At 37.8% G+C, this 54,844-nt stretch overlaps 2 protein-coding genes across 4 annotated transcripts; both read left to right on the top strand.

The window, feature by feature from the left end:
* Nucleotides 1-1,641: 1,641 nt before the first annotated feature.
* Nucleotides 1,642-19,827, top strand: jmjd6 (jumonji domain containing 6, arginine demethylase and lysine hydroxylase). Its single transcript, XM_052139229.1, has 6 exons — nt 1,642-2,045; nt 11,144-11,532; nt 11,717-12,003; nt 15,043-15,178; nt 15,831-15,972; nt 16,967-19,827. The coding sequence occupies exons 1-6, from the start codon at nt 1,917-1,919 to the stop codon at nt 17,093-17,095; spliced, it is 1,212 nt and encodes a 403-aa protein (XP_051995189.1). The 5' UTR covers nt 1,642-1,916; the 3' UTR covers nt 17,096-19,827.
* A 3,682-nt stretch (nt 19,828-23,509) lies between these two features.
* si:ch73-366l1.5 (FILIA-N KH-like domain-containing protein) lies at nt 23,510-54,399 on the top strand. 3 transcript variants are annotated; one of them, XM_052139527.1, is made up of 6 exons: nt 23,510-23,889; nt 29,051-29,200; nt 39,852-40,323; nt 42,928-43,018; nt 45,485-45,543; nt 51,935-54,399. In XM_052139527.1, the coding sequence occupies exons 1-5, from the start codon at nt 23,608-23,610 to the stop codon at nt 45,516-45,518; spliced, it is 1,029 nt and encodes a 342-aa protein (XP_051995487.1). In that variant the 5' UTR covers nt 23,510-23,607; the 3' UTR covers nt 45,519-45,543; nt 51,935-54,399. The 3 variants fall into 3 exon arrangements, with proteins under 3 accessions (XP_051995487.1, XP_051995489.1, XP_051995488.1); XM_052139529.1 differs by lacking the exon at nt 29,051-29,200; XM_052139528.1 differs by lacking the exon at nt 45,485-45,543.
* Nucleotides 54,400-54,844: the final 445 nt, after the last annotated feature.

The following is a 54,844-nucleotide window of genomic DNA, read 5'->3' as shown; positions in this document are numbered from 1 at the left end:
CAATATCTCAGAAAAGATGAATCTTTCCCGTAGCGTAAGCTAGCTTTCACAATACGAGAGAACCTCTCGTAAGAGAACTGGTGTAAAGACTCTTCAAAATGTCCGTATTGTGTTCCACAGTAAATACAACATATATTTGTAATAATGTAAGGGTGAGTAAATGATGACAGAGATTTTTCATTTTTTTATTAATTATTCCATAAGTTAACTGTAATTCAAAACAATAGCTAAATGAGGTAAAAGTTAGTAGGAGGAATGTGGACGCCTCAAGACAGGTTTGCCAAGTCCGCGTTTTTCCCGCCCAAATTTAAACTGATTCCGTGGGTTGATTTTTTGTTCCGTGGGTTGGATATTTGACAGTGACATGTTTAAATGAAGGCTCCGGCTCTGTACTGGCTTATGTAATTGTTAAAAATTGTCTGAAAGCATGCAATGTGCAAAAGCCTTGAACTTGAGTTATTGTGCTCGCAAATAGAGCACATACTACTGTCACAGACTCTCTCGAACGCACATTCCTCGTCATGCAAGTAGCGCTGGGCAGTTCGCGGATCAGTCAACAACGGTTGATTAATTCAGATGTTTCAAAACGATTCACAGCCAAGGACATCACAACGTCACAAGAGGGAGGGCATTATTATCTCTGACTTCGCTTATGTTTTTTTGATTGCTGTCTTTTCACTATGCATGCACTGTTGATGGTTATGATACATTGGTGATCAGTTGTGTCCTGTATTTAATAGTGAAGTTATTGGAAATATTAAATGTGCTCTATGTGAGTATCAAAAAGAAACTATCAGTATTAATACTCATTCTCTTAAAATGTTATCTGTGCATGTATGAATATTTTAATGAAATATTTTAATTACATTTACATGTGGAATGCAGTATATCCGGTTGAAATGGCACCTACAGAATAATTTTCCATTGATAATCGACCTCAGGTTCATTGTTTAGAAATATATTTGAATTACATTGGCCAATTTATCACACGGAAAAAAAGTCTCAAATTGGTGTATTCTGGGATTCTTATTTTGAGCTGCATTTACGGTCTCAACTGGGCCTACAAATAAAGGGAAATCACCAGAAAGTGGACTATAGGGATTTTAAAAATGTTTATTAGGGTTGGGAGTGGCATATTTTGATATTGGGCTAGTTTTATAGGTTTTTGGGATGGTTTTGAAACAGAGACCTGGCATGGATCAAGAACCTGAAATAAATTCAAGTGTTTATACCTCGACTTAAAACATTAGTTGATAATCAAATTATATGTATGTACATATCTTTGTACCTCAGAAACAGACACAGATAAATACAGAGCCCTCAAAAGTAAAGGTTTTCTCTATTAGGGTTTGAGGAGTCGGTTCGTTCATGGTCTTGCAAAGTACTGTATTACTTTCCAATGCTGAATCGATGGAAGTTTCCAAAACACTTCCGTGTATTAAATCCATTCATCCAATCATAACTGGGTGTTTAGGTGGTCTCTTTCTCTGGTGACGTTCTATTGGTTATGTTTTGACTGGGGCTCAAGTACACTCAACAGCCAATCAGCTTTCACGTTGACGGTACATGTTCGAAAAGACAGCCAAACAGATTTTAGAACGCCTTTATGGGTGGGATCATAAAATACATGTTAGAGTGCGCCATAAGACGTGAAACAAGCTTGCTGCCGCCAGGTTATCTAACTTTAGTTTATTACCAAACTGTTCACTTTATCCACCGCCTGCCTCTCTGAAATAAATATATTTTAATATCTGTCTTTCCTAAGGTGCTGTTGGCAACAAAAACAGCCGCACACACATCTATAACGCCTCTAGTGAGCCGACTAGCCATTTCAGTTTCCATAGACTTACATTGGATAAGTGTTAATACGCGTTAAACGCTCTTGGCAGCGACGCGTCGTGTTAAACGCTGAAGAAATGCGCCATAAAAGTAAGAAGCGGATCAAAGAAGCGAAACGGAGCGCCAGACCCGAGCTGAAGGACTCGAGCGACTGGATCAAACACGATTACTGCGAGAGTTTCGATCTGTCACACCGGACAGTGAAGGTAACGCTAGTTTAATCATGCGTACTTGTAGCCCACGCGTTACATATTACTGGCACAAATAGAACTGCTCGCTACGCGTTGGGACTTGCCAATACTAATTCGTTTGTAGTTTATTTTAAAAGCGCATGTGGTGGTAGAGCGCGTTCATGATGGCAGCCAGTGTCTACGTTCCTCACTGCACGCACACCGTCTCATCAGTTCAGCCTAGGTAACTCAAGAGTTTATGACCTCACTTGATCAGCGTAATAGAAATTAACACATTTTTAGTATTAAATAAAAAAAATCTCTTGAATTATATTTATTTTGAAAGTAAACGAGAATATTTAGCTCTTTTAGTGATGAGGCTAAAGGTGTTTGTACACTACCACTGCTTGCCAGTGCAAAACTTGCTGCCACTGTGCTACGTTGTTGCCGTTGGTTGCTAGGGTGTTCTGGGTGGTTGCTCACTGGCCCAAGACACAATTTTGTGTCTTTAATAATGCATAAGGCCCTTGGTCCATAGATATGGCTTGGGTCCCTCCTTTAATGTTTCCTTATTAAAGGAATATTCCGGTGTTGTGTCAAAGTCTGTTCCCCCTATGTTTCCCCATTTAGTGTTCCTCGTAGCGCCGTTAAACATTAAACATATGGGTGAACAGACTTCGGCTAAGGTGAAAAATAGGGGGAAGAGACTTCGACAAAGGGGTACAGACATCGACAAAGGGGAAACAGACTTCGACAAAGGGGAAACATGGGGAAACAGACTTCGACAAAGGGGACACAGACATCGACATAGGGGAAACAGACTTCGACATAGGGGAAACAGACTTCAACAAAGGGGATACAGGCATCGACAAAGGGGAAACATGGGGAAACAGACTTCGACAAAGGGGACACAGACATCGACATAGGGAAAACAGACTTCGAAAAGGGGATACAGACATCGACAAAAGGGAAACAGGTGAAACAGACATCGACAAAGGGGATACAGACATCGACAAAGGGGAAACGGGAAACAGACATCGACAAAGGGGAAACATAGGGGAAACAGACTTCGACATAGGGGATACAGACATCGACAAAGGGGAAACATAGGGGAAACAGACTTCGACAAAGGGGAAACAGACATCGACAAAGGTGATACAGACATCGACAAAGGGGAAACATAGGGGAAACAGACTTCGAAAAGGGGATACAGACATCGACAAAGGGGAAACAGACTTCGACAAAGGGGAAACATAGGGGAAACAGACATCGAAAAGGGGATACAGACTTCGACAAAGGGGAAACATAGGGAAAACAGACTTCGAAAAGGGGATACAGACTTCGACAAAGGGGATACAGACATCGACAAAGGGGAAACATAGGGGAAACAGACTTCGACAAAGGGGATACAGACATCGACAAAGGGGAAACAGACTTTGACAAAGGGGAAACAGGGGAAACAGACTTCGACAAAGGGGAAACATGGGGAAACAGACTTCGACAAAGGGGACACAGACATCGACATAGGGGAAACAGACTTCGAAAAGGGGATACAGACTTCGACAAAGGGGATACAGACATCGACAAAGGGGAAACAGACTTCGACAAAGGGGATACAGACATCGACAAAGGGGAAACATAGGGGAAACAGACTTCGACATAGGGGATACAGACATCGACAAAGGGGAAACATAGGGGAAACAGACTTCGACAAAGGGGAAACAGACATCGACAAAGGTGATACAGACATCGACAAAGGGGAAACATAGGGGAAACAGACTTCGAAAAGGGGATACAGACATCGACAAAGGGGAAACAGACTTCGACAAAGGGGAAACATAGGGGAAACAGACATCGAAAAGGGGATACAGACTTCGACAAAGGGGAAACATAGGGAAAACAGACTTCGAAAAGGGGATACAGACTTCGACAAAGGGGATACAGACATCGACAAAGGGGAAACATAGGGGAAACAGACTTCGACAAAGGGGATACAGACATCGACAAAGGGGAAACAGACTTTGACAAAGGGGAAACAGGGGAAACAGACTTCGACAAAGGGGAAACATGGGGAAACAGACTTCGACAAAGGGGACACAGACATCGACATAGGGGAAACAGACTTCGAAAAGGGGATACAGACTTCGACAAAGGGGATACAGACATCGACAAAGGGGAAACAGACTTCGACAAAGGGGATACAGACTTCGACAAAGGGGACAAAGACTTCGAAAAGGGGAAACAGACTTTGAAAAGGGGATACAGACACCGACAAAGGGGAAACAGACTTCGACAAAGGGGATACGGACATCGACAAAGGGGATACAGACATCGACAAAGGGGAAACAGACATCGACAAAGGGGATACAGACTTCGAAAAGGGGATACAGACTTCGACAAAGGGGATACAGACATCGACAAAGGGGATACAGACATCAACAAAGGGGAAACATAGGGGAAACAGACTTCGAAAAGGGGATACAGACATCGACATAGGGGAAACAGACTTCGACAAAGGGGATACAGACATCGACAACAGGGGAAACAGACATTGACAAAGGGGAAACATAGGGGATACAGACTTCGACAAAGGGGATACAGACATCGACAAAGGCGATACAGACTTCGACAAAGGGGAAACATAGGGGATACAGACATCGACAAAGGGGAAATATAGGGGGTACAGACTTCGAAAAGGGGATACAGACATCGACAAAGGGGAAATATAGGGGATACAGACATCGACAAAGGGGATACAGACATCGACAAAGGGGAAACAAAGGGGAAACAGACATCGACAAAGGGGAAACATAGGGGAAACAGACTTCGACAAAGGGATACAGACTTCGACAAAGGGGAAACAGACATCGACAAAGGGGAAACAGACTTCGACAAAGGGGATACAGACTTCAACAAAGGGGATACAGACATCGACAAAGGGGAAACAGACTTCGACAAAGGAGAAACAGACTTCGACAAAGGGGAAACATGGGGAAACAGACTTCGACAAAGGGGACACAGACATCGACATAGGGGAAACAGACTTCGACAAAGGGGAAACATAGGGGGAACAGATTTCGACAAAGGGGATACAGACATCGACAAAGGGGAAACAGACTTCGACAAAGGGGAAACATGGGGAAACAGACATCGACATAGGGGAAACAGGGGAAACAGACTTCGACAAAGGGGATACAGACATCAACAAAGGGGAAACATGGGGAAACAGACTTCGACAAAGGGGACACAGACATCGACATAGGGAAAACATAGGGGATACAGACTTCGACAAAGGGGATACAGACTTCGACAAAGGGGAAACATAGTGGATACAGACATTGACAAAGGGGAAACAGACTTCGACAAAGGGGAAACAGGGGAAACAGACTTCGACAAAGGGGAAACAGACTTCGACAAAGGGGATACAGACATCGACAAAGGGGAAACAGACTTCGACAAAGGAGAAACAGACTTCGACAAAGGGGAAACATGGGGAAACAGACTTCGACAAAGGGGACACAGACATCGACATAGGGGAAACAGACTTCGACAAAGGGGAAACATAGGGGGAACAGATTTCGACAAAGGGGAAACAGACTTCGACAAAGGGGAAACATGGGGAAACAGACATCGACATAGGGGAAACAGGGGAAACAGACTTCGACAAAGGGGATACAGACATCAACAAAGGGGAAACATGGGGAAACAGACTTCGACAAAGGGGACACAGACATCGACATAGGGAAAACATAGGGGATACAGACTTCGACAAAGGGGATACAGACTTCGACAAAGGGGAAACATAGGGGATACAGACATTGACAAAGGGGAAACAGACTTCGACAAAGGGGAAACAGGGGAAACAGACTTCGACAAAGGGGAAACAGACTTCGACAAAGGGGATACAGACATCGACAAAGGGGATACAGACATCGACAAAGGGGAAACATGGGGAAACAGACTTCGACAAAGGGGAAACAGACTTCGACAAAGGGGAAACAGACTTCGACAAAGGGGATACAGACATCGACAAAGGGGATACAGACATCGACAAAGGGGAAACAGGGGAAACAGACTTCGACAAAGGGGATACAGACTTCGACAAAGGGGATACAGACATCGACAAAGGGGAAACATGGGGAAACAGACTTCGAAAAGGGGATACAGACTTTGACAAAGGGGAAACAGACATCGAAAAGGGGATACAGACTTCGACAAAGGGGAAACAGACATCGACAAAGGGGAAACATAGGAGGAACAGACTAAACACAGGGTTCAATACAAGTGAAGCTCAATCTACAGTATTTTAGGCATAATGGTGATTACCACAAAAATATTTTCATTGTCTCAGGGCTTAAAAAGCAAAATCGTTGTTGCAGTAAGGCACTTACAATGGAAGTGAATGGGGCCAATCCATAAACATTAAAATACACACCGTTTTAAATGTGTAGCCACAAGACATAAACATTATACATGTTAGCATGATTTTAGCGTGATAAAATGGCTTACCTTATCAGTTAAAGTTATACATGGTTCCCATGGATCCTTAAGAAGTCTTAAATCCAGTTTTCCAAAATTTAAGGTAATAAAAAGTCTGTGGTACATTATTTATTTTGAGATTGTGTTGGTTTGTTTTGATATGGGCATACTGTATTCATTTTATTTGCTCAGGTCTTGTAAAAGGTCTTAAAATGTCTTAATTTATATTTTAAAAACTCTGCAGCAACACTGTTATATCAAAATTACAACTTTGCTGCCATGAGACACAACGCTGTAAACCCTGAAAGTAGATTTTATCATTCTAAAATCATGTAGAACAAACTTTATCATAATAGATCATCTTAACATGTAGAATGTTTATGTCTTGTAACTATACTTTTAAAACAGTGTGTATTTTAATGTTTATGGACTGGCCCCATTTACTTCCATTGTAAGTGCCTTAGGCCGGGCGTAAACGGTGCTAGTTCTGACACTTAGGAGGTTGTGAGCCCCTGCACACATCACAAGAAGTTTATCTGCTAATTGTACAGATGTAGGGGTAAACAACTTGGCGACCTGCTGAATTCTGACACAATCGCATGAATTTTCGAGCTATTTTAGTTATGACAGCAACCCTGTAGGAATTGTAAACATCATAGCTAGCTAGCTAAAACACACTTCAACATCCCTGGCTGCTGTAGCTTGAGTGATTCTGTGTAAAATCTATTTTTAAGAGCTCACTGCTCCTGTCAAAGTTTGTTCTTCTGTGGTTTTTGTTGCCTCCTGATTGGTCAACTTAAACCTCAGAAATTCAAGCCGACAGTGCCTGTATTTTTTTTTCAACATGTTTAAAAATTGTCAGGAAGTTGTAAGCCGCTCAAAATACTGCTCACATGATGCGAGCCGCAACTACCTGAGCACCAACTATTTCCATGCAATTTCTCCCGACAGGAAATAATAGTTTGGGAGCTTGCACGAAAGGCAAAAATCGCACCATGTACGCGTGGCCTTAAGCTTCACACTGCCAGCAACATGCAGCGACACAACAACCTCATCTCATTCATTTTCAATGAGAGCTCGAGACTTCCAGAAACACGAGCGATGGCGACCGCTGGCGAACGGATGTGGGCATGTCTAGCGACGCGACAGTTGAGAAATGTTTAAATTTATGCAAATGAAGAGCGACTTTCGGGAGCGACAGCCAATACGAGAGAAGATGCTAGAGCTCACGTGATCCAAATATTTTAATAATAATATACATTTTAAAGAAACAGTGCTGTTTAGACTCTTCATACACACCATAAGCGACCTAACCGCTAGCCACTGGCGACATGCAGCGACAAAGTACCTGGCAGTGTGAACGCAACTTTACTCTTACAGCCATGTTTGCTTTTATTTTTTTTTTTAAATAACTGTGGGACAAGATTAAATCATTTTTTGTGTTACAAATGCTACAAATTGATGTCTATTGAGCTGAACTTGAATCGAACTTGTAAAATTAATTTTATTTTGGTAAGTATTTGTTTTACTAATAGTAAATAGTTTTAATGCTGGACTGTTATAGGAAGGAGGAGCCATGAGTAGCTAAAAATAATGTGACCAACAAGAGCCATGCTATTTTAGGGACCCTGACTAAGATGAGCAAATCTGTGTTGCTGCCTTTCCTCCAGCTCTTCACTCCAGCTAGTTCATTTAACTTAAGGAAAAATATCCTATATCATAAGCTCAAGTGATCTAGATCTGGGGAAACTCAGGGTTTCAGGATTGGTTTCAGGTTCAAACCATCCAATCAGTCTTAATTGGTACCATGATGCAGCTCATCAACTTTCTCTGTCAACTCAGACTTCAATCCTGACTTTAAATTTAGATTTCGTGCTTTTGCACATGAATGAGTGCTGTTTGCAGCAAACAACCAATCATGTGAGAGAATGCGATTCACTTCCCGCAAGAGACTCATCAATCAAAAATCAAATGCATGTACACTGCTCAAGAGTTCAGCATGAAATCATGAAGACTTAATACACATGATTTACACAGTACAAGGGATAACTGTAAAATTATGAAGTAATTAAAGACATTTACATAACAAGAAGTTGCTATGAGAGCTCAAGAAGTTAAACTAATTCGTAATGTGATAAAAATAAACATAAAACAGCTGGTATATCAATGCATAAGTTAATTCATATAAACCAACAACAAGAATACAATCTTATTCATTTTATTTAAAATATAAAAGCTTTTATATTTGAATTGAAAAATTATTGAAAAACAATTTATTTAATACATTGCAGGTGGGAGGATGAATTAAAAATACAAATACATTCCATATAACTCAACAAAATTAGTTATGAAAAATATGAGGTATGATGTCCTATCTCATTTAATATTTAAAAAAAGGAGGTGATGCCTTAACTTTCCAACAAATATAATATAACATGTAAATGAATGAATTACACATGTTATTTATAGAATATGTTGTGAATGGTTATTTGATATTGTTCTTCAAAATAACATGTTTTTTATTATTTCTCTTTCTTGATTTAAAATTTGTACATTGTACAAATATTTAAAAAATATGCAAAAATAAAAAGCATAATAAAGGCTACTATTGATTGATTAAAAAGTGAGCACTTGGAATACTGTATGCAATAATAAGATGTTTTGTTCTTTTTATAAAAGACGTATTTTGTGTACTGCTTATATTGTTTATTGCTTATATTATTATTACTTCAAGTAAAATACTTAAAGTTCATCTCAAGTCCATAAAAGAAAGAAGAGGTTTGGGTGGCATTCACCCCTTTCCATTTTTCCAGTAAAATCCATTTTACTTACTGTTTTAAAGATGGCCTAATATTTTATATTTAGATTTGCAAAGATATTTTTTACTATGGCTAAAGAGGGTAAATGAAAGCAATTACATTTTAATAACATACACACTATCTGCTGAAAATCAAAACCTGGGGTTGAGGCAAACTAAACTTAACTTACTAAAACAGGACTTTGGCATAAGCAGAAAGCTCAGCAGATTTCAGAAGAATTGGAGTGTCGGTCATTAACATGGTTTATGCATCTCACACCCATTCTGTGTTTTGTGTATGAAATATTTGGGATAATTTTATTTTATTTGCAGCTACTAACCTAATAACAGTGTAGTACTTTAATTTCTATTTAACCCTTTAAGCTCTGAAGGTGTTTTAAAGATTTTTTTTTTTTAAGTTGCATACCCAAAATGTAAGACATTCTACTCGACAAAATAAAAACAAAACAAAAAAACAAGGAGGGTCAAAACATTTTTATAATGAGACGCTCAGCACAAGAAACTGCTGAAAACTTTGTGTAAATAACGTAGCTCCGAAAAACTGCTTTTGTTATGTTCCCAATCATGCCACCTGTACATGAGTAAGATTTTGTGTTGATACGACAAAGAAATCAAAAGATATAGCATTACAAATATAATGAATCCTATTGTCCAAAAGCCTCACGATTTCATTCGGTTCCATTCTGTGACATATACTCGGTGCCATCTCCTGGTGGCCATTTGTAATTAGTGAACGATCCTCTCTAACCATATTTGGATGACTTCCACCTCTGCTGCGATCTGAATCTAATATGATTGGTTTAGCGATTTATGACGCTGAACAATGTGCTACATCATTTCTGATGAAGTCATTTGATCCAGGAAAGCTGATGTGTTTGCAGTCAGATAGCACATTATGTGCTGTGTGCACATTGTGCTTTGTGTGGATTATCTAAAGATCTCTGCATCTGATTATGTTGTGTGTTGGCTCGTTTTAGAGCTAATCACCTCTTCTAAGTAATGGTATTTGATGTTTTATGTTCTGTAAATTTTTCATGAAGTTCTAAACAAAAACGCAGCATATAAGCAACACCTGTTTACACGTAACATAAGGCATATACTTGATATTACTCTCTATATTTTTATCTGTGAGTAAAACAAATATACTGGTGGTATTCTACTCTTTGAGAGCTTTCCATCAACGTATGACACATGGCTATTAGATGAGTTTGATGTTTATACCGATTACAATAATATGTGCAGTGCAAAATTATTAATAAATTATCAAAACGAAACACTTCTGATTTGTCTGCAAATTTCAAAGCACTAATTCAGTTTAGGTCATAATGTCTACATGCATTGTAAAGTGCAGCTTTAAAACGACACCTAATTTTTGTTGGTCAAGACTGTAGTTAATAATATTTTGATCACTCTCTTTTTTCTCACGGGCCTTCCAGCAGGGGGCCCATCTGAGCTTCAAGGGTTAACTTAACACTTTCTACCATGTTGAAATATGTTTTGCTTAAATGCATAGATTTCCCCCAAAAAATGGATGCAGGAAATGCAAATAAAGTCTGCGGAATGTATTTGCACATGAGCATAAGTAGTAATTTTACTGTCTGAAATCCAGCCTCGGTTGCACACCTGGACTTGACATGTTGATTTTATGGGTTTTCTCAATGTACTTTATGGAGGCTTTGGCTTGATCTCCAGAAAAGATTATTTGTGATAAATAAACATGATATTTTACATAAGCTTTTAAATTTAAACTTATTCAGGAACATAGCGGTTCTTGAAACCGCACTCATCATAGTCCACAGGCCTTAAGCATTAAGCTTTGAATTCTGTGTTTGTCCAGGACAACGTTGAGCGAGTGGACGCCCAGTGTCTCAGTCCGGAAGAGTTCATTCAACGCTTTGAGAAACCGTATAAGCCTGTGGTTCTACTCAACTGCCAGAAGGCGTGGCCTGCATGGGAAAAATGGACCTTAGAACGACTCAAGCGCAAATACCGCAACCAGAAGTTCAAATGTGGTGAGGATAACGATGGCTACTCTGTCAAAATGAAGATGAAGTATTACATGGAGTATTTGGAGTCCACGCGGGATGATAGCCCCCTCTACATCTTTGATAGCAGTTTTGGCGAGCATGCCAAACGGCGTAAGCTTCTGGAAGACTACCAGGTGCCTGTTTTCTTTAGGGACGACCTCTTTCAGTTTGCAGGGGAGAAACGCCGGCCTCCCTACAGGTAACGCCTTTCAGTTTCCTTACTTTTTGTCACATTTCAGTTTCAGCCCTGTTGAGGACTCGATACTAAAGGAAACTAAATGAATTGCCATTGGCACTTAAAAATAGGGTACATTTTGGTTCCCCCACTTTTTATTAATCTGCAGAGGCGCAAATGCCATTTTTTTGTTTGTGCTGTTTTTCAGGTGGTTTGTGATGGGTCCTGCCCGCTCTGGAACAGGCATCCACATCGACCCGCTCGGCACAAGTGCGTGGAACGCCCTGGTCCAGGGCCACAAATGCTGGTGCCTATTCCCCACCCACACACCCCGTGAGCTAATCAAGGTGACACAAGAGGATGGGGGAAACCAGCAGGACGAAGCCATCACCTGGTTTAATGTGATTTACCCACGCACAAAGCAGTCCACCTGGCCAGCCGAGTTCAGACCGCTGGAGATTCTGCAGCACCCTGGAGAGACTGTGTTTGTGCCAGGTTAGTTACTGGACAGAAGTTCAGAAAAGGATTGTACTCTGGGTACATTCTAAATGACATACTAGGAATGTTATATGTATACTTTGCACCATAGGGATGTGCAAAGCCACATATGTTCTAATTCAACCAGTCAGTGGCCTGCCTGAATGACAAGACAGCTTCCTTACCTTTCAGACACAGCTAATATATTAAATGAAGCCAAACTAAAACAGCATTGCAGGAGTAGAAATGCAAATTTCCTACACAGTAGGAAACACTTATTTACTTAACAAACGTCAAACCACATGGTATTAATGAGACTGCAAAGATATCCATTGCTGCTGTACAGGCTTGTTTATTCCTTTAAGTATGCGTTCCACAGACACCATCTGAGTACAATTAAAAAATATTCCGGCTTCAAGTTCAGTTCAATTGATAGCATTGATGGAATAATGTTCATTACAACAAAAAAAGATCAAATATCTGGGTTAAAGTGAGGCACTTAAAATGGAAGTGAATGGGGCCAATCCATAATGTTAAAATACTCACTTTTTCAAAAGTATATACATTAACAAGACGTAAACAATACACTTGTAAACATGATTTTAGTATTATAAAATCACTTATTAACTAGAGCCTGACCGATATGGGATTTTTGAGACCGAGACCGATTCCGATTTGAAATGTTTACCGATTACAATTTACCGATTACCGATATGGAATGAAAACAGACCTTTTTGATGTGGATTGTGCACCGATTTGGCACCGGTATGACTATGCAAAGGTACTCTTTCTTAAATATTTTTATCAAAGAATATTTTACATTATTATTATAAATTGCCATCAAATTCTAGAAATGAACACTGAGAAAATAAAGAATAAATAAAAAATAAAATAAATAGCTAAATAAACATCAGTACTGTATGTTTAGTATCAGTCAAATGCTAACTATTTTAATACTGCCAGTAAATTATGGGCAGGTTGTAAAACAAGAAGCATTTACACCTGCCGAGTCAAGAGATAAACAGTGGCAGCGGTGTTTCACCGTATTCTGCTATACAAGTTCAGGGGAATCTTTCAACGGTGGGAAACCAGACTTTTAAATATTACATTTTATAAATCCAATGACTAGAATTGCTCGGTTGAAGGGGGAACCAAACTGCGAATCCTGAATAAAACAGTTTGGTGAATACATGTTTACACATTAGCTTCCACTCAGCTGTCAATGTATGAAAGTAGATACATGGTTTGCTAGTTAGCTATAAGCTCAATTTCACGGAGAGTAAAAGATGGACATTGTTTTATTTACTTTCCAGCATTGCGTCTCACCAACTAGGTAACAATGTTGCATGAAATCAGCACTCAACAGACACAATCCACCACCACACTGTTGTCTGCTGAGCTGCAAAAAGTTGCTCTGATGCTTAACATTCAATCTGCTACATTACTTAGTGCACTGACAAACTATAGCTGGCTAACATCAAACAGATGTAATAAACATGAGTGACGTGGTTGTCGGGGACCGTGTTAACATTATATTAGTTATATTGAAAGGGGAAAATGACGAGTTCATTGTTTATTAACTTTCCAGTATGTATTTTAAAAACTAGTTAGCAACATACCGTGAAGACACCACTTAATTCTACCCTGTCTGCAGATTTAGAGCATGCTCTGCTGGACAAACTACATTATGACACCAATTCTAAATCACCCCAAGCATTGTTTTTTGCATTATATGTTCTGAAAATAAAGTTTTAATATCTGCGCATATCAGAAAACATATACGCCGATACGATATATCTGTGAAAGGCTAATATCGGCCGATAATATCGACACTATTATTAAACTATTAACTTTTATAAATCACCCCAAGCATTGTTTTCTGCATTATTTGTTCTGAAAATAAAGTTTTAATATCTGGCCATATCAGAAAACATATACGCCGATACGATATATCTGTGAAAGGCTAATATCTGCCGATAATATCGACACTATTATTAAACTATTAACCTGTAAAAGGCTAAACCAATGTAAAATATCGACTGTCCCTCACGTTCACGTATATGCACTCGTACATTGGGGGAATCTCAAAGTTTTGCGTAAGAGGGAAACCCCCACTGTTGCAGAGCAATCCCGCTGCAGATTGCGATAGAAAGATAAGGAAACAAACATAGAAACAATTCTAGAATATCTGGAAATAAAGCGAAGTAACAGAGAATTACATAGCAAAGTCTTCCTCGGATGCCATGTTTTATTTTTACACAAGTGTCACAGGGAATTACGTTTATGTGGAGAAAGCTGCTTACGGACTGAGCTGCATGTATATAGGACAAGTCTTTTGTGGTAATAGACATCATGCCACAAATGCTCTCAATTGATCTTAACTTGTACTGAACCCAGAATATTCCTTTTAATCTGCTCTGAAAGCTAGTGGAAGTTTAGAAAGGACAGGCTTGTGCATATAAGGCTTATTCATACTTATTCAAAAATCATTTAATAAAAGTCTACGCAAACCAAGGGCAAAACAAAATATATAATTAAAGGTCTGCAACACGACCCAGGCCCAACAGGACCAGAGAAACTGCCGAGTTAGGAGCCGTTCGCACAGAACATATTTTTCTGCATGTCTGCTCTGTTATTCCATTGTTTTTCTATGTAAACACATGCTGGACATACATCTTTGACGGTTGCATCTCGTATAGTTTCTTCTGCGTCTAACGCAGAAACTGCACATATTCGGGTCGTGTTGGGTCGGGTAAAACGGTCTCAAATAGAGGTCAGGTGTCATTTTAAGGCCTGTGCGGACCTCTAGATTTAATGCAAGACAGACATCACTTCCCTAAAATAGCATATGCCAGTTTTGTTGCCTTTAGTCTATTAGCTTTGAGGCCATCTGAATGCATTCTCCTAAAAGTAAAAAAAAACACTTTTGAGCGGATATACACATTTACAGCTTTTCTCATTTGGGAAAATGAAGATGGCAAAATAAAAAAATATCAATGCATGCTCTTTGAAGCAAAGTAGCTTACCAGAGATGGGTACATTTTGTGTCTTCCATAGGTGGATGGTGGCATGTCGTGCTCAATCTGGACATGACCATTGCTGTGACCCAGAATTTCGCAAGCACCACAAACTTCACAATCGTATGGCACAAGACTGTGCGGGGTCGCCCCAAACTCTCCAGGAAGTGGTACAGGTAAGACTCTGCTCTGAAATAACTGCACTGTAATATACATTTTTTTGAAAAGTCATTAAAGTCAATGTAAATACACCTTTTGCAAGAATTGTACAAAATGTATTTCTGATTTCTGATTAGTGGTCGAGATATGGGTTTTTTAATGCCTGATGCCGGTATCTCACACAATTTAATATAATAGTAACTTCAATATACATTTATTTAGCACTATATTTACTCAATTTCAACCAAAACTTTACCTTTGTAAAAATAATAATACATATTTTGTGTGTTTTAAATTGTAGTTTCTTCTGGTTTCTGTTCAGTCATCCAATTTTGGTAATTTTTCTGCACAAATAAACTGTTAATATTTTAGGAAGAATGAAATAACAGTACACGTCCCATTTATTTTCACATAACTCCATCTTTCTTCATCACTCCTATGTGTAAATAATGTAAAGCAATTCTGCACACTGCTAGCCACACAAATTATACCAGGGTCTAAACATTGCCACCAAATCTCTACTGGTTGGTACATTCGTTTGTACACATTCACATTTTTCCATGCAGTCCCAAACCAGCACACTGCATACTAAGTGTGTGAAGCATACTGTTATGTTTGATTTGATTTGAACTGTCACATAATGTTGTTTGGCTCTTTTGTGTTTGTCAGGATTCTTAAGCAGGAGAGGCCAGATATTGCTGCTCTGGCAGATAAAGTCGATTTGCAGGAGTCCACGGGCATTGCCTCCGACAGCTCCAGTGACTCCTCTTCCTCATCTTCCTCCTCCAGCTTCTCTGACTCGGATTCAGAGGTACATGTTGTTCCTCCAGAACCAAACTCACACACATAAACTACAGTCCAGTATTAGTTTATGTGGATTTGGATAGTGGCTGTGAAAACAAAGCCAAAACTGTGAAACAAAACAAGTTTTCGATTGTTATGACTCGCCTGTTCACAGACAGACCCATGTGACCAAGCTATACATGTAACTAGGGATAGCCTAAAGCGTTAACATAATTATCTTGATATTTTTCAGCCTGCTGGTAATATTCAATATACTGTACACTCACTGAGCACTTTACTTGGTACACATGTACACCTGCTTATTTATGCTATTATCTAATCAGCCAATCATGTGGTAGAACTGCAATCCATCAAATCATGCAGATACAGGTCAGGAGCTACAGTTAATATTCACATCAACCATCAGAATGAGGACATTTTTTTATCTCAGTGATTTAGACCCTGGCATGATTGTTGGTGCCAGATGGGCTGGTTTGAGTATTTCTGTAACTGTTGATCTTCTGGGATTTTCACACACAACAGTCTCTAGAGTTTACTCAGGATGGTGCCAGAAACAAAAAACATCCAGTGAGCAGCAGTTTTGCGGATGGAAATACTTTGTTGATGAGAGAGGTCAACAGAGAATGGTCAGAATGGTTCAAGCTGACAGAAAGTCTACGGTAACTCCGATAACCACTCTGTACAATTGTGGTGAGCAGAACAGCATCTCAGAAAACACAACACGTTGAACCTTGATGCAAACCAATAGAGCGTACCGTAGCCTTTCTGTCAGCTCGAACCAGTCTGGCCATTCTCTGTTGACCTCTCTCATCAACAAAGTATTTCCATCCACAGAACTCTGTATGAACGATATAGAGAAATATCTACCAGTTTACACATTTCTACCATTGCACATCCAGCCCTAATTCCTCACAATAATTTCACAAAACATGGACTACAACTGTCAACTGTTTTATGAATTGAAGTTTATGCCTTCTGTGACTCTATTTGTCTCTTTCCAGAAGGCCAACTCTGAGGGCGGCATCATGACCCACCGCAGAAAGAAGAGAAAAATTTGCGGCACGATGGCAAACGGGGGCATCACAAGCCAGGATGACTGCGTTAGCAAAGATCGTAGTTCGTCCCGGTGACATCCCCACCCCCTTTCACAACAGCAGAGGGGCTGCAGCCATAATCGTCTCCTAGACCGAAAAACATCGCAATCTCTCTGTCTGTCAGCCTCAGGAGACCCCTGTCCATTAGATAAGAGGTTGTTGATGAAGTCTGGGCACATGATAACATACTCAGCCCCTGACTTATCTGCCCTGGTGCGCTTTTAGAGAAAAATATCCAAAAAATGTACTTGTTGGAGGGGTTTCACCTTAATTAGTGAACAGCTGTTTGGGAAAACCGTTCTCCTGTTGCCTTTGCTGTTGTCAATCTATGGACAGAAATCTTGACGTCCCCTCCAGTCCCAGTGCCACGGTCTCACAATCTGTGTTTGAATCTAAACAGATGCCGTTCTTTATATTTTCCCAGGGGTTATGCTATGATTCTTTGCTTTCTGTTGTGATGTATCACCACCTGTGTAATGCTGCCTTTAGCAATTTAAACTAAAAACAGATTACTTTATTACTGATTCTACACATACAATGGAAGTGAATGGGGCCAGTCCATAAACATTAAAAAACACACAGTTTCAAAAGTATAGCCACAAGACATAAACATTGCACGTTTTAACATGATTTTAGTGTGATAAGATCGCTGCTCAGTATTATAAGGTTTACCGGTGTTGTCGTCATGATGACATAGTTGTAAAATTGGCTTTAACTTTACACAGAAAATGTAAGTTAGTGATTTTATCACACTAAAATCATGTTAACATGCATATTGTTTACGTCTTGTGGCTAAAATGTTTACGGATTGGCCCCATTTACTTCCATTGTAAGTGCCTCACTGGAACAGATGTTTTAAACAAGTCGAAATAATGTTGATTACCACAAATTGAATTTTTTAAGAATATTCTGGCAACTCTTTTCCATATAATGAAGATGAATGGGTACTGGGACTATCAAGCTTCAAAATTAAAGAGAAAAACCATTAAAGTACTTCAGAAGTAATCTGAAAAATGTTTTACACTATATTTCAAGTCTTCCAAAGCATATGATAACTTTGTCTGAGGAACAGACCGAAATTTAAGTCCTTATTCACTGAAAATATTGCCTTCTCAAATCAAATACGGTGCCATATTTTGAGAACATCTTTTAGTCGCAAGACACGAGAGAACCATTGGCGTCAAATGGCAAGTAGTCCATACAACTTCTGTACTGTTTCTCAGTCGGTTCCTCACACAAAGCCATCAAATGGCTTCATAGGATTTGGAATATGGTGTACAAATCATATGGGCCACTTTTATGATACTTAAATGGTTCCAATTGTAAGCTTAACTCCCCCAGTCATTCATTGATAGAAAAGAGCTGCCAAGATACTCTTCACAAATTAAAACATGAGGGTGAGTAAATTACGATGGGATTTTTTCAATTTTGGTTGAACCATTAATTTTATTGGTACCATTTAAAATGATTGTGCAAATCCATTTTAGATTTGAATTTTGAGTTCATAATGCACTTCTAAAAGACTAACTTTTGATTAGAATGCCCCCTCTTCCTAAATAACATTGTTGTTCACTTTGATGCATCTTTTTTTAAATGTTAAAATTGTTATGAATGCTCAATCGCAACACTTTAGATTTCAATAAACATGTAAGGTGTTGTTGGATGGTCTTTTCAGACATGTGGACTCGTCTTCCCCTCCACAAAGTCCCCTAGCAGTGAATTCAATGTTTAAATTGGCACATGCATTTGATTAGAACGCCTGATTAGAAGCTGGTAAAGCACGTTCGCTTCCATTAGTGTTTGTTAGGTGCAAGTTAAACACTAGGGGGCAGTAATGCTTTAAACCGTAAAGAGACAGTGCACTCTGAATTTAAAGGTTGCAAGTCTGATTCGTGAAAATCTGCTAATAATTTTTGCCTCAAAAGAAAGAAAAAAAAAATACTTAAACCGTCTTTGTGCACTAATGTCTTAACATTTTAAAATACCTGTTATGACCTAAATATGTTTCAGGGCTACAATTACTAACTAATTTGTGATGTGTGTGAGTGTAATGATCAATGAGCAAAGGGTTTCTTTTTTTTTCCCCAAGGTAACAATCTATCTGAGTGTGTAAATTGCTGTTGAAATGTTTGTGTGTGTGTGTGTGTGTGTGTGTGTGTGTGTGTGTGTGTGTGTGTGTGTGTGTGTGTGTGTGTGTGTGTGTGGGCCGGTCTCCTGTATAAAACACATCAAGAAGAAAGATGTCTTTAGAAAGTGCCTATTTTTTTACCTGTTGGTTATTCAAGCTGCATTGAGCTCTTATATTTCAGTTTCTCATTTATCTTCGTTTTTTTAGAGCTTTTTGTGAATACGGTTTTGAAGTATAAACATTAAAGAAGTAATTCACTGAAACATTCTGTTATTTACTCAACTTCTTGTTGTTCCAAACTCGTATGATGTACTTTCATCCAGGCGTTAGGCCTCAGTCCAGTTCACTTTCATTATATGGAAAAAGATGCAATGAAAGTGAACACTGTTAAGGCCTAACATCTCCTTTTGTGTTACACAGACGGACGACATAGATTATAACAATTCTCATTTTGGGGTGAGCTATCCCTTTAAGTTTTAATGGAATGTAATCTTGCCTTGTAGCTCATTAAATAAGCAGATTTGAGTGTTTTCTGTATGGAGTTCTTCATCACTGGCTCTTTCATATATGACTCCTTTTATCTTCTGGGATTCATGTGTGGGGGAGGAAAATCTGACATATTGATGTTGTTGAGATCAAAACAACCTAATTAATATTGTTAATTAATAAAACTTTCTATGTATTTATGTTGGTGCAGTGTTTCCTCTTTTCTGTTTAACGTTTGAAATTTGTTCGAGATACTTGATCGTTTTTGAGATTAACTACCACAATTTTAATCTTTACTGGTTTGTTAAAACCTTAAACTGGGGCAGTTAGCAGTGTGAGCAGCAGGGCAAAAACTTATTTCACCCCACATAAATGTATATTTTGCACAATGAAAATGTAGCCTATTTTTAAGACTGTTGAGATTTTATGCATTGTGACTGAGTGATTCTCAGTGATTCTAGAAAATGTCCTGGTCCTAATTCTAAAATCAAAAGAAACAAATAAGAAATATATATATATATATATATATATATATATATATATATATATATATATATATATATATATTGCATATACTGTAGGAAATAAAGCCTATTTTTAGGGCTATTTAGATTTTTTTTACATTGATTTTATTACATGCACAAGCACAACAATAAGCAGATAACTCCCAAAAATCAGATTATAAAGAAAATCCGACAAATCAAGAAACCGTGCTTTCATGATATTTGAAATAATGCGACTATAAGTCGTTAAGAACGTCGGTAAAAGTGTTTAAATGAAACGCGAAATCAGGATAACGAGCATCACTCATAGGCTACTCGTGTCGATCGGTTTATTCTTAAACTGTTTATGACCATACACCAATAAAGGAAAGCAGTTTAATGCGTTTAGGACAACACAATTTGCTGGCTTAGCATAATGACCGCAGTGCGAAAAAAGAAAGGTATGGAAGCACATTTCCGACACATAGAAGTGTTTTTGGCTTTGGTAAATCAAAATTATGAGATAAAACGTTAAATTAAAAATTCATAATTATCAGTTAAAAGTCATACTTTGAGATAAAAAGTCAGAATTGTCAGTTAAAAGTCATACTTTGAGATAAAAAAGACATAATTATCAGATAAAAGTAATACTTTGAGATAAAAGTCATAATTATCAGTTAAAAGTCACAGTTTTGAAATAAAAAGTTGTAATTATCAGATAAAAGTAATACTTTGAAATAAAAGTCATACTTTGAGATAAAAAGTCATAATTATCAGATAAAAGTCATACTTTGAGATAAAAGTCACAGTTTTGAAATAAAAAGTCACAATTATCAGATAAAAGTCATACTTTGAGATAAAAGTCATACTTTGAGATAAAAAGTCATAATTATCAGATAAAAGTCATACTTTGAGATAAAAGTCATACTTTGAGATAAAAAGTCATAATTATCAAACAAAAGTCACAATTATCAGATAAAAGTCATATTTTGAGATAAAAGTCATACTTTGAGATAAAAAGTCGTAATTATCAGATAAAAGTAATACTTTGAGATAAAAGTCATACTTTGAGATAAAAAGTCGTAATTATCAGATAAAAGTCATACTTTGAGATAAAAGTCATACTTTGAGATAAAAAGTCATAATTATCAAACAAAAGTCATAATTATCAGATAAAAGTCATACTTTGAGATAAAAGTCACAGTTTTGAAATTAAAAAGTCGTAATTATCAGATAAAAGTAATACTTTGAGATAAAAGTCATACTTTGAGATAAAAAGTCATAATTATCAGATAAAAGTAATACTTTGAGATAAAAGTCATACTTTGAGATAAAAAGTCGTAATTATCAGATAAAAGTCATACTTTGAGATAAAAAGTCATAATTATCAAACAAAAGTCATAATTATCAGATAAAAGTCATACTTTGAGATAAAAGTCATACTTTGAGATAAAAAGTCATAATTATCAAACAAAAGTCATAATTATCAGATAAAAGTCATACTTTGAGATAAAAGTCACAGTTTTGAAATAAAAAGTCATAATTATCAGATAAAAGTAATACTTTGAAATAAAAGTCATACTTTGAGATAAAAAGTCGTAATTATCAGATAAAAGTCATATTTTGAGATAAAAGTCATACTTTGAGATAAAAAGTCGTAATTATCAGATAAAAGTAATACTTTGAGATAAAAGTCATACTTTGAGATAAAAAGTCGTAATTATCAGATAAAAGTAATACTTTGAGATAAAAGTCATACTTTGAGATAAAAAGTCGTAATTATCAGATAAAAGTCATACTTTGAGATAAAAAGTCGTAATTATCAGATAAAAGTCATATTTTGAGATAAAAGTCATACTTTGAGATAAAAAGTCATAATCATGAGATAAAAAAGTCATACTTTGAGATAAAAGTCATAATTATGAGATATAAAAGTCATAATTACCAGATACAAGTCATACTTTGAGATAAAAAAGTCATAATTATCAGATACAACGTCATAGTTTTAAAATAAAGTCATAATTATAAGATAAAAGTCATTGTCGATATAAAGACAATTGTGAGATAAAAATCGAATTTTTGAGATAAAAACTCAAAATTATGAGAAGCTAAATCATAAATATGAGATTAAAAAGTAAAACCTACAGTAATAGGCCTACAGTAAAAAAACTTTTTTTTTTAAAAGATGTTTTAAAATGTATTACAGAGAATAAAATTAAAGAGTACAGCAAATGCTAGAATGATGTTGTAAATAATAAATACATGTACATCACAGTCATAAGAATGCAATATTAATTGTTACAGTAATGAAAATGATTTCAAAATGTAAAACAATCCTTATGGTCCTAAAAATAGTCTTCATGTTCTTAATGTAATTATATATACGCGTCTAGTTACTGTGCAAAAGTTTTAGGCACATAAGATGTTTCACAAAAGCATTTGTCTTAAGATGGTTATTTATTTCTTCAGGTTTCAATAGGAAATATACATATTAGACTCCCAAACATTACTTTTGCCAATAGAAAAGATTAGATTAGAAGAACAGGGAGCCCTGCAAGTGATGTCATGTTCCCCACAAAACCCCCCACTAAACATCGGGTCAGTCTGAGATTACATGAAGAGACAGAAGCAATCGAGACAGACTAAATAGATGAAGAACTGTGAAGAATTCTCCAAGAAGTTTGGAACATCATATCTGCCAACAACCAAGTACAACTGTATCCAGGTGTATCTAGGAGAATTGGGGCTGTTTTAAAGGCAAAGGTGGTCACAACGAATATTGATTGAGCTTTTTTATGTTTACTGGACTTTGTATGATGTTAATTGATAAATGAAAACTATTAATGTCATTATTTTTGAAGACATCCTCACTATGCAACATTTTTCACAAGTGCCTAAAACTTTTGCACAGTAGGCTACAGTATATTACCATTATAGTAATATCAGTCTTACATATATTAGTTGTATTGGTCCATTAAAATAATCAAATTTATTCTAAATACAGTGGAAAAGGAACAGGCATTTGTCAGTTGTTTGGTCAATGCTCCCTTTAAAAAGGTGTGTTGTCCTGTAGGGAATGACGCTGATATGTTGCGTGTCAAATCCTAATGAGTTGCCTAACTAGACAGCATCAACAGAAGACATTTGAGATATCTGCATAGTGCTTATTTATTTATTTATAATATATTTATATATTTTCTTCGATGTCTTAATGATTGGATAATGATTATTATTTGAAATATTTTAATCAAACATTCTGACTCTCATAATGCTGTTTAGGTAGGCAGCTCCCTGTGTTTTGAGCGCCAGCCCTCATGAAAATCGTCTCTGTCGCACTCGGCTTTATCAGTTCACTGTAACGGGATGAGCGGCTGCTCGAGCTGATAAACAACAGCAGAACAACCTTTGAAACTTTACATTTCATATCCGAAGAGTAACAACAGAGGGAGATCATGACTTTAGACGCGCCAGTTATTTTGTCCGCTCTTTTCTTTACGATTATTGCCATTATAGTCGCATCGACGCTACTGGCGAGGAAAGCTGCGCCAAAGAAAGAAAACAAGAAACACGCGGAGGAGCGACGGGAGCGGTTCACTGACCATCAGCAGCCCGGAGTGGAGGCTCCTGCTCCCGTGAAGGTTGTGGAGGAGGTGCAGGTCATTCAAAAGAAAAAGCTTCCAGTCGCTCCTGTTGTGGAAGCTGAAGTCTTCCCAGTGCAACAAACACATGTCCAGGTAATAAATGCGTTATGTTCACACAGGACACGTCCTTGCGGTCCTGTGTACATCTGCGTCAGGCTGGCGTCCATGAGCGTTTTTAAGACGGCGTGTCAAGTTGAAAATAGTTCAACTTTCCAAAACGCGTCTGGGAACCTTTGCGTTCTGGACCAATCCGTTGCACTCTCTCTAGCTGGTTTTGAAAGCAAGAACCCGTCCTTTGTGAACGTTTCCAAATGCTCAATTACTGAACATTGTGAGTGGTTTGTCACTCAGTAAAATAGTAATGGGACATTTTATAACACAGAGAGCGGGAAACTTTTTAAGTACAATGTTCTTCTACGGTGTGTAAGGGAGCGTCTAAAAATTCAACAAACTGCGCTAAAACGCAGGTGTCCAAGTGTTCGTTCAATTGACTTGCATATTCTAACACAACAAAAATGTACCATTCCAAATGAAGGACTTCACAATACTATCAAATTGCTTGAAGGACCAGAGGGGGACATCTACAGGGAGAGACTGTAGCAGGTAGTTGAATTTTGGAATACAATTCATTTTAATAACATTAACTTTCCCAATCATAGATAAATGTAATGGAGCCCACCTACTCGCATCACTCAAACATTTGTATTAAATGGTCAAAATGAACTCTAACTAAATCACACAAATTTGCTGGGAATAAAATGCCCAAATACATAATGCCCTGTTTGGGCCACTGGAAGGCGCCCGGTTAAAAAGTCATTACTGGGCAGTATGCTGTCAGAGCCAAAGCTTTGGATTTAGAACAATTGACTCTGTATCCTGAGAATTTAGAGAAGGAATTAACAATCCTCTGGAGGCAAGGCAGAGATCTAGTAGGGTCAGAGAGGAAAAATGAAATATCATCTGTGTAAAGCAGAAGCCTATGCGCCAAACCTCCCACCATCACCCATGGAAAATCATCCTCCTTTCTTATCTCGACTTCTAATGGTTCCAGGGCAAGACAGAGCAATAATGGGGAAAGAGGGCAACCCTCCCCTATCCAGAGTAAAATAATCTGAAATTAATCCATTTGTTTGTACCGCCGCTACTGGATATCTATAAAGTAACTTAATCCACCCAATATAAAAGTATGACTACCAATATAAAAGAAATGACTACCAACTTCAATACACTTTTCATGTGTTATTTTTAACATTATCTTAAATAAAAATACAATTATTGTAAGTACGCTCACATCATGCATTAGACAATTCTAACCACTTCCAATGTTTATCTGTACCAGATTTAGGCCATCATTCCCTTTCTGAGCTGGGCCACATTTCAGCTGTTTATTTGGGCCAAAGCTGTGCCAATGGAAATTTGCTGACTGGGACATTTCGGAACTCTTTCCTCCTTTTCCATTCTGTTGCACTCTGTGAAGCTGTTTTTGAACGCAAGAATTGGTCTCGTGGGGCCGTTCACTTAACATGCGTTCTCTCTGTGCTGTTTTTTAATTACTGGTCTCCGTACAAATGCATCAGACAGGCATACTTTGCAGTTGCTTCGCGTTCCGCTATGTTTTTTTGTTGTTAGCGTCTCGTGTGAGATGCATTGTATTTTTAATATGGCGTGTCTTAAAAACACTTCAACTGGGGACCTGGGTAGCTCAGAGTGTATTGGTGCTGACTACTACCCCTGGAGTCAAGAGTTTGAATCCAGGGCATGCTGAGTGACTCCAGCCAGGTCTCCTAAGCAAACAAATTGGCCCGGTAGCTAGGGAGGGTAGAGTCAAATGGGATAACCGCCTAGTTATCACAATTAGTGGTTCTCACGCTCAATTGGGCACATGGTGAGAGTAGCATGAGTTTGACGCTTGAGTTCTGTTATATTCCGTTGCGCTCTATCTAGCTGTTTTTGAAATCAAGAACTCATCTTGTGTGAACCTTTCCTCAATAGTTGCTACAGTTAATGCCCTCCTTTATAAAACTATATAGAAAAGGGTATAGTCTCATTGTAAATAAAGCAACATTGATCCAAATAAGTTGCATGTACCTAGAACTGTAAATTGGGGCAACCTGTATAATTGGTTTAAGGATGGAGTGGCAGGACTTGAATGCTGGCCAAGGTTTTATCAAGGGTTTACAGCTGATTGTCAAGCAGTTTCCAATGCTATACAAGAGAAGCAAGAGCTAGATGACGGGTGAAACGTGACCTGAACATATTCATGTCAGGTTTCATAGGATTTGCCCTATAATCTCATCACTTAATATACTATTCGTCACTCACTGGTCACACGCCCTTTGAATAAAAACACAGTTCCTCTAGTGGACTTAACAAAGCAGAGCATGTTTGGAGTGTAGAGTATTGCACGGCTAAATATTTTTTAAAACACTTGGCGTACACCTGTCTTGGGTGACCATTCATAATATTTCTTTTCCTCTGACTTTTTGACCTTCTTTACGAAGACTCTTTCAGTCTGGACTTAGAATGTGCTCACTACAGCTGTAATCAGAGCTCTGGATGTGGCATGCTCCAGGGTCTGTCTATATATGGCTTTAAACGTATATCCACTATATTTAAAAGTGTATATTGTGTGACATCTTGCTGTTGAGAGGTCTGGAGCACAGATGTGTGTGACACCAGCAAAACACGCATGATGTTCAGAGAATACTCAGAGGGACTGACCGTAACATGACAAACTGAGCTTTTAAAATGAGCTTGAGAGCTTCACTGGACCAACTGATGAAGAACTGATATTGAACATTTTCTACCATTATCACAATTTTGGTATTTCTTAAAATTGATGGACTGCTTAAAGTTATATTTCACCCAAAAATGATAAATTTCTTCATCATTTACTCTCCCTCATGCCATCCCAGATGTGTAAGACTTTCTTTCTTCTGCTGAACACAAAGATTTTTAGAAAAACAAATCTGCTCTGTAGGTCCATACAATGCCAGTGAATGGTGATCAGGCTTTTTAAGCTCCAAAAAGGAGACAAAGGCAGCATAAAAGTAATCCCTATGACTTCTGAAGTGACACAGTTGATTTGGGGTGAGAACAGACCAAAATGTAACTCCTTTTTCACTGTACATTTTGTCATTGCTGTCTCTAGGCACGATCATGATTTCAAGTTCGATTACACTTCCTAGTGCTTGACACATGTGCTGGATGGCACACTATAGGAAGTTTAATCGAGCTTGAAATAATGATCGTCAAGGAGACTGCTGTCAGTGCTGTACTTTTGAGGGAACCAATTAGTCTTTTTGGCTAATGCAGAACCTACAATGGTTGTGCAGTTTGTTTGTTGTGTGCAACCAGTGAAGACAACATAATAGAAAGATTTATTGTCTTTGTATTATTTCGTTGCATCCACTCTTTCTTTCATCACATTAAGTTCAGACTCCAACTCTGCTAAAACATTCGTTTTGCCGTGATGCGTAGATATAAGCCCTAGGTATATTTCCAATTTGATGTGAATGCTCAGTGTCTGCATACAGTCGAACTTGAGGCTGTCAAAGTGTACTTCACATATATAACTGGGCGGGAATATACAGGCGTTTGGCACATGCACGCAACGACTGCTATGAGACACCAGAATTTCTCTTCAGGATTTTAGACCCAGAAAGATGTCTTTATATTTCTTCAGACTCGAGTTATAGAAATTCAGGGATTTCCTGACCTCTTCACACATGTGCTCTTGACGTGTACATCCACTGTTGCTCTTCTCTGTGACCAAATGTGAGTGTTGCCACCTTGTGTACCCACTAATTAGTTCAAATAATTCCAGGCACATGCACATTCTGGACATTCCAATACCAGTGGTTAGAAAAATCTGACTGCTCCCGTTCAGTGCTCGTGCTGATGATGAAATTTGCTTCACGCGTCCTGGAAATCGCTGGAAATTCAGATTTTGATTCCTCTTAACGATTCTGGTTCTTTAAGAGTTCCTCTAATGATTCTTTAGCTTTGAGGATGAATGATTTAGATATTAGATTTACTGCCCTCACCAGCCTGGTTCAAAAGTACCAACTCATTTTGTCAATCGCTCAGAAATCGGAGTACAGTGGTCACACTGTATGTCTCGCGTTGCTGATGACATAGCAGTGTGTTGCAGTGCTGTTGAATGGTAGTGTCAAAGAGTATTTTAGCACGCCGTTGTGTCTGCATCAGTGGAAGAATGCACATTTGATAACTGTTAACTAAACCGAACATCATGAAAATAATTTGATTTTGGATTAAAACAATTTTTTTTTTAACTAGTTTGGAATAAGAACCAGTTCTAGGTTCCCAACTCTAACAAATGACTTGACCAGTTGTAGTAATTTTTTTTTAACATTTGATCAATTCCCAACCCTACTCGTGTCATTTCAAACCTGTATTACTTTTTTCTAGAATACAATGACACAAAAACACAATAATTTGAGGACTGTGCATGTTTTTCATGGTGCTCACTTCTGTCAAGCTCCAAAAAGGATACAAAAGCATACTAAAAGCAGCATAAATTTAGTCCATAAGTTGTTATTCACTAAAATTCTTTACCTCTGCCATAGCTCTGAAATCTTATTTGAAATTGCTTATATTCAATCATGGCACATGATGACACACGTGGCCATATTTGACATTGCAGACCTGATCATGGTATGTGGAAGCACGGATTGTTATGATTTTGGAACAACATGAGTGTGGGCTTCCTCAGAAGAGTGGCGGGCTTCTCCATTAGAGATAGGGTGAGGACCTCAGTCATCCGTGAGGAGCTCGGAGTAGAGCCGCTGCTCCTTTGCGTCGAAAGGAGTCAGTTGAGGTGGTTTGGGCATCTGGTAAGGATGCCCCCTGGCCGCCTCCCTAGGAGGTGTTTCAGGCACGTCCAGCTGGGAGGAGGCCTTGGGGAAGACCCAGGATTAGGTGGAGAGATTACATCTCCACACTGGCCTGGGAACGCCTTGGGGTCCCCCAGTCAGAGCTGGATAATGTGGCTCGGGATAGGGAAGTTTGGGGCCCCCTGCTGGAGCAGCTGCCCCGCGACCCAACTTCGGATAAGCGGTTGAAGATGGATGGATGGATGGATGGATGAGTGTGAATAAATGATGACAGAATTTTCATTTTTGGTTAACTGTTCATTTAAGCGGTTTCAATCCCTATTTCAATTTACAAAGAAATATTAACTTGTGTAGTTGTGTTTGCTGTTTTCTGAGCTTCATTCTCTCTGCTCAAAGAGGCAGCGGTAAAGACTGAGGAGGAGGCTGTCATTGAACCGAAAAAGGAAGAGCCTGTTCCAGTCGCCCCTGTTATTGAGGAGGTTGGTGTTGTAGAGGAACAGCCTGCAGTTGAACCTGAAGTCATCCTTGTACAAGAAACTCCTGTCCAGGTATGATGTGGGACATAATGTACTACTTGTTCCTCTTCCTTTTAAAAGATAAATGAAATAAGAGTCCCACTCTGATGCGTAGAATAGTGGTACATCTGCAGTAAAAGTGGTTTGCAAAAATAAGAGGGCTAGTGGACATCAGCCGAAAAGGAAAGTTGTTTCAGAGGCAATCACTTTTATCTCTTCAATATTACTGTGGAAGATAATGATAACAAATTGTATGCAGCTTTTGTATATCATGCAAATACATGGAGTATCTTTCCACGAAGAATTGGACCTGAAGTCTCATTCTCTGACAGAGTGTTTCTTGTTCCAGTCGTGTGTGTGTGTGTGTGTGTGTGTGTGCGCGCGCGCCAGCGTGAGAGCACTAGCAGACACAAGAGAGCAGCTCTTTGCTCTGGGCAAGCTTTCCAAAGAGCTTGAGTAACTCCTACTACTCTGCTTTTACTTGGGACAAAACAGTATTACAGTGGAAGCTGAGAAAACCCATTTACTAGAGGTGTGGTGGAATGACCTAAATCTCATTTTATAGTTTGAGTAATTAAATATTATGGGAACGGTGTACATTACAATATATACACTTTCTTTTGTGCAGGAAATAAAAAAAAAAAAAAAAAATGGAATTTTTTTTTAAAGATACATTATAGTAAGTGTTTCGATATGAGCAGAGTCTGAGAGATAGAGCAAAAAATAAGTGTTTATAAAGTTAGAATTAGCTGTTGTACTTGTGAATTAAATGCAGTTGTTGTTGTGCCTCTAGTGTTCATTTCACCAAAAAACTGCAGCAAAACTTAAAAGTTAGTTTACAAAAATGTAGTCATAGGCCTACTAACGTTAATTCTAGACTAGGTTGGATATGGCACATGCAGGTGGACTGTGCCAGGTTTTTTGTTAATGATCCCAAACACTGTTGGTTTTCGTGTCCAAACCAATTGTGATGCGCCAATTTGAATGTGCAGAAGTGCAAATTAATTTTAAGCGCAATGTGGAGGAGACTATATTCAGTGCCCCAAATGATGCAATACACCCCATGCACTCAGCCATGTAGTGTATGAACGTTCAAAGTGTAGTATCATCACAAATAAAACACTTTTTACTGATTTTCACAGATTGTTTACTACATGTTTGCGTTTGCTGTTTAACTGCCTATGGAAGTGATGTTTCAAATTCATGCAATGTTTTGCCACTAGCTTTAGCGTGTTAGCCGACCAATGGGATGGTGAAGCATTCAACTTACATTTGTTAGGTGCTATCTCCACTGAAGTTTCACTAGTTGCTACTTCTCCATTGTTTACAATAATTTGTCAGACCAGCAACGTAGACTGGTAAATCCACCTCTTCGATGTACAGAGTGCATGAAGTTTCCATCATTCTACACTTTGTTTTGATGGTTGAAGAAGTGCATTCCCTGGAGTAGTAGTCGTAGTACAACTTATTTAGTTAGATTTTCTGTGTTGACATACTGCTTGCACTACTTGCACTTCAAAATGACTTTGAATAGTGTAGAAGTGAGCAGGTTGGGATGCACTTAGTATAAATTTGGTTTGTTTCTCACATAAAGCTATCGTATGACTTCAGAACACTTTAAAGTTGTGCAGAAGTAATATGGACAACTTTTAAGACCAAAAAATACTCAACTATATGAATGCAGATGTGAGTGGTTGCAAATTGCTTTGCCAACGCGCGGTCTGGTTGAACATGCTTAACATATGTTCTTGCCTTACCAAGGCTCGATCAAACCTCAGTGCCCAAGGGGGTGATCGAGTTTCATTCAAACATCTGTGCTACTGGATGTTATTATTCTGGTTAGCTGCAATAAGTATATTGACTTTAACTTGCTCAGCAATATTCTCTTCAAACTGTTGCTCCACCATGACCGTAGTTGAAAGCGAAAACTCACCATAGAAGCGGACAGTTCACACTAATCTCTCTATAGCGCCCCTTGTGGAATAGTTGAGAATGCACTGCATAGTTGCATTGAGTTATGAATTGCAGTCTGACACATTTCAGAAAGCAATGATGTGTGAAATCGAGCTCGTTTTCGGAGCTTGACAGCATGTGTCCCAAACCACTTTAATTGTACAGTAGTTAGAAAGTCTTTTAAGTGTGCTGAACAAGAATACATAATTAAATGAGAGTAAATAATTACATTTTCATTTTGGGATGAACTATTTTTAAAACTAGTATGTAGTAAGCCAGCACACTGGACTTCCTTGATATCATATTATCCCACAGTCCCATTTAGCTAAATTAATTCCTTTTAAATTCAGTATTGTTTATCTACATTTAAATTGAGCTGAAGCAGCTTGAGCCTCACATTCATCCATAATTTCCATGAACAAACATTGCATGAATCCTACCTTATCTCTTTCGTAGTGCAAGTGGTTGTATATAATGTAAGCCTACTTACGGAAATAGGCCACTTTGGTTCTTTTAATATTCAGCATACTATGTTTTGGGATGTACTAATTAATCCTAGTCTGGTATACTACTAATTATGTGAATTGGGATTCCTCTGTTGATTAGCTGGTTCAGGTGTGTTTGGTTTGCTTTGGTGCTAAATTCTGCTGGAAGTTGGATCTCCTGGGGCAAGAGTGAAGTTTGCCTTCTAGTGATTGGTCTCTAGAGAACATCTTCTAACATCTCATTTTGTGTTCAACTGAAGAATGTCAAATGAGATTGAAATAACAGGTTGTTAAGCAGGATAACAGGATTTAAGTCTCTCCTTACTTTTTTCCCCTTGGAAATCCTGTTGCAAATCACTATATGAAAGAAAAATAGGTTCTAAACATCTTTACAAAGCACAGACCCCTAGTGCCCTTCATGACCTTTGGCTCCATGACCATAAGACTTGTGCATAGCGTTTTCCCCAGTTTGGCACGTCCCTCTCACCCTCCACCTTTCTCCCTCTCTCCAAAAAGACATGAAATAGCATCCGGAAAGAAGGGCTTGAATTTCACCGTTCTATGTGCTTGTGGCTGGCCTTAGCTTTGGTCAGTGTAAAGAATTATTTCATGGAAATTGTGCAAAGAATACAGCATTTATAAAATTAATTCATCAAGATTAAGTGTGTTCTATGAGGGTGTATCATTTTAAATAACTACTTTAATTCAGTCAGTTCCTTAGACAAAGCTTTAATATAGCTTCAAAAGTTTAAAATATAGTGCACAAGTCATATGGACTATCTTGGTGTTTTATGTTATTGACAGCCCCTGCTCGCTGTATACTCCCATATTATGGAAAAGCAGCCTGGAGATACTTAAAAATTTCCATTTTGTGTTCCACTGAAGAAAGCAAGTCATCGGGGATTGGAACGACCTAAGGTTGAGTAAATAATGACAGAATTTTCATTTTTGAGTGAATGATTTAAGGACTCATTGTTTGACAATCCCTTTTTTATTTATTTTTTTAAATACACTGGATCATTATCCAAATTAAATTGGCATGACATTGACAAAGATGTAAGTTTTAGGTTCTTTCTACCAAGTTCCTGTTCTGCTATCTCTCTCTCTCTCGCTCTCTCCCCATACACCCCACATGTCCAGCTCTCAGCTCCTCAGGTTTCCTTTGTTCAGAGTGTTTCACCTTCTTTTCATGGCAATGTGTACTTGGAGAGAAAACCTCAAAGAGAAAAGCTGTACCAATCTGCTCTGCTCTGAAAGTGCCGTCAACAGAAATTAAACTCTCTTAAAATTGTTTAATTCGTTATTCAATAGCAATATTCCCCTTTGCTGCAGCTCTTAAATTTAATTTGCGTTCAAGTTCAGATTTAATTATGAGACTCTAAAGTAGGGATGTGCACAAATAATAGACTAAACGGTACTTGAGTATTTCAGATTTATGTTTCATTGTGCATTTGGGTGTTGGGAGCATAGCTGAATCTCTCACCAAATCTCGCAGTTACAATTGTGTCCACTGGGGGGGGCGTCGTAGATGCGTGTCGTCGAGGTGAAGACATGGTGGTTTTTGTGCTTTTGAAAGTAAAGCCCAGTTTAGCACTAGCAATACTTGTAGTATTTGGAATCTTATTGAATTCTACTTTGATGATATTCAGTTCTTGTTGTAGTAATGCAAAACAACAGACGAGGATATGATTTTATGGTGAAAAGAAACTGCGAAGCAGGACGAGAAACTCGTAAGCTTATCAGACTGGTGTGTCCACTAAATCTCTGAACATGCGCAGAGCACATTTTATAAAAAGACAATTGTTTTTCGGAATAATAACATGTGAAATTATTAGCAAGTGATGGCCTTTGTTAACTTATATATAAATATGCATTAGCGTAATTCTGTCATACTGGTTTCTATATTTCTAAGTTTCTTGATGTCACTGACCTAAAACACAACAACTTAAATTTCAGTCTGTTCCTTACACAAAGCTATCATATGACTTCAGAACTCTTTGAATGTAGTGCAAATGTAATATAGATCACGTTTATGGTCTTTATGTTGCTTTTTGTCCTTTTTGGAGCTTGAAAGTCATTGTCACCATGAACTGTCAGTGTATGGAAAAGAGAAGTGTGAATATTCTTCAAAATATCTACTATTGTGTTTTATGGAAAAAATTACTTCATTAAATGTGCAGACCATGAGTGCGAAACAGGGCAAGAGCTCAAGAACATTCCTCCACTCTTTGTTTCTGTCTCCACAACAGTCAGTCTGCTGTGGAATCTGTCTGTCTGAAGGCTGATTGGTCAGTCTGAATCTGACTCTGCTGATTGGGAATTTCAGCTGCCGATAACTTCCTTTTTCAGTGTTCTGTGAAAACGTTGCCATAAAACAATTCCTCTAGGTGTGACTTCAGCTTATGAGTTGTTGATGTGGTTTTTCCAAGCCTTTACATTTGATCACTTTGAGACCAGTTGTATTGGGATGTTAATATCTTTGTCCTCAATTGTCTGTAAACATGAACTCTAGTCTTTTTTTTTTTTTTCTTTTTTTTGGGGGGGGGTGATGTTCAACTTGCCAGACTCAAATGCTCAGATAAAAGACAAGATATGATCCTGTTCCAGAAAATAAAGGAATGTAGGAGAACTTGCACCTTTAAAGCCCCCATGATATCATAACTGGAGTTTTGTGGCCTTTAGTGCATGTCTCTTAGCTTGGAGACTACATGCTAGTGTACTCCTAAAAGTTGGCAAAACTAACTATTAACATTTAGAAGAGATTGGCTACATTTAAAATGGCAAACATAGTGAAAGAAATCTAAAAATCTAAGTTTCATTAAATTCTAGGAAGTATTTAATTAATTGGTTCACGCTAATTAAGAATTGACTATTTTCATGCATGTAGTCTTCCTCCTGTCCTTTTCCGGTAGAGATGGGGGAATACTTGCACGCGTTACTTGCACGAACGTGCGTTTAAACACACGTTTATAATCCAGCGGTCAAACTTGCGCGAGCAACGCGAGGTGAAAATTTTCTACGTGATGTATGTGAATGCACCATTAGAGTGTTGTGTTGTTAGCTTAGCAAAATGCTAACATGATGCGAGACATAAAAATAAAAAGCACAGAGAGACAGAATAACTTGTCCTATGTGAATTAGAAGGCAGCTGTCTCTGTAGGCAGCAGACAGCAAGGCAGCTCGCTAGGTTCTGGAATATAGCTTCTGTTCCTTTTGCCCTTTCAGACACAAGTGGTGATGTCGCCTAACTAAACAGTTGTGCAGTGCTGTATGCCATTGTAGTTGGCAGACACTGACTGTACGTGACAACTACAGGCCTCTTAAATGAGACAATAGGCTTTTTACAAGAATTTAAACCAGAGCTGGATGATTTGTGGAGAATTAATTCAGTGCAAATAGTTTCCATAAATGAGTGAAACAATGTGGAGCTTATTCAAGTGTGGATGTTTTGGCCCATTGCCTCAAATAAGGTGTTAAACTATTCAGCATGATTAAAGGAAATCTTTCCATTGGAAATCTTGTTATTCTTTACTTGATGTGGATGGATTACATTTAAAGGAATAGTTCACCCAATAATGCAAATTCTGTCATTATTTGCATGCCCTTATGTTGTTCCAAAACCATATGACTTGACATGAAACGTAAAAGAGTTTTTTTTAAGAACATCCTGGCTTTTCTTTTCCATATCAAAATTGAAAGGTGACTGGGTCAGACAATCTTAAAATTGACTGCATCATAAAAAGTAAAAGTTATCGTAATAGTATCATAAAAGTAGTTCATACAACTTTGTGCCCTACATTCCAAGTTGTTTGAAGGCAAACCATAACTTTTGGTAAAATGGTAAATGGTGTCGTTTCACTACAAATACCATATGGATACAGTAGCAAAACAAAATGTTTATTTTGGCAAAAAACGTATTGCGAGCAAACACAGAAAAACGTATTGTGTGGGAACTTAAGACTTGTTTGAGGAGTGTGAGGCACATTACAAGGAAACTGCATTGCGAGGGAATGACCAAAACTTATTGCGAGGGAATGCAAAAACAGTATTGCAGTTTCTTCATTGGTCCTATGTCGTTTAGAGACATAATTCTTTCTAGCTGAGCAAAGACCATTTCATCACATGACAAGTGTCCATATTATTGGCTGTTTAGGGTATAGAGTAAAAAAAAACATATGAGCATTCTGATCATTATTGTGCCACTGAATTGACAACGTATGAAAGGCAGTGAGGGAATTAGGACGGCTTGTGATGGATTCTTCCTTACTGTGATTGCTGCCAGCAGTCAATCTCTGATGCTCTTAGAAAGTGTCAACGACCTAAGAGTATGTCTGACACTGAACAATCCAGCACAGAATGCCATTTTAGGCTTAGCTGTCATCTAAGATCCTCTCTCAGTGCTTGATGGGAAATCTATATTAGGTCCCACCACATAAGGAGGTCAGGGTAAGAATACATGTAAAGCTAAGAATGAGATACCTGAAACTGGTATAAAACAAACAGAGGCTTTATGGTAATGCATTTTCAAAGGTTAGATGTGGGTGTTAACATGCTTTTTGACCCTGGAGTCATAGTGGATGTATGGAAGGAAAATTAAACTTGTCAATTGATAAAATACAATGGCCCCCAAAATTAGGACACTTTGGAGACTTTTGTAAACTTAAGTCACTCTTAAAAATGTATGAATGTCACTGCATTAGGTAATCCTTGGAATCGAACCCATGACTTCGGCATTGCTAGTGTCATGCTCTTCTGTCCATGCAGGAACTCATATATTGCTTTAATATCACTTTGACCCTCTAAAAGCTGTACTGCATTTTAATGTTGCAGTGGTCTGGAATCCAGAAGCAGACTGAAATATCTCTGTATAAGCAGTTTCTCTGTTGGATTTGAGTTTTAATACACACACACACACTTCAGACATAAATTTGGGCGGTTGGGTGAGATGGAATGCACCATCTGTTGGTGGACCGCGAATGCCAAAATTATTCAAGTTCTGAAGTTTGGGTTATGTGATTGAATAGGCTTGCTATTCTGGTAGCAGCTGTCTTGTCATATTGTGTGTAGCCATCTATTATTTCATCTATAATTATGTTTTTGCTGAGGCAATCTATTGTATGATTTTCATTTGGTTGATGATTAAAAATAAAAAATACTGGCCAAAAAAATCCATAGGAACCAGAATATAATAGGGACTTGGGGCACAATATGACCATCTATTTTTTTGACCTGATGATTTTTGTCTGGACAAAAAACGGGCTACAAAATCCTATAGACTTTCAAAAAGGGGCCCCACAAATATCTATTATTTTTTTGTGTTAAAATAAGTTAAACTGTCCATCCTGAATTAACTGTGGAAGTGCAGACAGATGCATTGCACTTTGCTATTTGGCTGATGAAGGCTTTGGTTGGCAATTCATTTATTGTCTATGTATTCCATTTTAAAAGTGGTCCATCCTTTGACCAAGGTGATTCGGGCAGAGAACAGCGAGGTGCATTGCAGTTCGACTGGCAGCTTGTGGCAGTTCATTTTGGTGAAGACTATCCAAAGTCCAAGATTCAGGCAGTGGCCAGTTAAGTATCCCATGTCTTATGGTTGGAGCTGGCATCACTTAATCCTCTATGAAATCCATCGTAGTAGATGAAAATACTAAAATAATGTCAGTTTGGAGGCACAAGTTTTCTAGTGTTTTTGACATAAATGGAAGATTTTAGATCTGTCTATAACTGGTTTCTTGAGAAGCAGTTTGATAATTGCCAGTTTAATGTTTCTTGGGACATGCCATAAGGATAATGAGGAGTTGATCATATTGAGAAGAGGTTCTGAGATTACAGGAAACTTTTGATGTTTTGATCAGTTTTGTTGAACTTTGTTGTGCTCTTCCTGACCTATGACAGTGAAGGACTGAATTAGCTCTTGGGAATAATATGAGACTCTGTTTTCTGAGGTACTGTGACAGACGATTGCATAATTCCACATTTATTTCTGATGATTTCAATTTTATCAGTAAAGAATTGAGTCATTACTACTGTGCTGTGATGGAATATCTGGTTCAGTCAAAGCTTTATACGTTACCAGTTTACCAGTAGTCTAGCAACCACATAGCAACATGCTAACATCCACCCTGAATAACCTAACAACCACTCTGAACACCTTCACAACCATATAGCAACAAGCTAACAACCACAGAGCAACACTCTAACAACCACCCAGAACACCCAATCAACTGGCATACAAACACCAGAACCCCTTAGTAACCACATAACATGTAAACAATCACTCAAAACATCTTAGCAATGACATAGCTACATGCTAAAACCACCCAGGACTCTCTACCAACCACATAGCAGCATGCTAACAACCACCCTGAATACCCTAACAACCACACAGTACAACTTCACAACCATATAGCAACAAGCTAACAACCACATTGCAACACGCTAACAACTACCCAGAACACCCTATCAGCTGCATAGCAACAGGCTTACAAACACCAGAACCCTTTAGCAACCACATAACATGTAAACAACCACTCAAAACACCTTAGCAATGTCATAGAAACGTGCTAAAAACCACCCAGAACTCTCTACCAATCACATAGCAACATGCTAACAACCACCCAGAAAACCCTAGCACCCACATAATAACATTCCAACAACCACTCAGATCTCCTTAGCAACCACATAGCAGTGGCCAGGCCACACCTGATGGCAAGTTTTTGTACAAAATCCACTCGCACTAAACTTTATTCCGTCACCATTTTAACATTGTTTCACCTAATCATCACATAAATCTAATCCAAAATGTAACCTCTCTGGATATTCTTAATCCCTATAGATTCCAATTAAATCCAGCCTCCACTTTACTCTTGTATCTTTAAGATGGTGCTGGGTAAGCCTGAGGTAATATTACTGTGCATGGTAGTATTAGCATTGGTTTCAAATTCCTTCCATATTTTCATTTTTCAGAAACAGCACAAAGTCCTAAGGAAATGGTTGTAATAAAACATTTTGGCTAATTTGATTATTAATTTGACTATATCAGCTACCTCTTAAGCTCAGTTTGTGAAATTTTACCATTATGGAAAACCATTCTGCAGATTCATTATTCATGTTCATTAACATGGAATCACAGTGGAATTGGAACAAAATTCTTTATCAGCTATCATCCTAAATTTGACTCTTACCCCTAGAAGTCTCTAATCCTTAACCCTTGCCTGGAAGCAAGCATCCATTATAACATACTCTGTGTATTTACAAATTCTCCTGATACATAATTTCTAAGCATACTCTGTTCGCAAGTTCCAAACAAATCTCATTCTTGTCTCATGAAGAGTATTGGCAAAAGAATGCTTTCCAACTTGGGAGACACTGAATTCAGACATTCATCTCTGTAGCCAACAGCACATTCTCTGTAGAGCTCCATTACCTAAGAGGCTGGCCCAGAATGCTGCCTGCGTGACAGCTGTTATCTGCGGTCTGTCTTTCTGCCTCTCCAACCTCCTCCTCATCATGCACCTGTCTATGACACAAAGACAAAGTACTGACCTCCTCTGACTAATCCACTTGACTGCTTCTGCTGCCCTTAACAGACCACTAACTAACACTTTAAAAAAAATCATGTGAGATAGCCACACCTGCTTTGTTTTTAGTTTTTTGCTAAATGCAAAGTAACTTATGACCTCTCATGGTGGTTAGGGATTTTGAAAAAAACATAAGTAATAAACCTAAAGAAATGGATTTCCCTGTATGGTTAGCTTGCTGTATTTAGGACAGAACCGTGCTGGTGGAAAAGCTTTAGCGACGTGGCGACTCATGATTGGTCACTTCACTTGCCCCGTCAATCTGTTTTAATCCTGACTTTGCAGCAACAAAATGGAAAAAAAACTATCCTCTATGATCGGTACCAGATCGGTATGGAATGGCATGATTTTGCAACAAGAACCCATTTGGTCCTTTTGTTAGAAAAAAAGTGCCTATAGAGACTTGAGAGTGGTCTCATTTGACTTGAGAAATAACCACCCAATTCTGTTGTCAGATTGCAATGGCTGGGGTCACTTTTTTGCCAACATGTATTCAATTGTATTTCGTCAGTATACAGACACATTATTAGGGTTCAATAAAATGTCCCACATGATAAATTAAATTCTGTATCTACCTCTGATTTAGTTTTTGTCATTGATGCATATATACTCACTAAATCAATCTGCATTCCTGTTGTATTTCTCTCTACCTCATTTCTACAGGCAGCTCCAGAGCCAGTGCCTGTACCTGAGGCCGTCGTAGAATCTGCAACTGTAGAAGAGCCCGTCCCTGTGACAGAGCAAGTGCCTGGGCAATCAGAGGTAATCACACCTGCACCAGAACCAGTGGTTGCACCAGTAGAAAAGCCAGTACCTGAACCAGTGAAAAAGTCTGTCCTAGAACCAGAGCCAGTGCCTGAATCAGTCCCAGAGGTGCCCAACCCGGAGCCCTCCCCTGAAATGGTCCCAGAGGTGTCCGTCCCGGAGCCCGCCCCTGAAACCGTCCCAGAGGTGCCCGCCCTTGAGCCAGTATCTGTACCTACCCCTGAACCAGTGTCTGCACCCGCCCCTGAACCAATCTCAAAGGTTCCCAACCCAGCACCAGCATCTGAGCCCGCCCTTGAACCAGAATCTTCGCCCATCCCTGAGAAATCTCTGGCATCTGAATCTGCTCCAGAGATCCTAGAAAATAATGGTATGGATGTGTCAGAATTCTTATATTGGTAACTGTGGTGTGGGGATGTGGTCATGCGTCGGCCTTACCGCTCTCTCTCTCCCACAGACCGACACATGACCACATCCCCACGCCACATGAACATTGTTGTATTGTTACCTAATTTTGGAACCTTTATACAGGAAAGTGAAGTGTGTAATTTGTTCTGGTATATCACATTGCCATGCTGAAATTAAGTCACTGTCATTTTTTCCAGCACATACACTTCTTCTTTCTATGCAAATGACGTTAATTAAAGAGTGTAGTTTGTAGTGGTGGAGTTATGCTGTGCAATCCCAAAAAAGTATGCAAGATCATGGTAGTCTGCTGCATCCTCCACAACCTAGCACTCAGATGCGGAAATGCAGTGTGCAATTTTTGGGGTGTGTTTGCCTGTTACCTGATTTGCATTATTCCTTTTAGTGAATCGATTACTCAAACAAGGCGGACAGCATGTGCAAATACATGATGCTATCAGTGGGTGCAATTTATTCTAACTGAATTCCCCCCTTAATGTTTAATCTGAACCCACCCTTCTCTATTTCTCGGGGCTGTCTTGTCCTTTCTCAGATGCAATGAGGTAGTTTATTTGAATCCTGTCTCCAATCTTTTTTTCTTTTATTCATTTCTGCCTTGGCCCACTAAGCATCCGCTTTCGTTATGCTACATAAGGGCAAGTATTTTCAGAGCAGAGCTGGGAGTGCTGCTCGCAGAGATAAACACACTCAAACATGCTAGAGCTTTGTGCTGTGCTGCTGTAAACTGACGCCCATGTGTAACTGGGTCCTGGTCAGACACTTCCTTTGTTCAGCCAGCAGTACATTGGTCTCTAGGTTGCAGATTGTGCTGCAGTTAACAGCTACACGTCAGCGGGTGAGCTCTGAGATCTTAAGTTTGCAAAGGAGCAGTGGCGGTTGTCTTTGACCGAATAACTAGTAGAAAAGAACACGATCAAAAACCTGCCTGAATTTATTAATTATGATTTATGATATTTTTAATGCAAAATATCTATGGTATTAATAAAGTACTAAGAGGCTGTTTACACAGGATGTGTTCATGCCTTCCATCTGAACTATTTCTTAAATGTTGGTCTGTGTACATGTGCTTTTTTGACCGTTGTGGCACATCTTGGCATGTTTTTAAGATGCTATATCAAGTTAAAAGTACTTATATTTTACAAACATGCCTCGTCTCCTGTTCATTCTTTGTAACTTTTTGTTTTTAAAGGAAGAACGTTACTGAATGCGTACCGTGTGAGACAGGCCTGAAATGTCTAGAATCATTAGCTCAGGTTTTTACAGGCAGAACTGTGTTGACATACCTCCTTATCTGTAAATTGACTGTTAAACAAACACATTGACATTATGGTTCGCTGGTTTAAAGAACCTATTCAATTTGAACAAAACAAGAAAACATTAAATGAACACTGGTTGCATTAAAACGTTTATGTCAAAAAGATCCTGCAACAGCATGTGTAGAACAGCTTGTCTCCTTTCATGAATATTAAGACTTCCCAGCTGTCTGTACTAATGACTTGACATGCCTGCAAGTGGATTAGACCTGGCAGCATGATAATCTGGGCTAGGAACAGGGCACAGTGTCACGTAAAATTTCCTATCCTGTTATCTAATCAGGTGGGGGCAAAACTGGCCTTTTCAGAGAGATATTGGTCCTACTTTTTGTACTTGGATCAAGTCTGGTCCACTTTGCCGTGTATTCTGGCCAAGAAACGCCTACTAATACAGGAAAAGATTGTTTGACAGAAATCTAAAGCACAAAACCATAGTTTGTTTTGTTTTTACATGCTGTTTAGAGGCAGGTTTATTTTAAATAGTTGATGTAAAAAAATGTTAAGAAAAAATAACTTTTCAGGGTTCACCGAAAATAATTTAGAAATACAACCTGGTCTCACAGAATCACATTACTATACCTACAGTTTGGCAAAATGCTTTTTACATGGTACGTTGTACATTTCCTGGTGAAATGAACACTAGAGGCTCTAAAACAAACCCTAACCTTAAAAACCTCTTATCTTATTGAAAGAACATTTAACTTGCTTTTAGTGCCACTCAATGGAAATTTCATCCTCAGTCATGTCATTTTTGTGAGATCAGGCTGAAGAAAGGAATAAAATGTGCATTGACTTTGTGATCAGAAGTTTGGTCCAAAAGTGATTTATTCACAGACATCATTCAATATACAGTTGTGCTAATGGATATCTTGCCAATAAGTGGCTCAAATAAAACTAAATATAATTAAAATATTCAGGGGGGAATTCATTAACTATGAATTTTATGCACTGATAGCACTGTTTATTTGCGCATGCTGTCTGCATTGTTTTAGCACCCAATTCCTTAAAGAAATTATGCAAATAAGGTAATTCCACATGGCACAAGTACTGAACTATGTAGACTACCACCATATGCCATACTGTATTAGGTTAGTTCAGCATCACTCCACCAATGCAATCCAGAGACCTGAATCGGCATTTTAATAGCGAGAGTCGGGTAAATGTTTGCCATTTTTGTGTGCAATATGCATCAGACTGTCCGTGAACATTTATGTCAAAACTTATCTCTCTTACAGATGTTGCTCCAGTGACAGAAGTGGGCGAGACACCCGCAGTTGTGCCCGGTAAGAAGTGGGCAACCAAGGAAGAGATGGAAGAGGAGCAAAGGTCAGTATTCCTCTTTCTCTCAATCCATGGCCTCTGTTCTGACTCACTAAAAGGGACTGCATCTCCTAATAATATGCAAAAGTGAAATCTCCATTTCACGTTTTCGGTGCACTTCATACATGTTTCTGAAATGCTTGTTGTGAAAATGAATAACAACAATATCCACATTGACACTTTCTAGCTGTTGCGTATTAAGATCTGTTCTGAACAGTGCTGTTCTTAGGACTGTTTTACAGTGTTCAATACATTTTATATTTAAAATTGGAGGACTACAGTATAAAACTGGGGTTGGGTATTACCAATTTAGTGCTAAAGACAAGATGTTGCTTTTAACAAAAGCAGTCAAACCCGAAGGAGTATATTTTTCCTCAGGATCTAGACCAGCTGTGTGCGTGTGTGCGTGTGTGCGTGTGTCAGGGGAGGTACGTATAATGATGCTAAATTCATAATTAAGATCTGAAATAAAAAACAAATACTATTATTATTAATAAAAAAATTCTAATAATGAATTATTAATAATGGGCTAATGAAAAAGAAATGAAATTAAAATGTAATTATTAAGAAGAAATGAAAATTGATGGTAATAAAGGACAAATAAAAAAAGAACTGATATTAATAATTAAGAACTGAAACGAAAATCTGATATTAATAAATAAGAACTAACAATGAATAATATTGGGCAAATAATTTGAATTTTTTTAGGCTGCAAGTCTGTCTGTATACATTTGTAGGAAAACTCTTCCTCTGTGGACATAATTTAGTATGGGGAGAAATGTATTCCAGTTACCATGGTTACCCATTGATTTCTGTGGGGAAATAGAAATATGCAGTAGATTTAATTTTTTGTAAAGAAAAGTACATTTGCTGTAATGACACGTATGTCATCATCTGCAAACTGTTCCAATATAAAATGATGAATTACGTTGATTTTATAGCACTAGAGGACAATACAAAATAACTGAAATATTAGTGCAACATTCTGGTGTAGAACAAAGTGATATTTTTTTTTTTTACATTCATTGTTGACCTAACTTTTTTCATGATTATTTACTGATTTATTTTACCTGTTAGAAAATCTGCATAGTGTTGGTGTCGTGATTGTGTTGTTTTTCAGAAGGTACGCCCACTATTAAAAAGTTTGAAAAACACCCTGATCTAGACTTATTGTTACTCTAGTTACTTATACATAATAATCAATTATATAGATTGCACTTTATTTATATTGTAATGTAGGCCATATCTAGTAGATAGACCTGCAGTGAGAAGAACATTTGTTTCTTTCCCCCCTCTTTTACGATTTTGTGCCACATGTAGTAGTCGGCAAGGATGAAGTGATCAGCATGAATTAATAAATTTTTTTGTCGTCCCGTTGAGTAATGTCATAAAGCACATTTAAAAAAACACAGCTTGATCTCATGAAAATGTGACTGTAGCCACATTATTGCAAAACAAAATTATGAGGTTCATTATGCGAATTTCGGCAGTTCCAATGTGAAATGTCCACCATGTGGCGCTAAAAGCGAGTTACATTTTCTTGTAAACCAATTAGATTTTTTAGGTTAATGCTCAAGTTTTAAATCTACAAAAACTACCTCCCTACTCTAAACCTTAAACTTGAAACCTAACCAACAGTGTTATAAAAAGCAAATGTGAGATTAAGAGCGCAATTACTGAAGCAACCACATAATTTTGAAGTGCTTCTGTGACACTTTTGGCTCACGTGTTGACTTGTGTGCTCTTCAGGACTTGTACCTCGGTCCTACTACATCGCAAGTGCAATGCTACCGTGCAATTTGATCATTGAGGAACAAGCTGGTAAATGTAGTTTATGTAATGTAAACGTTAAAATTGATAGTCTTTCAATTCATGCGAAGTGTTTAGATGTCGCAAGAGTGAATTGTTTGATGAAAAGTGTTTATGAACTGATAATCTGCCGTTTAACTCGTGATATTTTTGTGAAAGTGAATAAAAGTCGTTTTTGTTGTAGCGCCTCTAGTGTTCATTTCTCCAGGAAACTGCCGCGATATGTACAGAGGCGCATACAAATTATTTAGTTTAGTAACGTGATTCTATGAGACCTTGTTGACTTGAAAAAAATCAGCTCATTCTAAAAACTTAGTGTTTAGGTAGGAACTTTGGTTTTGTTTATTTAAAAGTGCATAGATCATTAACCTTAACCTCATCTGTTATGTAGAATATGTAACTCACTTTTAGTGCTGCGTGTCATGATATGTGTACTAAACCACGTAATGTCATTTTGCATTGAAGTCACCATGGTCATGTCATATTTGTGGGATCAGGCTGCAACTTATAAAGCATAATTGATGTAAGATTGTGCATGCAAAGGCACTCCAGTAATTTGAGTTAATTTAAAATTCAGTACATGTGTGTGTAGCAAGCTTACGTTGAACCCTACAGATATAGTATGTACATAATTTCCTCTACTCGTGCCCTTTATCTTTCCAGGATAGAGTTCACAAATGACTTTACCTCTCTTTAAACAACAGGCCTGTTTCAGGCTGCTGGTAATGTATCATTTACTTTAGTTTAAAGTAAAAACTAAAGTTTTTAGTTTACCCCCCCAACCCCCCAACAGCCCCCATGCTCTCACCCCTTGGCCCTCCTCATCACCATGTGCTGCTGACACACAGGTTGTAACATGGATATCTTACTACCCCCTCACTTACCTTATTCAATTCGGTGTCACTGACAATTTATGTCCCAACTGGAATTATTCACCCAAAAAGTTTAATTCTGCCATTATTTATTCACCCTGATGTCGTTCTAAACCTGCATGACTGACTTTTTTTGTTCCATAGAATTTTCATCTTTGGTTGAACTATTCCTTGATCACTGTGATTCAGTGGCTCCACTGTGTTTTCTGTAAGGTGCACATTATGGGATAAAAAATATCATTATGGAGCAGTGGACTGTCCAATAGTCTCACCATAGTCTCCTGGCCAATTTAAGGGCTGTCTTTCAAAAAAAAAAAAGAGTTGCCACATGTGTTCTGAAAGCACACCGAACAACACAGGGCCTGTAGCTCAAAAGATTCATACACACACACACACACACACACACCGTTTGGCTGAGAAAAAACTATGAAACATCTGATCGATCATCTGTTTGTTTTTGTTATCTATTGCAGACATGTATACATTAAGTGTGACTTAAAGACATCGTTCACCCAAAATATAAATGTTGTTTACTTGCCCGTGTTGTTATAACCCTATAAGACTTTATATATTTTTCTTAATACAAAGGGAGAAATTGTGAATTACTTATATTTGTGCTCCATGATGTGACTGAATTTTTAATTTAGTTGAACCTTTAACTGGAACTAACATCTTATAATACTTTAAAAGCACTTATTATTCTTAATGTTATTTCAATACATTTTAATAAATGTAATCACTAGTAAATGCATTTTTAACTAACATGAATTAACAAAAGAGTATAAATGCTGCAACAATTTTATAAAATACAGTACATAAATAAAATACATAATTTCTCTGTTGTGTGACCTCACGTGTAAATAACACCTGCCACACAGCACGGCTATTTGCACCTCAAAAGTCTATTGGAAACCAACTGCATTGTATGTGTTGCTTCAGTGATGTGGGGCGTAACGCTGGTAAGACTGCAACTTTTTGTACAGGTGCATCTGCATTGTCCCACTCTTTTTCCTATTCTGTTTCCTGTCTCCACTGCAATACCACTTATAATAATACATTCAAATGAATATAAAAAGTATTATTGTGGTAACCATGTTTTCTGATGCAATTAGAGAGTAGTAGTATGTGCACATCCAAACATTAAGGCAGATGTGCGATCAAAAATGGGCAAAAAAACAAGAGAACGGCACACTGATATAAATCGATTACACCATAGTGATTCGATTAACCCAGCCATCGAAACTGATTTTAATTATAGCACCACAAAATGTCCACCACATTGTTTTCAGATTGAACTTTATAAAAAAAATATTGAATCAAAATATGGATCTAATAATTTCTATGATGATTTTGCGCAAATTAGAGCATTATGGGAATGAAGTGTTCTTTTACAATGGTCCATAAAAGATAGATGGATGGATAGATAGATAGATTCCAATTTCAATTACAATTCTGTTTTCTGCTTTCTCAAGAAATGCATACTTAATCCGACTGGTGCTGTAATGGTCAATTTTTTCAGTGAAAAGCTAGATTTAGAAGCGATTTATGTGAACAGTTGATATTATCTTAAGCAGAATGACCTTCTGATGATCCATCCATCCATCTTCAACCGCTTATCCGAAGTCGGGTCGCAGGGGGCCCCAAACTTCCCTATCCCGAGCCACATTAACCAGCTCTGACTGGGGGAACCTGAGGTATTCCCAGGCCAGTGTGGAGATGTAAGTGAGGCCTCCTCCCAGCTGGACGTGCCTGAAATACCTCCATAGGGAGGCTCCCAGGGGGCATCCTAACCAGATGCCCAAACCACCTCAACTGGCTCCTTTCAACGCAAAGGAGCAGCACCTCTACTCCGAGCTCCTCACGGATGACTGAGCTCCTCACCATAATTGACCAGTAGATCGAGAGCTTTGCCTTTCGGCTCAGCTCTCTTTTCATGACAACGGTGCGATAGAGCGAGTGCAATACCCCCGCTGCCCCGATTCGCCGGCCAACCTCCCACTCCATTGTCCCCTCACTCGTGAACAAGACCCTGAGGTACTTGAACTCATTCACTTGGTTCAATACCTCCTTCCCTACCCGGAGTACGCACTCCATCGGTTTCCTGCTGGGAACCATGGTCTCAGATTTAAAGGTGCTAATCCTCATCCCAGCCGCTTCACACTCGACTGCCAAGCAATCCAGTGAGAGCTGAAGGTCACGGACTGATGATGACTTGTTTCGAGGAGTACTGTGAGTGACCTGATGTGGATGTATAAGAGTGTTAAATCATATTGGTATTGCAATTGCATGATATAAAGTCACAGTTGTGAGATATAAACTTGTAATTGCAAGTTTGAAATTTGAAATGGCTAGGAATGAAGTCAAAATTGTGAACAAAAATGGCTAAATATGAACTCACAATTGTGTAATGTAAACTTTTGTGTGATAGTCACAATTGCGAGAAATAAAGTCGAAATTGCATACTACCAAAAAGGAACATGAGGCCAGTCTGCAGGGACAGTTGGCGTGATGAACTTGAGACTTGTCCCTGAGGGCAGATACAATTATTATTTTTTGTTTTTAAATATTTTTTTTAAAATGGACTAACACAATTCAAAGTAGTGATATCAGAGAAGTTCACATTGACAACAATATTTAAACTTTTATTAAACTATAAACTTTTATAATCTATAAACTAGAATAACTAAAACAGATCTTTCCTAATTCAGCAATAAACAAATGAACAAAGAAATTTGATTGACTCACTGAAAATAACGCTCTAGAACGTCCTTACTTTCTGAAAAATTTAGCACCAAAACCACACTGTTTTCAAATTGAACTTTTATAAAAATAAACATTGAATCAAAAATGTGAAAATCATGCCTTTAAAAATAATAAAAATTGCCTTAAATATATTTCCTAACTTCATGCATTTCTTTCACATTCCTGGCATGTTTTCTCCTTTTGTTCTGCTCCTGACAGAAGGTAGCTTCGCTTCAAAAACATAGACATGTCTACTTCTATGTTATGAATCATTGCCTACCTACTTTTAAACCCCTGCGGATACGGCGAAATACTCAACTTGCTTATAGGGAGGGTGGCACTGATTACGTGATATATATACTGAAAATGTCACAATTGCGACATTTATATCATGCAATTGCAAGTTTATGAGATATTAAGTCAGAATTACCTAATACATTTTTCCGTGGTGGGATCTGGATATAGAATTTTGAATATTTGCATGTCTGCTAAATGTCTCTAAATTTGTTCATTTAAGATTACACTAGCATATACCCAGATGGCACATGTTCATCTGCTAAACATCTTAAAAAGATCAGATTTACAAACCATCTAAATCATAAACATCTCAGACATCTGATGAACATCTTATTGACATCTGAGAGACTTATTCACACACATCGCAAACAACGTAAAAGATATGTTTCCAGATGTAAACGCATGCATCAAATAGACGTCTGGGTGATGTACGTGTGCTATCAGGGTAGATGGTTTCAAAGCTGATAGATGTGGACTGCAATACTCCAATTTCGATTTTCATGAGCATTTGCGGATCACTGCAGATGCTTTAAATCATTTAATTTTGCCAAAGCAGGAACTTGATCTTTATTCAGCCACAGTTCTCTGTAATGAACTAAATACGGTTACATTAAAACAAATCTGTTTAGATGGGCACTTGAGTAACATGACTGCAAGCGCAGTGTGGGTGACGGAGCTTCTACGGGGTGCTAAACATGCTAACTTCCACCGGCTCTCTTTGTTTTCACTATGGTGTTAAGCTCAGTTTAAATGCTGCACAACTAACATGCTCAAACCTTAACCAGTAACATCAAAACACCAGAATGGCCAATGGTGAGTCAAATGCGCCTTTATCTATTGTGTCCGATTAGTATGATTTATCACTGAAATAACACCTTGATGTTAAAGGTAAGTTTTGAGTTAAGGTCAAGTTAAGATCTATTTTTAACTTCTGTTAATTTATAAAACCAGAGAAATTCACATTGACAGTCAGTAAATGTACATGCATTTTAAAAGTGATTTCAGTTGGAATAGAACAATAATTTGTCTTTTAAAATGTCACATACTGTAAACCATTTAGTTGAACTGATGGTGATGCGTGACCTGAGTTGACAACTGTCCCTTATAATACGTAATCATCCTGTGTTTAAGGAAACCGTATCGTGTTCAGTATTAAATCCATATGGAATGCTGGATGCTCTAACTATGGAAGTCTATGGGGCAAGGCATTGCACCAAGATAAATGTTACACTCTGTTTTGAAAGTATAGTCACAAAACCTAAGCATTTTATACATATTAACATGAGATTAGTGTGATAAAATTGCTTACTAATCCTGCCCAATTAATATCCAGTCCTTCACCTCCTGTCATGACTTCGTAAATGCAGTAGCACTGGTCAATTTCACATAATACTTGCAAGGATATTGGAAAGGTATGTCTATAAAACACTTTTTAAATGTTTAAGGGAAGGATCTGTAAAGCACTTTTTACATTAAGGAAATATCCATAATGTACAGTTTACATGAGACGAACGGCAACCAAATTAGGTTTGTAACACATAACGAGAAATTCATCTGCTCTAATAACACACACCAAACAGACATATGAGCCTCACTTGTTTACACATTTTACTCTAAAATCAAAAGAAACAAATATTAAATTTGTTAATTTAATATTTAAAAATTAAATATAGTTAAAAATTAACCCCTATTTTTCATGTATAAAATAAAGCCTATGGGCTATTAAGATTTGTATAATGTGACCGTATTTTCATCACAGCTACTCACATTTTACCCTCCATTTCTCTTTACCTCATCGTGAAAACAATCTAATATAATTTTAAGTATCAAGTATTTATACATCATATACATTTATACTTCATTAGATCTGCCTTTTCATTTTTGTTAAATTTATTTTTAAATTGACTCTAATTTTGTTTCAAAAATCACACTATGAAAACCGCAAAGAATTAAGTAAAAATGGAAAATCTGAAAGAAATAGGAGAACATATGAATTTCTTTTTACTTTCTAATTGTATTTAACATTTTCTTTTCACAAACTGTAACTTCTTGTAATTTCATTGAACATTTTCAAAAACATTGACCTAAGTTTAAGTGCAATCATTTTTAATTTTAAGTAACATTTTGTTTCTACAAACTGAGCCATTTATTTCAAATGTGACGTTTTGATATGCTCTGTTGTGAAATAGATTTTTAATTTCCATTTTGTAAAGGTAAGCTCATTTACAGTCATTGTAGACAATATTTCATCCTGTTTATCACATTGACATTCTACAGAATGAGCAGAAAGTGTGCTTTTTGAGAATTCATCTTCTGGATACTCTGAAGCATCCTCTAATTCTAAAGCATCCTCTATCACATCTTAATTTATTTCAGTTTCAAAGTCCAAAATCTGTTAAATGACTTCTGCTGTTAGTCTTCTGGAGCTCATTTTACTATCCGTATCTGACAAAGTCTATTGCAATGCTGAAAAGAAGTGTGAAACCGCTTTCCACTGCATCTGACAGACCGGAAGTCATTCATTTCCAAAGGAGACTAGACAGTATCTGCAAGTCCAACTGGATACTGCTTCCTATTTGTGAATTATGGTTGTTGCTGCTGTTAATTATCATAATATTAACTGTAAAAAAAAGTATGGCCGTTCATCACGACTGCCACTAGGGGAAGAAATATGACAGTCAAATGCGAACGTCGGAGACAGTGAAAAGGCAGCATGAGAGCTCCTTTTGCCCTCACAGGGCAGTGAGAACCAGACACAACAAAAAAATATTTGTATTTTGTGTCTGTGCAGCTAACTTTGAACATAAAAGTGTGTGGGTCAAATTGACCTGCAAACATCATCGTTGTATACAAATTGTGTACAGCCTTTCCAAAACGTACCTGTGTGTCCACACTTTGCATGCACATTCATGACCCTAAATGAGGAAAAGTCACAAAATAAAATAAAGGTTAACAAGTGTTTCATGCAGCTCTTAACGGGTCAAATTGACCCTAACATAATAGAAGGGTTAATTATACTGTATATAATGTTTGTATTCTATGGCTGTGGCTGTGGCTGTGCCTGTGTATGTGTGTATGCATGCTCACTAGTATATTAGGTAGGAGACTCTCTGTATGTATTTGGAGAAGTTCATGTGAAATATTTATAGCCAGCAACATTGGGGTCTTATGATACTGAATGTCTGTTTTCTTTTTCCCCCAGAGATGCTGAGTAAGCAAAACTCAGAGTGTGGAAAAGTGTGCCCCATAAAATCAACCATGAGGATCATTGCAGTTTGACTTCTTCTATTGGAAAATCCCAAACCATTGCTTTTCAGTCTTATTTTTGTGTTTTCTGTACAGGCCACTGTGCATTTCTGCCTATGAATAGCATGTTTCATCAAGCAAACTACCAAAGAGAATAAAATTATTATTTAAACACACTTTTTGTGTCATTCAGAAGCTTGTTTGGGTACATTCAAACCTACAATGTATTTAATCAGACACACATGGGCTTGACTTCAAACTATTTGTGATGTTATAATCTCCCTTATGTATTATTTAAGATTTGTGTTGGAAATGTTGGATATTAGAAAACCAGTGGTTGGCAGGATGTTTTTTGTTTGAGAATGAAATGTTAGTGAAATCTTATATGAAATTACATAATCTCATTGTGCCTGTTTTGAGTGCCAGTGTGTCCCAGACTCAGCCAATCAGGATTCAGTCTGCAAGTTCTACCAATCATACTCTTCTGAAATACCATCACGCCCTCATGTGGACACTTGGAGCTATAACCACCACAGCTGATTGCAAAAAGTGCTCACACACAGACGTGTGTGCGATGAAATGTACAAACATTTAAAGTGTTAGTGAATGAGTCTCATAAAAACATGTCCAGCTAACATTTTACTGTTTAGAAATGAACATTTGCATAAAGAGAATTATGCCTTTTTTTTTTCAGAAGATATTTAGTTAGCATTATGACTTTATTTTCATGACAGAACATTTCTCCCCAAATTATCGTTACTCCAATGTGTCTGTATGTTTTACTTTTGATTTTTGTCATTCTCATTACTGAACTACTGAACAATTTTACTACATTAAAGTAAAACAATTATTGTATTCCAAGGATTTCTTTTTAATTTATACACTGGCAACCTAAAGTTTGGAATAATGTGCAGATTTTGCTGTTTCGGAAGGAAATTGGTACTTTAATTAATCAAAGTGGCATTCAGCTGATCACAAAGTATAGTCAGGACATTATTGATGTAAGAAACAGCATCACTATTTGAAAAAAGTAATTTTGATCAAATCTAGATCGACCCCATTACCAGCAGCATCACTCCAACACTTTATCCTTGAGTAATCGTGATAAATTGATCATTTGGTGCTAGAAAATCACTTGATGTATATCAAACACTTGAAGGCTAATTGTTTAGTTAAATGAAGCTTAACATTGTCTTTGTGTGTGTTTTTGAGTTGCAACAGTATTTAATAGACTGGCATGTCTTAAGGTCCATATTAAAAAATGACAAAAAAGAAACCGCTTTCTATAGAAACTCATCAGTCAATCATTGCTTTGAGGAATGAAGGCTATACAATGCTTGAAAATGAAAGATTTCATACAAGGGTGTACACTACAGTCTTCAAAGACAAAGCACAACTGGCTCTAACAAGGACAGATAGAGATGTGGAAGGACAGATGTGCAACTAAACAAGAGGATAAGTACATCAGAGTCTCTAGTTTGAGAAATAGATGCCTTACATGTCCTCAGCTGACAGCTTCATTGAATTCTACCCGCTCAACACCAGTTTCATGTACAACAGTAAAGAGAAGACTCAGGGATGCAGCCTTATGGGAAGAATTGCAAAGAAAACACTTTTGAACAGAAAACAAAAAGAAAATGTTAGAGTGGGCAAAGAAACACAGACATTGGTCAACAGATCATTGGAAAAGAGTGTTATGGATCTTAACCCCATTGAGCTTTTGTGGGAACAGCTAGACTGTAAGGTGTGTGAGAAGTGACCGACAAGACAGACACATCTATGGCAAGTGCTACAGGAAGTGTGGGGTGAAATGTCACCTGAGTATCTGGACAAACTGACAGCTAGAATGCCAAGAATCTGCAAAGATGTCATTGATGAGAACTCTGAAGTAGTTCAAGTTCTGAATATTTAAAAAAAAATTGTTATAGTAATTTTTCATGTTATTAATGTCCTGACTTTACATTGTGATCAGTTGAATGCCACTTTGGTGAATAAAAGTACCAATTTCTTTCCATAAGAGCAAAATCTATACATTATTCCAAATCTTTTGGCCACCAGTATCATGCAGTCAGTCCCTAGAATTCAGCCTAACATCTATTGTGTTTCCACAGAAGAAAGAAATTTGTAAAAACATTGAGGGTGTTTAAAAAAGGACAACATTTGTATTTGTGGTTAAGCTACTGTAAAAGCAGTACAACAAATACTATCAGGATGTATACACATCTTACAATTTAAATAGTATGAGAATTTGTTTTTTCCCCACTATACAATGATGTGAATTAGTAATGAATAAAATCTTAATGGCCTGAAAATAAGCTTCATTTTCTTTTAAGCAAAATATAATTTCTTGCTATTGGTTTTGGGGGGAAATATGTCCCAGAGTCACCCTAATGGCTTTTGTAATATATAGACCAATAAAGAGCCAGATTGTACAGAATAACCTTCTGTTTGCAGCACTATTTCTTCTGACATACAGTAACATTAGGAACACCCCACAGAAAAATGACATGTGAAGTATAAAGGTTTCAAATGCATTTTCTTTCAATAGACAACCATTTTTAACTAAAGCGAAGTCAGGCTCTACATTTTTTGAAAATGAAGTTTACTTGTCAGATTAGCTGCAAATGTTGAAAGGTGAGATTGGCCTGTATTTTTGCAATTCCTCTTGGTGATGATAGTGCCTCAGAAATTACACACATTTCCTCTTCAACGGGATATTTCACCCAAAAAAATGGGGGGGGGCAGACAGGTGTATGAAGGAAGAGGATCTAAGGGAGCGGGTGGATGTTGGACCATGGAGAAGATCAGACAGATATGGGCGGGCAAGTTTGTGGATGGCCTTGAATGTTAACAGAAGGATTTTGAA

The sequence above is a fragment of the Xyrauchen texanus genome, chromosome 12 (genome assembly GCF_025860055.1).
Source record: "Xyrauchen texanus isolate HMW12.3.18 chromosome 12, RBS_HiC_50CHRs, whole genome shotgun sequence".
Classification (NCBI taxonomy): Eukaryota; Metazoa; Chordata; class Actinopteri; order Cypriniformes; family Catostomidae; genus Xyrauchen; species Xyrauchen texanus.
The sequence above is the reverse complement of the archived record's forward strand: the minus strand, read 5'-3'. Positions and strand labels throughout refer to the sequence as shown.

Bases quoted from the DNA above. Each gene is read 5' to 3' on its own strand.
- jmjd6 (XM_052139229.1), top strand. From the start codon at position 1,917: ATGCGCCATAAAAGTAAGAAGCGGATCAAAGAAGCGAAACGGAGCGCC. The intron at 2,046-11,143 runs GTAACGCTAGTT...GTGTTTGTCCAG, and splicing joins TGTCACACCGGACAGTGAAG to GACAACGTTGAGCGAGTGGA. The intron at 11,533-11,716 runs GTAACGCCTTTC...GCTGTTTTTCAG, and splicing joins AAACGCCGGCCTCCCTACAG to GTGGTTTGTGATGGGTCCTG.
- si:ch73-366l1.5 (XM_052139527.1), top strand. From the start codon at position 23,608: ATGACTTTAGACGCGCCAGTTATTTTGTCCGCTCTTTTCTTTACGATT. The intron at 23,890-29,050 runs GTAATAAATGCG...CTGCTCAAAGAG, and splicing joins TGCAACAAACACATGTCCAG to GCAGCGGTAAAGACTGAGGA. The intron at 43,019-45,484 runs GTCAGTATTCCT...TTATCTTTCCAG, and splicing joins GAGATGGAAGAGGAGCAAAG to GATAGAGTTCACAAATGACT.